Source organism: Ranitomeya imitator, chromosome 2 (genome assembly GCF_032444005.1).
Source record: "Ranitomeya imitator isolate aRanImi1 chromosome 2, aRanImi1.pri, whole genome shotgun sequence".
Classification (NCBI taxonomy): Eukaryota; Metazoa; Chordata; class Amphibia; order Anura; family Dendrobatidae; genus Ranitomeya; species Ranitomeya imitator.
In genome coordinates, this window is record NC_091283.1 from 229,878,699 (window position 1) to 229,950,787 (window position 72,089).

At 45.5% G+C, this 72,089-nt stretch overlaps 1 protein-coding gene across 2 annotated transcripts; it reads right to left on the minus strand.

Moving 5' to 3' along the window:
- Positions 1 to 5,605: 5,605 nt before the first annotated feature.
- On the minus strand, positions 5,606 to 55,261 carry LOC138662766 (death domain-containing protein CRADD-like). Of its 2 annotated transcripts, none has more exons than XM_069748678.1 (2): positions 55,156 to 55,261; positions 5,606 to 9,037 (listed from the first exon to the last, which is right to left on the minus strand). In XM_069748678.1, the coding sequence occupies exons 1-2, from the start codon at positions 55,259 to 55,261 to the stop codon at positions 8,424 to 8,426; spliced, it is 720 nt and encodes a 239-aa protein (XP_069604779.1). In that variant the 3' UTR covers positions 5,606 to 8,423. The 2 variants fall into 2 exon arrangements, with proteins under 2 accessions (XP_069604779.1, XP_069604780.1); XM_069748679.1 differs by lacking the exon at positions 55,156 to 55,261 and adding an exon at positions 9,644 to 11,539.
- Positions 55,262 to 72,089: the final 16,828 nt, after the last annotated feature.

The following is a 72,089-nucleotide window of genomic DNA, read 5'->3' on the forward strand; positions in this document are numbered from 1 at the left end:
GTCTTCTATGGAGAATATGCTAGAAAAGCTACTGTCCGGTGTGAGGGAAGGTGAGTGTGAAGATCTCTGATGACAGTCTGCTCCATTACAGCCATGTCAGATGTTGTGTTGTCTGGCTCATACATAGACAGAGCCTGTAAATGGTGGGTTGTGTTATCTTCTCCACTGATTGATGACGCTGATTACTGAGGTCAATGACCAACATTTTGCATTTCACGCGTTTTTGTTTTCAACACTTGGATGAAATTGCTGTAATGTACAGTTGAAAAAAGTGTAAAATAAAGTCTTTAATGAAAAGGAAAAATGTGCACCATTTCCACTGATAAATGATTTAATCCAGAGAAAAGAACCCGAGGGAAGACGTGATGTGCATATGTCCTCACGTGTCGGAGGTTCAGGGGCCTTTTGTTTACTGCATTTATTACCTGTGATCATTGTGAAGAAACCAGATTTTATCTTAACTTCCCAGACTACCATGTTTTTGCAAACCAAAAAGAACTGACTTTTTATCTGTATATTGGCTTGTGGATTTAACTGTTTATGTCTGGGTCAAGACAGACAGACTTGCAAACTGATATACTATTTAACATACTGTGTAAGTCTGTAATAGTGACTTGTACAAAGTGTGTGTTTAGCTTTGTTTATTGATGTGTTCTGATATGCTAATAGTGCATTATATTCTGGAACCAGCTTGTTGACTTCGAAAGCAGAGAGGGAAAGACTGTGCAAATAGATTGACTGGTCAAGTAGTGCGAATTGATCTCATCACCATTGTTTACCTTGACTTGATGTTGGACTGAAGGACACTGGGTAAATCTAAAAATAGCTTACAGGCCTCAGGGAAAAAAGAGACTTCTTTTCTTCTGGTTAAAAACGCTCTTCAGGATCTCAGCTGAGGGTACCTCAGACCCGGCTGAAAGAACACAGGACTGCTCCCGGATATCTCTCTACACTTGTCGTTGCCTCCTCTCTGCGTGAATACCACAGATGGAGTAGCGACCCTGGGAGCTCTGACGTAACATCTGCCATTATGCTGGCAAGTCAGCGGAAGGGTGAGGCCCTGTAATGTGCACCATCTTGGGGTAATTGTTGAGATTGTTCTGTTTGCTATTGTGTGTTGTGGTTCAATAAAGTATTGCCACACTGTTTCACCTTAACCCAGTGTTGTCTGTGTAGTGTATTGCCCACCGGGAGATAGAACGGGCATTCAATGGTATGAGCCCTGGTCCATGCAGTCTTGCTAAAGACAGCCAGGCCAGCGGACGAGAGCACCCATTGACCCCAGTTTCTTTGGTTTTAAGTATGTTTTAACTTATTGTTAATAAAATGTTGCCTTTTTATAAACAGCATTGTGGTGTGCATTCATTACAGTGGTATTGAAACGTCAATACTAGACACGGTGCTACACTACCCACCGGTTGCCGGTAAGTTGCAAATTATTAATTTGTCCAACTATGTCCTGTTGGAGTGTGAGGTTTCAGTGCTGGAAAGGGGTCTTTCATTTTGCCCAACCAGTGGCTTGGATAAATTCACTTTTAGCAAAGATGTCTACCTCTTTTGCAGACAACTCACCTTTAAAGTACTTTTTCATCGCCCTTCAGCCATGGATGACCTTTCTTCGTTTGACAGACAAATATTGAGAGATCTATTGGAGTTACTGGAGGAAGGTGAGGAATGCCAGTCCAGATGAAAATATACTGGGCAGCTACCATCTCAGGCCACCCCCTCGTTCACACTATGTCCAGCAGTACAATGTTTTTTTGATGCAGTTTGCATAGAGGTACATCAATTGAAATTGGACCCCACTAGGGGCAGGAATATCAGCAGAGAGGAGCAATCTAGAATAGCAAGGCTTGGTTCGAACAGGGACTTTGTTATTTGCGAGGCGGACAAGGGGGGTAACTTGGTCATTTGGCCGGTTGACCTCTATGTCCAGGAAGCCATGCGTCAACTACGTAATACAGATTGCTATCAAACTCTCCCTTCTGACCCCACAGGTGTGTTTCAGGTGAAGTTAAATCGGCTGTTGGATACCGCATATCTGCACAACATGATCAACAAACGTGAGATAATTTCTGACAAACCTCCACCCTAGGACCCCGACCTTTTACATGCTCCCTAAGGTCCATAAGTAGTTACAGGTTCCTCCAGGTAGGCCTATCGTGTCGGGGTTAGGGGGACTACATGAGCGACCTTGTATATACATTTTCTTCTTCAGCCTCTTGCCCTTACTCTGAAGTCGTATGTGAGGGACTCAATGTTTCTCATCTCACAGCTGCAGGATCTGGAGGTTCCCCCTAACACTTGGCTTGTTACCCTTGGTGTAGAGTCGCTTTACATGTGTATAAGCCATGAACTGGATATACAAGCTGTGTCGTACTTTTTGGACATGAATACATCGGGGGATAGAGGACACGACTCGTTTTTATTGGATCTCCTATTGTTCATTCTGGATAAGAACTTCATTTTTGATTGTGTCTTCTACAGGAAAGTGAGGGGTACAGCAATGGAGGCTCACTGTGCCCCGGCGTATGCTAACCTCTTTTTGGGGTGGTGGGAGACTAGCAGGGTGTACTGTCTAGAGGGATATTCCAAACATATTATCAAATGGCTACGGTACATTGATGATGTTTTATTTCTCTGGACAGGCACCCTGGAGGAGTGTCAGGAATTTGTCAGTATACTGAATGATAACCCCTGGAATATCCCGATTGATATCACAATACTCACAAGTGGATATTGAATTCCTGGACTTAAAACTTAATGTGTGGGATACAAGAATTATGACTACTCTGTACCGGAAACCGACGGCTACGAATAGTCTCCTGCATTTCACAAGCTTCCACCCCCAACATTTAAAGAGAGGGATCCCGAAACGTCAATTCTACAGGGTGGAGAGGAACTGCAGTCGACAAGAGGATTCTGTGGAACAGTCCCGTGAACTAACTACACGCTTCCGTGAACGAGGATACCCACATAAGGTAATCTCACGAGCCTTCATTGCGGCGAGGGACAGCAACAGGGTGGGCCTTTTGCAACCCCGGGCTAAGACACTTGAGAAACCACTTGGAATAGTCACGGCCTATAACAACCAGTGGAATGATGTAAGGAACATTTTGTCCAAGTATTGGGGCATTCTGCGCAGTGAGTCTAGACTCCACTCCCATATCGCTACTCAACCGAGTTTGATAGCTAGGAGGGCCAGAAATCTGAGGGATTGTCTAAGCCATAGTCATTTTCAGCGACCGACTAGAAGACTTAATAGGGGGGTCAGACTCACTGGTCCTGGGGAGTGCCAAGGTATCATGGTTTAATTAATTATATTATAGCAAAGTTGTCTTTATAGGTACAGAGGTATCAGTCACATTCTATATTGTGTTCATGAGTCCTGTGCGGGTTACAGCCTTATTAGGGGCTTTTTGTATAGGGCATGTTTATGCTTTTTAAATGTGAGTGTTTTGTTACTTATATGTCTTTCCAAATAAAGCTGTGTTTATATTAGAGCCATATCCTTGTGTGTGGTGATCCTCATTTATAAGACCTAGTCTGTTCTTCCTTCTTTGTTCATTACAGTGGTACTTTTTCCTGGAAGGTTCACCACACGTCTATGAGGAGACGCTGCAGAGTGTCTGCCTGTTCCCCTCAGCACAAATTCATTTTTGCGCTTTTTAATCCCTTTTTGATGTTTGTTAATGTAGATCTGAATGACCACATTCACATTACCATATGATGTGCTGAAAAACAGAAACAAATCCACATGGGGTTAAATGATGAAAAACCCTCAGTTCCTCCATTTTGGGGGGTGTTTTTATGACATTCACTGAGCGGTAAGGATGACCTGAAGAGTATTGCCATGATTGTTCTGACCGGGATGATTTTCTATAAGGTTTTTCTCCATAACAGCCTGATTTCAGCCAGGGATATTAATCTCTAAAACATTCTGGCATTTCAGAACCAGGGACCGGAATAGTCTGGCACTCCCCCGGCCCGCTCTTCCCTCCCAGCACCACTCTCGGTGTTTGACAGATCTCTCCTCTTGTTCACGTGAGGATAGCCGCAGCATTTGTGAGAATCCTATACCTGGCTGTAACCTGATTCACGCTGCCCGTGGTTTGGGCAAAACACCTCACTAATTCTCATTAAATACATAAAATAAGAATGAATGGAAATTAGCTATCATATGACCCAGAGAATCAGGATGCCAGGCTGTTATCACCATTGTTATGAACAGGTAATTCAGAACCACAATGGACCTTGAAGTTCAGAGCACACAAGGTGACCTGACATTTACCAAAAACATAGGACAAGCTCTGAGACGTGGAAACTCTGCTGACCGCAATCCCTAATCCTAACAAACCACACTAGAGGTAGCCGTGGATTGCGCCTAACGCTCCCTATGCAACTCGGCACAGCCTGAGAAACTAACTAGCCCTGAAGATAGAAAAAACAAGCCTACCTTGCCTCAGAGAAATTCCCCAAAGGAAAAGGCAGCGCCCCACATATAATGACTGTGAGTAAAGATGAAATACAAACACAGAGATGAAATAGATTTAGCAAAGTGAGGCCCGACTTACTGAATAGACCGAGGATAGGAAAGATAGCTTTGCGGTCAACACAAAAACCTACAAACAACCACGCAGAGGGGCAAAAAGACCCTCCGCACCGACTAACGGTACGGAGGTGCTCCCTCTGCGTCTCAGAGCTTCCAGCAAGCAAGAAGAAAACAATATAGCAAGCTGGACAGAAAATATAGCAAACAAAAAATAACACAAGCAGAACTTAGCTTATGCAGGATAGAGAGGCCACAGGAACGATCCAGGAGGAAGCAAGACCAATACTAGAACATTGACTGGAGGCCAGGATCAAAGCACCAGGTGGAGTTAAATAGAGCAGCACCTAACGACTTAACCTCATCACCTGAGGAAGGAAACTCAGAAGCCGCAGTACCACTCTCATCCACCAAAGGAAGCTCATAGACAGAACCAGCCGCAGTACCACTCACGACCACAGGAGGGAGCTTGCCCACAGAATTCACAACACACCATACAAAGAATGCCATAAATACCCCAAAACAATGGTGAATTTGTGCTTCTTCTTTCACCATTTCATTCCACCTGGAATTTTTTTTAACATTGATTGAATGACATTATTCAAGACAGAACGTGTCCTGCACAAAAGGACTCAATGAAAGGACCAAAATGAAAAATTGTCCTGCCCGTAAGGGATTTAAAGCTCCAATTGACCAGATATTAGAGGCTTCAGGATCGCAGTATGGAATACATGTGAGGATCTGCAAAGAAGCCCAGCGTGTGGCAAAGGAGTACAGAGATGGTGGCAAAGAGGGTCTTCAGATGGCTCCAACTGCCATGCTAATCCGCACCCTGTCAGTGTGATGGGACCCAGACAGGGCACAAGAGCTTGTTAAGAACATTTAGAAGTGGCTTCCAGAGAATGACTGTGGCACCTCAGTGGTTAAACAGCAGTGATCTGAGCCAACTCTGGTCGCTGCCGTTAGTGGCAGATGCCGGGTGTATAGCAACATGGTTCTAGTAAAGGTTAATATAGGGAAAACAGCCATTACAACTTAAGAGAAAAAGCCCAGAGATCAGTGATTCTTAGATCTATATTACAGTCTCTTAAAGAGTAGCCACGCCTGTGAAAAGTATTTTACATTCATTGCACTAATAAGTACAAGCAGATCAGTAAGGTCCGGGTCCTGAGACCATCACTAATTGCTTCAACCTCACTTCCGCAATAGGTGCACAACCCAAGGGCTCCTGGCTGCGCATGCGCCTGGCCGAGCGTGCCCCTGGCCGAGAGCTCTCCGGGATGAGCGTGCCCCTGGTTGATCGTGCCCCTGGCTGAGCGTGCTCCTGGCCATGTGTGCTCCTAGCTATGCGTATCCATGGCTGAGTATGCTCCTGGCTAAGAATGCCCCTGGCTGCGCATGCTACTGACTAAGCCTTCTCCTAGCTGCACGTGCCCCTGGTTGAGCATGCCCCTGGCTGAGCCTGCTCCTAGTTGCAGGTGCCCCTGGCTGAGCCTGCTCCTAGCTGCATGTGTGCCTGGCTGAGCATGTCCCTGGCTATATATGCTCCTAGCTGCATGTGCCCCTGACTGAGCCTGCTCCTGGCGGCATATGCACCTGGCTGAGCATGTCGCTGGCTGAGAATGTCCCTGGCTGTATATGCTCCTAGCTGCAGGTGCCCCTGGCTGAGTGTGCTCCTGGCTGAGCCTGCTCCTAGCTGCAGGTGCCCCTGGCTGAGCCTGCTCCTACCTGCAGGTGTCCCTGGCTGAGCATGTCCCTGGCAGAAAATGTCCCTGGCTGTATATGCTCCTAGCTGCACGTGCCCCTGGCTGAGCCTGCTCCTAGCTGCATGTGCGCCTGGCTGAGCATGTCCCTGGCTGAGAATGTCCCTGGCTGTATATGCTCCTAGCTGCAGGTGCCCCTGGCTGAGCCTGCTCCTAGCTGCAGGTGCCCCTGGCTGAGCCTGCTCCTAGCTGCAGGTGCCCCTGGCTGAGCTTGCTCCTGGCTGTATATGCTCCTAGCTGCGCGTGCCCATGGCTGACGGTGCTCCTAGCTGCACTTGCCACTAGCTGAGTGTGCCCCTGACTGATCCTGCTCCTAGCAGCAGGTGCCCCTGGCTGAGCTTGCTCCTGGCTGTATATGCTACAAGCTGCATGTGCCCCTGACTGAGCTTACTCCTAGCTGCAGGTGCCCCTGGTTGCGCGTGCGCCTAGCTGCACGTGCACCTGGCTGCGCATGCCCCTGGCTGAGCCTGCTCCTAGCTGCGCGTGCCCCTGGCTGTACATGCCCTTGGCTGAGCATGCTCCTAGCTGCACGTGCCACTAGCTGCGCGTGCCCCTGGCTGTGCGTGCCCTTTGCTGAGCCTGCTCCTAGCTGCACGTGCATCTCGCTGCGCATGCCCCTGGCTGAGCCTGCTCCTAGCTGCAAGTGCACCTGGCTGAGCATGTCCCTGGCTGAGCTTGCTCCTTCCTGAGCCTGCTCCTAGCTGCATGTGCCCCTGACTGAGCCGGCTCCTGGCTGCGCATGCTCTTAGCTGCACGTGCCCTTGGCTGAGTGTGCTCCTGGCTGATCCTGCTCCTAGCTGTATGTGCCACTAGCTGCGCAAGCCTCTGGCTGTGCGTGCCCTTGGCTGAGCATGCTCCTAGCTGCATGTGCCCCTGGCTGAGTCTGCTCCTAGTGGAACGTGCCACTAGCTGCGCGTGCCCTTGGCTGAACATGCTCCTAGCTGCACGTGCCCCTGGTTGAGCTTGCTCCTGGCTGTATATGCTCCTAGCTGCATGTGCCACTGACTGTGCGTGGTCCTAGCTGCGCGTGCCCCTGGATGAGCCTGCTCCTTGCTGCATGTGCTACTAGCAGCGCGTGCCCTTGGCTGAGCATGCTCCTAGCTGCACGTGCCCCTGGCTGATCCTGCTCCTAGCTGCACATGCCCCTGGCCGATCCTGCTCCTAGCTGCACAAGCCCCTGGCTGATCCTGCTGCTAGCTGCAGGTGCCCCTGGCTGAGCCTGCGCCTAGCTGCAGGTACCCCTGGTTGAGCGTGCTCCTAGCTGCACATGCCCCTGTCTGAGCGTGCCACTGGTTGCGCGTGTTCCTGGTTGAGTGGGGTATGTGTTCCATAGGAAGCACAGGCTCTGTAGCATGTTTTCTGCTCACTCCGTACTCTGAGTTGGGTGTGCTCCTGTGTTCTGACCTGTCCACTATCAGGGGAGACAGAGCAATCGGTAGGGTATGAGGAGCAGGACCAACACCAATCTGCCTTTAAATAATAGAGCAATCAAATATGAAAAAAATATTTCAAAGGTTTAGTTAACTCTTTACAACTTTTCAGGCAAAAATGTCGGATCCCTGTAGATCTTAGGCTACTTTCACACATCAGGTTTTCAGTGTCAGGCTAAATCCAGCTAATTTTCAAAAAACCGGAGCAGGCGAATGTTGCCGCCTGATCAGGTTTTTTTTCCCATAGACTTTTATTAGTGCCGGATTGAACCGGATGACATTGCGTTTCGTCCCGTTTTCCCAGGATCCGGCAAATCTGCCGCTTCCGGTTTCTTGAAAAAACATCCATAGCAACGTTTTTTGTCTCCGGCAAAAAAGCCTGAAGTGCCGGATTCGGCGCTTCTGGCTGTTTGCTAGAATGGAAGCCTATGGCAGCCGGAAGGTGCCAGATCCGGAAACAGGCGGATCCGGCGGCCTGATCCGGTTTTTTAAACTGAGCATGCTCCACATTTTTTTATCCAATAATCTAGATAGGCTAGCCGGATCCGTAAAAAAAACGGATCTGTCGCATCAGTTTTTCAGAATCTGCGCCGGATCCAGTTTTTCCAAAATTCGCCGGATTTAGCCTGACACTGAAAACCTGATGTGTGAAAGTAGCCTTAGATTGATCTGCCCGAATCCTCAGGATAATTTCAGTATGGTATTCAGTGCTGAAGGATGGACGTCTGCGGCCTGTAAAGCTTCCCACAGACCCTGCATGGTCGCTTTCCGGCCACTTTGCTGCTTCCATTTGATTAAGGCTTCCATTGCTTGTGAGTGCACACAGTAAGGATGCTGTGCTTTACATTTGTAGAGGTCCACATGATCCAGTCCTAGATAGCCAAGTACTTGTTCCCATTTGGCACCCAAATGATCTGCCAAAATGCTGAGCTGTTTATCGCTGGGGCAGATGTCTTTGATGTTATGAGGCAGATCGGATGTTTTACCTACCAAACTTTCTTTGCATATTTCCTCTAATTTATTATGGATCCATGGAAATTCAGATAAAGATGCCAAAAAAACATCAAATGCCTTAGGCCCTCGGGTAGGAAGAACATCCAGCAGCTTCATGGCCCGTCTCTGACTAGTGGCCTGCGAGGTAATCTCCTCAAGCTGCTCACTTGTGATGACACCTTCCTGGAACAAATACTGAGGCACCAGTCCCTCAGCTAGTCCTTGCGAGCAGAGGTCCAGCCGCATCCTCCGAAGAACGTTCCGATGTGTAGGATCCATCCTGTAGTACAGGTCCTGTAGGACTACAAGCAGAACTGTCATTACTCACGCATGCTCAGTATGAGGGGGTCGTATGTTCACACAAACACATTATTTGTCTGTGTGGAGAACAGACAGTACATGGCCCTAACCTCAGCCATTATATCAGTGCACATGGGCAATCTTCTCACACCGACCTACGCTCCAAGAGAAAACCCAGCATGCGCTAATCCGATTTATGGACCAGCTTCAGGTAATGGCAGACAGAGGCATAGTCACAGGCTGTGTGAACATGGCCTTACTGGAATACATCCGATGTGTCTACACACCACTGATAGCTCCCAACGCCACAACCACAAGTAAAATACACCGGAAGCTACACGAACCATAATCAGTCAAGAACTTCTGCCAAACCAAGAATGACAGATAACAGCGCCTATGCTACAGCTCCCCCCCCCCACACACACACACAATAACTAGGGGTCTCCTGAGCCTCCCATACATAGGAACACTCGACCCAGTGCTCCCTTCTCTATGATCAAGCCACGGCCACACTCCCAAACACGTGATACCGTTCTTTCTATAATTGCCCCCATCGCGCATGCTCAGCTCCTGAACCAGCCTCACACGGCGGTGGTATTAACACTTACCTCTAACATCAGCAACTGGAGCTCACTTGCCCAGTATTGGAGTAGGGCAATTCCCAAGGCTTTCTTCCTTCAAGCCCAGCGCTGCACTGATAATATAGATTTTGCATTATCACTTACTGAGGTTACAACTGAAGCAGGACTTTTTGTAACATAACAGTCATGGGACTGTCAGGAATACGATATATTTGATTGTCTATAATCACACACACTGAGCTCTGTTACATCCATTGAAGCTGAGCACAGACATGCTGCGGGAGTTCTGACCCCCCTTCCTCCCTGCTGACAATACAACTGTAACATGAAACTCCAGTGTGGGACTCTGTCCACCCTCCCTCTCAAATGCAGGAGTGTGCAGAAAAAAGTCCTTTGTCTGAAACCATGTGCTCTTTTGTTCATGTACAAACCTAATAGTAAGGCATAACTTGACCCCAATTAGTGATAGAGATCTGAAAGTTATATTTTGGTAGGTGCATCGGCCAGGCCATCACCCAGTGCTTTTTCCAATTTCCTGTACCCTTGGTATCCGAGAAACGAATTACTGCTTACTCGCGGTGCATAGCCAGGTCATGTTTGGTCTTAATAGAGTGCTAGTCGCAAAACAAGGTCAATGGTAATTCTGTCATCGCTAAACGAGGTTGCATCCTGGAGCTACGGTGGATATGAATATTCCATAACTCTGAGTCCGTCTGAGAAAGTAGGAGTGCATTCTATAGCTTCACCGACTCAGTGATGTCACGACCAAGGGGTATAAGACCGTGAGAGCTCATTTTTCACTAGCTAGGAAGCTAGCTGGGAGATGCTCTGTAATGCATCTTGATGTATCTCCCCTCCCCGGCACCACATGTTCTGCTATGTGTTAAAACTGTTTTTTCAACTTTAATCCCTTTTTATTTGTAATTGTTTGTACATACGATACTTGTCTTCTTTTATAATATCCTTTTACTCTTTTGTAAACACTGCCTACCTTTTTGGAGTAAAATATATAAACTTACAAGCTTTGTTTCTCCTTGCTCTATAACGTATTGTCACATCCTCTGAAGTGAATTACGCTACTAATTGGGGTTGGCTCCTAACCCGTTATTAATTATGAAATCGGAGCTGGTGGCAGCTGATTTGTCCTGCGCGTTTGGGAAACCTGGAAGCGACAGACAGCGTTGATAATTATTGTTCCCGCCTGAGTGGGAGTAGTTATATCGCCCTCTGCAGCGTGCCCAATAGCCAGTACATAGCAGGCAGCCTTTCTGGTGACTAATTACCCTAGGTGCAGTACCCCAACTGACCTGAGGGTAAGGAGGGGCCAGAGAGCTGCAAGTTCCAAACCGGAACTGGGATATAGATAAATCCCCTTCAGAAGGAACCTGGGGTAACCAAACAACCCCGGTTCGTGACAAATTGGTGTGAGTGGTGGGGATGATAAAGGTATCTTCCACGTGATTCGTGACAGGGACCATGATGTCACAAAAAGTAATTTACCCTGCTGGAACCTAGTGGAGCTAAAGAGGGGGAGACAGGCTCCAAAGTCCTCTGTAATGTGTGTGTGTGTGTGTACATGCTGTGTATCTGCTGTATGTATACATGTGTGTACTTGCTGTGTATATACTTGTAGGTGCTGTATGTATATACATGTATGTGCTGTGTGTATACTTGTGTGTATGTGCTTTATGTATATAATTGTGTGTATGTGCTGTGTATATACATGTGTGTATGTGCTGAGTATATACTTGTGGCATGTGCTGTGCATATACTTGTGTGCATGTGCTGTGCATATACTTGTGTGCATGTGCTGTGCATATACTTGTGTGCATGTTGTTATGAATAGGTGGCCTTGGAGCAGCATGAAAACCTTCACTGGAGTAGGTGGTAACTATACTGACCGCAAACCCTGATCTTATCACCGCAACTAGAAGTAGCCGTGGGGTGTGCCTAACAAAACCTAGACACCTCGACACAGCTGGAGGACTAAATACCTCTAAAGATGGAAATAGGAAAACTATCTTGCCTCAGAGTAGACCCCCAAAGGATAGGCAGCCCCCCACAAATAATGAATGTGAGTAGGAGAGGAAAAGACACACGCAGGCAGAAAACAGGTTTAGCAAAGGAGGCCACTTCTAGCTAAATAGAAAAGGACAGGACAGGATACTAAGCGGTCAGCATAAAAAATACTACAAAAAAATCCACAGCAGAAAATACAAAACTCCACCACCTAACTAAAGATGTGGAGAGTATATCTGCAACTCCAGAGAATCCAACCAGACTGAGAAAAACAACAGACACAGTCAAAGCTGGACAAATAGAAACAAAAGATCAGCACTGAAAATAAGCACACAGCATGTGTGCTCCAGAAAAAGAAACAAACACTTATCTTTGCTGAATTGGCAGCTAAGCAGGAGAGGCCAGGCAGAGATCCAACACTTCCAAAGAAACATTGACTACTGGCATGGACTAATGAGTCCTGCAAAGCTAAATAGCCCAGTCAGAATTGCAATTAGCAGATACACCTGTCCAAGACTGCAGCCCAGGGACAACTGCATTACCATCTACAACCACCGGAGGGAGCCCAAAAGCAGAATTCACAACTGCATGTGCTGTGCATGTGATGTGTACGTACATGTGTGTATGTGATATGTATATACATGTGTGAGTATGTGCTGTGTATATACATGTGTGAGTATGTGCTGTGTATATACAGTGGGGCAAAAAAGTATTTAGTCAGTCAGCAATAGTGCAAGTTCCACCACTTAAAAAGATGAGAGGCGTCTGTAATTTACATCATAGGTAGACCTCAACTATGTGAGACAAACTGAGAAAACAAAATCCAGAAAATCACATTGTCTGTTTTTTTAACATTTTATTTGCATATTATGGTGGAAAATAAGTATTTGGTCAGAAACAAACAATCAAGATTTCAGGCTATCACAGACCTGTAACTTCTTCTTTAAGAGTCTCCTCTTTCCTCCACTCATTACCTGTAGTAATGGCACCTGTTTAAACTTGTTATCAGTATAAAAAGACACCTGTGCACACCCTCAAACAGTCTGACTCCAAACTCCACTATGGTGAAGACCAAAGAGCTGTCAAAGGACACCAGAAACAAAATTGTAGCCCTGCACCAGGCTGGGAAGACTGAATCTGCAATAGCCAACCAGCTTGGAGTGAAAAAATCAACAGTGGGAGCAATAATTAGAAAATGGAAGACATACAAGACCACTGATAATCTCCCTCGATCTGGGGCTCCACGCAAAATCCCACCCCGTGGGGTCAGAATGATCACAAGAACGGTGAGCAAAAATCCCAGAACCACGCGGGGGGACCTAGTGAATGAACTGCAGAGAGCTGGGACCAATATAACAAGGCCTACCATAAGTAACACACTACGCCACCATGGACTCAGATCCTGCAGTGCCAGACGTGTCCCACTGCTTAAGCCAGTACATGTCTGGGCCCGTCTGAAGTTTGCTAGAGAGCATTTGTATGATCCAGAGGAGTTTTGGGAGAATGTCCTATGGTCTGATGAAACCAAACTGGAACTGTTTGGTAGAAACACAACTTGTCATGTTTGGAGGAAAAAGAATACTGAGTTGCATCCATCAAACACCATACCTACTGTAAAGCACGGTGGTGGAAACATCATGCTTTGGGGCTGTTTCTCTGCAAAGGGGCCAGGACGACTGATCCGGGTACATGAAAGAATGAATGGGGCCATGTATCGTGAGATTTTGAGTGCAAACCTCCTTCCATCAGCAAGGGCATTGAAGATGAAACGTGGCTGGGTCTTTCAACATGACAATGATTCAAAGCACACCGCCAGGGCAACGAAGGAGTGGCTTCGTAAGAAGCATTTCAAGGTCCTGGAGTGGCCTAGCCAGTCTCCAGATCTCAACCCTATAGAAAACCTTTGGAGGGAGTTGAAAGTCCGTGTTGCCAAGCCAAAAGCCAAAAACATCACTGCTCTAGAGGAGATCTGCATGGAGGAATGGGCCAACATACCAACAACAGTGTGCGGCAACCTTGTGAAGACTTACAGAAAACGTTTGACCTCTGTCATTGCCAACAAAGGATATATTACAAAGTATTGAGATGAAATTTTGTTTCTGACCAAATACTTATTTTCCACCATAATATGCAAATAAAATGTTAAAAAAACAGACAATGTGATTTTCTGGATTTTTTTTTCTCAGTTTGTCTACCATAGTTGAGGTCTACCTATGATGTAAATTACAGACGCCTCTCATCTTTTTAAGTGGTGGAACTTGCACTATTGCTGACTGACTAAATACTTTTTTGCCCCACTGTACATGTGTGAGTATGTGCTGTGTATATACGTGTGAGTGTCTGTGCTGTGTATATACATGTGTGTGCGTTTATGTGCTGTGTATATACATGTGTACGTTTATGTGCTGTGTATAATACATGTGTGTGTGTGAGTGTATGTGCTGTGTATATAAAGTACAGACCAAAAGTGTGGACACACCCCATTTAAAGATTTTTCTGTATTTTCATGACTATGAAAATTGTAAATTCACACTGAAGGCATCAAAACTATGAATTAACACATGTGGAATTATATACTTCACAAAAAGTGTGAAACAACTGAAATTATGATTTATATTCTAGGTTCTTCAAAGTAGCCACCTTTTGCTTTGATGACTGCTTTGCACACTCTTGGCATTCTCTTGATGAGCTTCAAGAGGTAGTCACCGGAAATGGTCTTCCAACAATCTTGAAGGAGTTCCCAGAGATGCTTGGCACTTGTTGGCCCTTTTGCCTTCACTCTGTGGTCCAGCTCACCCCAAACCATCTCGTTTCGGTTCAGGTCTGGTGACTGTGGAGGCCAGGTCATCTGGCGTAGCACCCCATCATTCTCCTTCTTGGTCAAATAGCCCTTACACAGCCTGGAGGTGTGTTTGGGGTCATTATCCTGTTGAAAAATAAATGATGGTCCAACAAAACGCAAACCGGATGGAATAGAATGACGCTGCAAGATGCTGTGGTAGCCATGCTGGTTCAGTATGCCTTCAATTTTGAATAAATCCCCAACAGTGTCACCAGCAAAGCATCCCCACACCATAACACCTCCTCCTCCATGCTTCACGGTGGGAACCAGGCATGTAGAGTCAACCCGTTCACCTTTTCTCCGTCGCACAAAGACACGGCAGTTGCAACCAAAGATCTCAAATTTGGACTCATCAGACCAAAGCACAGATTTCCACTGGTCTAATGTCCATTCCTTGTGTTATTTAGCCTAAACAAGTCTCTTCTACTTGTTGCCTGTCCTTAGCAGTGGTTTCCTAGCAGCTATTTTACCATGAAGGCCTGCTGCACAAAGTCTCCTCTTAACAGTTGTTGTAGAGATGTGTCTGCTGCTAGAAATCTGTGTGGCATTGCCCTGGTCTCTAATCTGAGCTGCTGTTAACCTGCGATTTCTGAGGCTGGTGACTCGGATAAACTTATCCTCAGAAGCAGAGGTGACTCTTGGTCTTCCTTTCCTGGGGCGGTCCTCATGTGAGCCAGTTTCTTTGTAGCGCTTGATGGTTTTTGAAACTGCACTTGGGGACACTTTCAAAGTTTTCACAATTTTTCGGACTGACTGACCTTCATTTCTTAAAGTAATGATGGCCACTCGTTTTTCTTTACTTAGCTGCTTTTTTCTTGCAATAGTACAAATTCTAAGTCTATTCAGTAGGACTAGAAGCTGTGTATTCACCAGACTTCTGCTCAACACAACTGATGGTCCCAACCCCATTTATAAAGCAAAAAATCCCACTTATTAAACCTGACAGGGCACACCTGTGAAGTGAAAACCATTCCCGGTGACTACCTCTTGAAGCTCATCAAGAGAATGCCAAGAGTGTGCAAAGCAGTCATCAAAGCAAAAGGTGGCTACTTTGAAGAACCTAGAATATAAGACATATTTTCAGTTGTTTCACACTGTTTTGTTAAGTATATAATTCCACATGTGTTAATTCATAGTTTTGATGCCTTCAGTGTGAATTTACAATTTTCATACTCATGAAAATACAGAAAAATCTTTAACCCCTTTACCCCCAAGGGTGGTTTGCACGTTAATGACCGGGCCAATTTTTGCAATTCTGACCACTGTCCCTTTATGAGGTTATAACTCTGGAACGCTTCAACGGATCCCAGTGATTCTGACACTGCTTTCTCGTGACATATTGTACTTCATGACAATGGTAAAATTTCTTTGATATTACCTGCGTTTATTTGTGAAAAAAATGGAAATATGGCGAAAATTTTGAAAATTTCGCAATTTTCCAACTTTGAATTTTTATGCAATTAAATCACAGAGATATGTCACACAAAATACTTAATAAGTAACATTTCCCACATGTCTACTTTACATCAGCACAATTTTGGAACCAAAATTTTTTTTTGTTAGGGAGTTATAAGGGTTAAAAGTTGACCAGCAATTTCTCATTTCTACAACACCATTTTATTTTAGGGACATCTCATTTGAAGTCATTTTGAGGGGTCTATATGATAGAAAATACCCAAGTGTGACACCATTCTAAAAACTACACCCCTCAAGGTGCTCAAAACCATATTCAAGAAGTTTATTAACCCTTCTGGTGCTTCACAGGAATTTTTTGAATGTTTAAATAAAAATGAACATTTAACTTTTTTTCACAAAAAATTTAATTCAGCTCCAATTTGTTTAATTTTACCAAGGGTAACAGGAGAAAATAGACCCCAAACATTGTTGTACAATTTGTCCTGAGCACGACAATACCCCACATGTGGGGGTAAACCACTGTTTGGGCGCATGGCAGAGCTCGGAAGGGAAGGAGCGCCGTTTGACTTTTCAATGCAAAATTGACAGGAATTGAGATGGGACACCATGTTGCGTTTGGAGAGCCCCTGATGTGCCTAAACATTGAAACCCCCCAAAAGTGACACCATTTTGGAAAGTAGACCCCTTAAGGAACTTATCTAGATGTGTGGTGAGCATTTTGACCCACCAAGTGCTTCACAGAAGTTCATAATGTAGAACCGTAAAAATAAAAAATCATATTTTTTCACAAAAATTAACTTTCCGCCCCCAATTTTTTATTTTCCCAAGGGTAAGAGAAGAAATTGGACCCCAAAAGTTGTTGTACAATTTGTCCTGAGTACGCTGATACCCCATATGTGGGGGTAAACCACTGTTTGGGCGGATGGGAGAGCTCGGAAGGGAAGGAGCGCCGTTTGACTTTTCAATGCAAAATTGACAGGAATTGAGATGGGACGCCATGTTGCGTTTGGAGAGCCACTGATGTGCCTAAACATTGAAACCCCCCACAAGTGACACCATTTTGGAAAGTAGACCCCCTAAGGAACTTATCTAGATGTGTGGTGAGGACTTTGACCCACCAAGTGCTTCACAGACGTTTATAATGCAGAGCCGTAAAAATAAAACAAAAAAATTTTCCCACAAAAATTATTTTTCAGCCCCCAGTTTTGTATTTTCCCAAGGGTAACAGGAGAAATTGGACCCCAAAAGTTGTTGTCCTATTTGTCCTGAGTACGCTGATACCCCATATGTTGGGGTAAACCCCTGTTTGGGCACACAGGAGAGCTCGGAAGGGAAGGAGCACTGTTTTACTTTTTCAACGCAGAATTGGCTGGAATTGAGATCGGACGCCATGTCGCGTTTGGAGAGCCCCTGATGTGCCTAAACAGTGGCAACCCCCCAATTATAACTGAAACCCTAATCCAAACACACCCCTAACCCTAATCCCAACAGTAACCCTAACCACACCTCTAACCCTGACACACACCTAACCCTAATCCCAACAGTAACCCTAACCACACCTCTAACCCTGACACACACCTAACCCTAATCCCAACCCTATTCCCAACTGTAAATGTAATCTAAACCCTAACCGTAACTTTAGCCCCAACCCTAACTGTAGCCATAACCCTAGCCCCAACCCTAACTTTAGCCCCAACCCAAACTGTAGCCCTAACCCTAGCCCTAACCATAGCCCTAACCCTAACTTTAGCCCCAACCCTAACTGTAGCCTTAACCCTAGCCCTAACCATAGCCCTAACCCTAGCCCTAACCCTAGCCCTAACCCTAGCCCAAACCCTAACCCTAGCCCTAACCCTAATGGAAAAATGGAAATAAATACATTTTTTTAACTTTTCCCTAACTAAGGGGGTGATGAAGGGGGGTTTGATTTACTTTTATAGCGGGTTTTTTAGCGGATTTTTATGATTGGCAGCCGTCACACACTGAAAGACGCTTTTTATTGCAAAAAATATTTTTTGCGTTACCACATTTTGAGAGCTATAATTTTTCCATATTTTGGTTCACAGAGTCATGTGAGGTCTTGTTTTTTGCGGGACGAGTTGACGTTTTTATTGGTAACGTTTTCGGGCACGTTACATTTTTTGATCGCTTTTTATTCCGATTTTTGCGAGGCAGAATGACCAAAAACCAGCTATTCATGAATTTCTTTTGGGGGAGGCGTTTATACCGTTCCGCGTTTGGTAAAATTGATAAAGCAGTTTTATTCTTCGGGTCAGTACGATTACAGCGACACCTCATTTATATCATTTTTTTATGTTTTGGCGCTTTTATACGATAAAAACTATTTTATAGAAAAAATTATTATTTTTGCATCGCTTTATTCTCAGGACTATAACTTTTTTATTTTTTTGCTGATGATGCTGTATGGCGGCTCGTTTTTTGCGGGATAAGATGACGTTTTCAGCGGTACCATGGTTATTTATATCTGTCTTTTTGATCGCGTGTTATTCCACTTTTTGTTCGGCGGTATGATAATAAAGCGTTGTTTTTTGCCTCGGTTTTTTTTTTCCCTTACGGTGTTTACTGAAGGGGTTAACTAGTGGGCCAGTTTTATAGGTCGGGTCGTTACGGACGCGGCGATACTAAATATATGTACTTTTATTGTTTGTTTTTTTTATTTAGATAAAGAAATGTATTTAGGGGAATAATATTTTTTTTTTTTTCATTATTTAGGAATATTTTTTTTTATTTTTTTTTTACACATTTTGAAATTTTTTTTTTTACTTTTTTTACATTGTCCCAGGGGGGGGGACATCACAGATCAGTGATCTGACAGTGTGCACAGCACTCTGTCAGATCACTGATCTGACATGCAGCGCTGCAGCCTTCACAGTGCCTGCTCTGAGCAAGATCTGTGAAGCCACCTCCCTCCCTGCAGGACCCGGATCCGCGGCCATCTTGGATCCGGGGCTGGAGGAAGCAGGGAGGGAGGTGAGACCCTCGGAGCAACGCGATCACATCGCGTTGCTGCGGGGGGCTCAGGGAAGCCCGCAGGGAGCCCCTTCCCTGCGGGAAGCTTCCCTATACCGCCGGCACATCGCGATCATCTTTGATCGCGGTGTGCCAGGGGTTAATGTGCCGGGGGCGGTCCGTGACCGCTCCTGGCACATAGTGCCGGATGTCAGCTGCGATAAACAGCTGACACCCGGACGCGATCGGCGGCGCTCCCCCCGTGAGCGCCGCCGATCGCGCTGGACGTACTATCCCGTCCGTGGTCATGGGGGCCCACCCCACCTCGACGGGATAGTACGTTCCATGTCAGAAAGGGGTTAAATGAGAAGGTGTGTTCAAACTTTTGGTCTGTACTGTATATACTATATACAGGGGAGATGACACACAGCTATATACTATATACAGGAGAGATGACACAGGTATATACTATATACAGGAGAGATGACACACAGGTATATACTATATACAGGAGGAGATGACATACAGGTATATACTATATACAGGAGGAGATGACACAGGTATATACTATATACAGGAGTGATGACACACACATATATACTATATACAGGGGAGATGACACACGTATATACTATATACAGGAGATGACATACAGGTATATACTATATACAGGAGAGATGACAGGTATATACTATATACAGGGGAGATGACACACAGGTATATACTATATGCAGAGATGACACACATATATACTATATACAGGGCAGATGACATACAGGTATATACTAAATACAGGAGAGATGACAGATATATACTATATACAGGGGAGATGACACAGGTATATACTATATACAGGGGAGAGGATACAGCTATATACTATATACAGGAGGAGATGACACACAGGTATATACTATATACAGGAGATGACATACAGGTATATACTATATACAGGAGAGATGACAGGTATATACTATATACAGGGGAGATGACACAGGTATATACTATATACATGGGAGATGACACACAGGTATATACTATATGCAGAGATGACACACATATATACTATATACAGGGCAGATGACATACAGGTATATACTAAATACAGGGGAGATGACAGATATATACTATATACAGGGGAGATGACACAGGTATATACTATATACAGGGGAGAGGATACAGCTATATACTATATACAGGAGGAGATGACACACAGGTATATACTATATACAGGAGAGATGACACACAGGTATATACTATATACAGGAGGAGATGACACACAGGTATATACTATATACAGGAGAGATGACACAGGTATATACTATATACAGGAGGAGATGACATACAGATATATACTATAAGCAGGGGAGATGACATACAGGTACATACTATATACAGGAGATGACACAGGTGTATATATATATATACAGGGGAGATGACACAGGTATATACTATATACAGGAGAGATGACACACAGGTATATACTATATACAGGGGAGATGACACAGGTATATACTATATACAGGAGAGATGACACACAGGTATCTACTATATAATTGTCTAAGGGTCACTTCCGTCTTTCTGTCCTTCTGTATTTCTGTCTGTCACAGATATTCATTGGTCGCAGCCTCTGTCTGTCATGGAATCCTAGTCGCTGATTTCTCGACAGCTGCCTGTCATGGCTGCCGCGACCAATCAGCGACGGCCACAGTATGATTAGTCCCTCCCTACTCCCCTGCAGTCAGTACCCGGCGCCCGCTCCATACTCCCCGCAGTCACCGCTCACACAGGGTTAATGCCAGCGGTAATGGACTGCGTTATGCCGCGGGTAACTCACTCCATTACCGCTACTATTAACCCTGTGTGTCCCCAACTATTTACTGCAGCGCCAATAGTAAAAGGATCTAATGTTAAAAATAATAAAAAATCTGCCTTTCCCGCTCCTCGCGACGCTCCGGTAACCGCTCCATGCAAGCGGCAGGTTGCGGTGGCAAGAATAGTATGCGACAAGGACCTGCCATGACGTCTCGGTCATGTGACCGCGAACTCATTATAGGTCCTGCGCGCCTGCGTGAGAAGGACCTGCCATGACGTCACGGTCATGTTACCGCGACGTCATAACGGGTCCTGCGCTACCAATCCTGGGACCGGAAGCTGCCGAGTGCACCGCACACAGGCGACATGACTACAAGGGCTCCCTCGGAAGGTAAGTATATGTTTATTTTTTATTTTTTAACCTGTGTCATATGTGGCTGGGCAATATACTACATGGCTCTGTGCTGTTTACTACGTCACTGGGCAATATACTACGTGGCTGGGCAATATACTACGCCACTATGCAATATACTACGTGACTGGGCAATATACTACGTGACTGGGCAATATACTACGTGGCTGGGCAATATACTATGTTACTGCGCAATATACTATGTGGCTGGGCAATATACTACGTGCCTGGGCAATATACTGCGTGCCTGGGCAATATACTACGTGCCTGGGAAATATACTACGTGCCTGGGAAATATACTACCTGTCTGGGCAATATACTACGTGTCTGGGCAAAATACTACGTAACTGGGCAAAATACTACGTAACTGGGCAATATACTACGTGGCTGGGCAATATACTACGTCACTGGGCAATATACTATGTGGCTAGGCAATATACTACGTAACTGGGCAATATACTACGTGGCTGGGCAATATACTATGTCACTGCACAATATACTACGTGGATGGGCAATATACTACGTGACTGGGCAATATACTACTTGCCTGGGCAATATACTACGTGCCTGGGCAATATACTACATGGTTGGGCAATATACTATGTGGGCTGTGCAATATACTACGTGGACATGCATATTCTAGAATACCCGATGCGTTAGAATCGGGCCACCATCTTGTATACTATATACAGGAGGAGATGACACACAGGTATATACTATATACAGGAGGAGATGACACAGGTATATACTATATACAGGGGAGAGGACACACAGGTATATACTATATACAGGAGGAGATGACACACAGGTATATACTATATACAGGAGGAGATGACACACAGGTATATACTATATACAGGAGGAGATGACACACAGGTATAATAATAATAATAATCTTTATTTATATAGTGCCAACATATTCCGCAGCGCTTTACAGTTTCAAACACAACAGTCATAGGTAACAATGTTAACAATACAGTAATAAAGCAAAATAAGACAAAATAAGACGACCCTGCTCGTGAGAGCTTACAATCTACAATGAGGTGGGGAGATACAAAGCACAGGTGTGTATTTACAATGATGTATTTACAATGATGGTCCAGCCATCTTCAGGGGGCAGGGGATAGATGGAGATACTGAATGGGCTACACACACACAAACATAAAATGAGTTTGATTAGGGAACGTGATAGGCCGCTCTGAACAAATGAGTTTTGAGCGAGCGCCTAAAACTATGCAAGTTGTGGATGGTCCTAATATCTTGGGGTAGAGCATTCCAGAGGATTGGCGCAGCACGGAAGAAGTCTTGGAGTCGGGAGTGGGAGGTACGGATTAGTGCAGATGTTAGTGGAAAGTCGTTTGCAGAGCGCAGTGGTCGGCTAGGCCGATACACAGAAATGAGGGAGGAGATGTAAGGGGGTGCCACACTGTGGAGAGCTTTGTGAGTGAGAACAAGTACTTTGAATTGTATCCTGTAATGAATGGGCAGCCAGTGTAACGACTGGCGAAGAGCGGACACGTCCGAGTAACGATTAGCCAGATGGACAACCCTGGCTGCCGCATTAAGGATATACTATATACAGGGGAGATGACACACAGGTATATACTATATACAGGGGAGATGACACACATATATATATACTATATACAGGAGAGATGACACACAGGTATTTACTATATACAAGAGGAGATGACACAGGTATATACTATATACAGGAGGAGATGACACACACATATATACTATATACAGGGGAGATGACAAACAGGTATATACTATATACAGGAGGAGATGACATACAGGTAAATACTATATACAGGGGAGATGACACACGTATATACTATACACAGGAGGAGATGACACACGTATATACTATATACAGGAGGAGATGACACACAGGTATCTATATATATAATTGCCTAAGGGTTTTTCCGTCTGTCTGTCTGTCCTGGAAATCCCACGTCTCTGATTGGTCGAGGCCGCCAGGCCTCGACCAATCAGCGACCGTCACAGTATCGACGTAGAAATCCCGCGTCTCTGATTGGTCGAGGCTTGGCGGCCTCGACCAATCAGCGATGGGCACAGGGACGATGATGTCATAAAGGACGTAGACATCCCGCGTCTCTGATTGGTCGAGGCTTGGCGGCCTCGACCAATCAGCAACGGGCACAGCGACGATGATGTCATAATGGTTGCCATGGCGACGATGATGTCATAAAGGTTGCCTCGACCAATCAGCGACGGGCACAGTCTGCCGCGAATTCTGGAATCATCATTGTCCATATACTACGGGGACATGCATATTCTAGAATACCCGATGCGTTAGAATCGGGCCACAATCTAGTATACTATATACAGGGGATATGAAACACATATATACTATATACAGGGAGGATGACACACAGGTATATACTATATACAGGAGGAGATGACAGGTATATACTATATACAGGAGGAGATGACACACACATATACAATATACAGGGGAGATGACACACAGGTATATACTATATACAGGAGGAGATGACACTGGTATATACTATATACAGTGGAGAGGACATACAGGTACATACTATATACAGGGGAGATGACAGGTATTCACTATATACAGGGGAGATGACACACAGATATACAGTGGGGCAAAAAAGTATTTAGTCAGTCAGCAATAGTGCAAGTTCCACCACTTAAAAAGATGAGAGGCGTCTGTAATTTACATCATAGGTAGACCTCAACTATGGGAGACAAACTGAGAAAAAAAAATCCAGAAAATCACATTGTCTGTTTTTTTAACATTTTATTTGCATATTATGGTGGAAAATAAGTATTTGGTCAGAAACAAAATTTCATCTCAATACTTTGTAATATATCCTTTGTTGGCAATGACAGAGGTCAAACGTTTTCTGTAAGTCTTCACAAGGTTGCCACACACTGTTGTTGGTATGTTGGCCCATTCCTCCATGCAGATCTCCTCTAGAGCAGTGATGTTTTTGGCTTTTCGCTTGGCAACACGGACTTTCAACTCCCTCTAAAGGTTTTCTATAGGGTTGAGATCTGGAGACTGGCTAGGCCACTCCAGGACCTTGAAATGCTTCTTGCGAAGCCACTCCTTTGTTGCCCTGGCGGTTTGCTTTGGATCATTGTCATGTTGAAAGACCCAGCCAGGTTTCATCTTCAATGCCCTTGCTGATAGAAGGAGGTTTGCACTCAAAATCTCACGATACATGGCCCCATTCATTCTTTCATGTACCCTGATAAGTCGTCCTAGCCCCTTTGCAGAGAAACAGCCCCAAAGCATGATGTTTCCACCACCATGCTTTACAGTAGGTATGGTGTTTGATGGATGCAACTCAGTATTCTTTTTCCTCCAAACACGACAAGTTGTGTTTCTACCAAACAGTTCCAGTTTGGTTTCATCAGACCATAGGACATTCTCGCAAAACTCCTCTGGATCATCCAAATGCTCTCTAGCAAACTTCAGATGGGCCCGGACATGTACTGGCTTAAGCAGTGGGACACGTCTGGCACTGCAGGATCTGAGTCCATGGTGGCGTAGTGTGTTACTTATGGTAGGCCTTGTTACATTGGTCCCAGCTCTCTGCAGTTCATTCACTAGGTCCCCCCGCGTGGTTCTGGGATTTTTGCTCACCGTTCTTGTGATCATTCTGACCCCACGGGGTGGGATTTTGCGTGGAGCCCCAGATCGAGGGAGATTATCAGTGGTCTTGTATGTCTTCCATTTTCTAATTATTGCTCCCACTGTTGATTTCTTCACTCCAAGCTGGTTGGCTATTGCAGATTCAGTCTTCCCAGCCTGGTGCAGGGCTACAATTTTGTTTCTGGTGTCCTTTGACAGCTCTTTGGTCTTCACCATAGTGGAGTTTGGAGTCAGACTGTTTGAGGGTGTGCACAGGTGTCTTTTTATACTGATAACAAGTTTAAACAGGTGCCATTACTACAGGTAATGAGTGGAGGAAAGAGGAGACTCTTAAAGAAGAAGTTACAGGTCTGTGAGAGCCAGAAATCTTGATTGTTTGTTTCTGACCAAATACTTATTTTCCACCATAATATGCAAAACAAATGATAAAAAAAACAGACAATGTGATTTTCTGGATTTTTTTTTCTCAGTTTGTCTCCCATAGTTGAGGTCTACCTATGATGTAAATTACAGACGCCTCTCATCTTTTTAAGTGGTGGAACTTGCACTATTGCTGACTGACTAAATACTTTTTTGCCCCACTGTATACTATATACAGGAGCAGATGACACACAGGTATATACTATATACAGGAGGAGATGACATACAGGTACATACTATATACAGGAGGTGATGACAAACAGGTATCTACTATATAATTGTCTATGGGTCACTTCCGTCTGTCCTTCTGTCTGTCTGTCATGTTTATTCATTCGCTGATTGGTCTCGCCAGCTGCCTGTCATGGCTGCTGCGACCAATCAGTGACGGGCACAGTACGGAAGAAAATGTCCGCTCCTTACTCCCCGCAGTCAGTGCCTGTCGCCCGCATACTCCCCTCCGATCACCGCTAACACATGGTTAATGCTGGCGGTAACGGACTGCGTTATGCCGCAGGTAACGCACTTTGCTACCGCCGCTATTAACCCCGTGTGTCCCCAACTTTTTACTATTGACACTGCCTATGCGGCATCAATAGTGAAAAATGTAATGTTAAAAATAATAATAAAAAAAACCTGCTACCTCCGTAGTCGCTCACGCCGGCCGCCATCTTCCGTTGCAGGTTCCGGTGGGAAAGATGGTATGGGAGAAGGACCTGCCATGACGTCACGGTCATGTGACCGCGACGTCATGACAGGCCCTGCGTGCCTGCGCAAGAAGGACCTGCCATGACGTCACGGTCATGTGACCGCGACGTCATCACAGGCCCTGCGCTAGAAAGACCTGCCATGACGTCACGGTCATGTGACCGCGACGTCATCACAGGTCATGCGCTCATACCAACCCTGGGACCGGAAGCTGCCGTGGACTACAAGGGGCCCTCAGAAAGGTGAGTATGTTTATTTAAACTGTGACAAACCTGGCTGGGCAATATACTACGTAGCTGGGCAATATACTACGTGACTTGCCAATATACTACGTGGCTCTGTGCTGTATACTACTTCGCTGTGCAATATACTATGTGGCTCTGTGTTGTATACTACATCACTGGGCAATATACTACGTGACTGGCCAATATACTACATGGCTCTGTGCTGTATACTACGTTGCTGTGCAATATACTACGTCACTCGGCAATATACTACGTGGCTGCACAATATACTACGTCACTAGGCAATATACTACATAACTGGGCAATATACTACGTCACTGGGCAATATACTACGTGGTTGGGCAATATACTACGTGGCTGGGCAATATACTACGTGACTGGGCAATATACTACGTGACTGGGCAATATACTACGTGACTGGGCAATATACTACGTGGCTGGGCAATATACTACGTGTTTGGGCAATATACTATGTGGCTGGGCAATATACTACGTGGCTGGGCAATATACTACGTGGCTGGGCAATATAGAGAAAAACCCCCCCACAAAATTGAGCTTAAATTGAGTTGGTACACATGCAGAGGTTAAACGCATGTTCACATTGGCCACAAAACATTGAAACATACAAGAGAAAAAAGTAAACGAAAACGCTAATGTAACTAAGTAAAAAAGCAAAAGTGCATTTAAATAACACAGTGTTAATTTTGCTTTTTTACTTAGTTACATTAGGGTTTTCGTTTACTTTTTTCTCTTGTAGGTTTCAATGTTTTGTGGCCAATGTGAACATGCGTTTAACCTCTGCATGTGTACCAACTCGATTTAAGCTCAATTTTGTGTTTTTTTTCTCTGTATTGTTGCATTCTGTGCAAGCCGGTGTGTGGCCTCCCTGTTTCTGAGCTAGAGACTATATAAGGCTTCCCCAGTCTAGTGTTTCACTGGTTGGACCCAGTCCTTTTTGTCTGCCCTTATTCACACTGAGGTCAACATTGACCCAATGAAAGGTTTTAATATTAGACATTGTAGGATTGTCCCGATCAGAGTTACCGTGACGAGGTGGGATGGCTTTTGTGCTATTTTTTGATCAAAAAACAGTATTGCTGAAAACTCTTATTTAAATGGACTTTTGGTTTTTTACTTAGTTACATTAGGGTTTTCGTTTACTTTATTCTCTTGTAGGTTTCAGTGGTTTGGCAATATACTACGTGGCTGGGCAATATACTACGTGGCTGGGCAATATACTACATCACTGGGCAATATACTACGTGGCTGGGCAATATACTACGTGGCTGGGCAATATACTACGTCATTGGGCAATATACTACGTGACTGGGCAATATACTACTTGACTGGGCAATATACTACGTGGCTGGGCAATATACTACGTGGCTGGGCAATATACTACGTGGCTGGGCAATATACTACGTGGCTGGGCAATATACTACGTGGGCTGGGCAATATACTACATGGGCTGGGCAATATACTACGTGGGCTGGGCAATATACTACGTGGGCTGGGCAATATACTACATCACTGGGCAATATACTACGTGGCTGGGCAATATACTACGTGGCTGGGCAATATACTACGTGACTGGGCAATATACTACGTGGCTGGGCAATATACTACGTCATTGGGCAATATACTACGTGGCTGGGCAATATAGTACGTGACTGGGCAATATACTACGTGACTGGGCAATATACTACGTGGGCTGGGCAATATACTACGTGGCTGGGCAATATACTACGTCACTGGGCAATATACTACGTGGCTGGGCAATATACTACGTGGTTGGGAAATATAATACGTGGCTGGGCAATATACTACGTGGCTGGGCAATATACTACGTGGCTGGGCAATATACTACGTGGCTAGGCAATATCCTACGTGGGCTGTGCAATATACTACGTGGCTGGGCAATATACTACGTGGCTGTGCAATATACTACGTGGACATGCATATTCTAGAATACCCGATGCGTTAGAATCGGGCCACCATCTAGTATACTATATACAGGAGGAGATGACACACGTATATACTATATAAAGTCATGGCCAAAAGTATTGACACCCCTCCAATTCTGTCAGATAATACTCAGTTTCTTCATGAAAATGATTGCAATCACAAATTATTTGGTATTATTATCTTCATTTAATTTGTCTTAAATGAAAAAACACAAAAGAGAATGAAGCAAAAAGCAAAACATTGATCATTTCACACAAAACGTCAAAAATGGGCCAGACAAAATTACTGGCACCCTCAGCCTAATACTTGGTTGCACAACCTTTAGCCAAAATAACTGCAACCAACCGCTTCCGGTAACCATCAATGAGTTTCTTACAATGCTCTGCTGGAATTTTAGACCATTCTTCTTTGGTAAACTGCTCCAGGTCCCTGATATTTGAAGGATGCCTTCTCCAAACTGCCATTTTTAGATCTCTCCACAGGTGTTCTATGGGATTCAGGTCTGGACTCATTGCTGGCAACCTTAGAAGTCTCCAGTGCTTTCTCTCAAACCATTTTCTAGTGCTTTTTGAAGTGTGTTTTGGGTCATTGTCCTGCTGGAAGACCCATGACCTCTGAGGGAGACCCAGCTTTCTCACACTGGGCCCTACATTATGCTGCAAAATTTGTTGGTAGTCTTCAGACTTCATAAAGCCATGCACACGGTCAAGCAGTCCAGTGCCAGAGGCAGCAAAGCAACCCCAAAACATCAGGGAACCTCCGCCATGTTTGACTGTAGGGACCGTGTTCTTTTCTTTGAATGCCTCTTTTTTCTCCTGTAAACTCTATGTTGATGCCTTTGCCCAAAAAGCTCTACTTTTGTCTTATCTGACCAGAGAACATTCTTCCAAAACGTTTTAGGCTTTTTCAGGTAAGTTTTGGCAAACTCCAGCCTGGCTTTTTTATGTCTCGGGGTAAGAAGTGGGGTCTTCCTGGGTCTCCTACCATACAGTCCCTTTTTATTCAGACGCCGACGGATAGTACGGGTTGACACTGTTGTACCCTCGGACTGCAGGGCAGCTTGGACGTGTTTGGATGTTAGTTGAGGTTCTTTATCCAGCATCCGCACAATCTTGCGTTGAAATCTCGTAAATTTTTCTTTTCCGTCCACATCTAGGGAGGTTAGCCACAGTGCCATGGGCTTTAAACTTCTTGATGACACTGCACACGGAATACACAGGAACATTCAGGTCTTTGGAGATGGACTTGTAGCCTTGAGATTGCTCATGCTTCCTCACAATTTGGTTTCTCAAGTCCTCAGACAGTTCTTTGGTCTTCTTTCTTTTCTACATGCTCAATGTAGTACACACAAGGACACAGGACAGCGGTTGAATCAGCTTTAATCCATGTCAACTGGCTGCAAGTGTGATTTAGTTATTGCCAACACCTGTTACGTGCCACAGGTAAGTTACAGGTGCTGTTAATTACACAAATTAGAGAAGCATCACATGACTTTTCGAACAGTGTTAATACTTTTGTCCACCCCTTTTTATGTTTGGTGTGGAATTATATCCAATTTGGCTTTAGGACATTTCTTTTTGTGTTTTTTCATTTAAGACAAATTAAATGAAGATAATAACAAATAATTTGTGTTTGCAATCATTTTCAGGAAGAAACAGAGTATTATCTGACAGAATTGCAGGGGTGTCAATACTTTTGGCCATGACTGTACAGGAGGAGATGACATACAGGTATATACTATATAAAAGAGGAGATGACACATAGGTATATAGAGATGACATACAGCAGGTATATACTATACAGGAGATGACATACAGGTATATACTATATATAGGAGATGACATACAGGTATATAGTATATACACAAGAGATGACATACAGGTATATACTATATACAGGAGGAGATGACATATAGGTATATACAATATACAGGAGGAGATGACATACAGCAGGTATATACTATTTACAGGGGAGATGACATACAGGTATATACTATATACAGGAGATGACATACAGGTGTATACTATATATAAGGGAGATGACAAACATGTATATACTGAGGGGAAAATGAGGGGTGTGAGGTGAAAATGAAAAGGTGTGAGTGCAAAATGAGAGGAGTGAGGGAAAATAGTGGAGTGATCGGAAAATGACAGATGTGAGGTCGAAATGACAAGTGTTAGGGGGGAATGAGAGGAGTGAGGGGGAAAATAAGAGGAGTGAGGGGGAAAATGAGAGGTGTAAGGGAGAAAATGAGAGATGTGAGGGGGAAAATGAGAGGCGTGATGGGAAAATAAGAGAAGTGAGGTGCTATAACTAACCACAGATATTTACTATGCCCAGGCAACGCCGGGCTCTTCAGCTAGTAACTAATAAATTTCGTTCAACTTCACAATTGTTTTCCACTTGTTTATGGGTTGAACTAGATGGACTCAAAGTCTTCCTTCAACTTTAATAACTATGTTACTATGTTGATTCTTCACCAAAAATTTACATTTGGTATCTTTATGTTTGAAGCATGATATGTGGGAAAAGGTTGAAAAGTTCCAGGGGGCCGAATACTTTCGCAAGTTAGTGTAACAATTTTTTTCTATTAAATCACTAAACATGTCATTTATGAAATGTTTAAGAAGAATAGTATAGTAGTTAAATCCTAGTTCTATAAAATATGAACTGATCAAACCATTAATAGTAGGTTTTTAAACTGGCCTTTTATCATCAACTAGATGGTAGCCAGATTCTAACGCATCGGGTATTCTAGAATATGTATGTAGTTTATTTATGAAGATTTTGGAATAATACATTGAATACACAGGATTCGGCCAGCCGCGAGCAATTAGCGAAGCGTGGTTCAAATCCCGCGCCAATTCGCGGCCGGACTGCGCCTGTCGCTGATTGTTCGTAGCTGGCCACGTAGTATATAGCACAGCCACGTAGTATATAACAGCCCATGTAGTAAATAGCACAACCACGTAGTATATTGCACAGCCACGTAGTATATAGCAGAGCCACGTAGTATATAGCACAGCCACGTAGTATATAGCACAGCCCACGGAGTATATAGCACAGCCACGTAGTATATAACAGCCCACGCAGCATATAACATGGCTCGCATATATAACAGCCCATGCACGCAGTATATAACACAGCCTATGTAGTGTATAGCACAGCCACGTAGTATATTGCACAGCCACATAGTACATTGCACAGCCCACGTAGTACACTGCACAGCACACATAGTACATTGCACAGCCCACGTAGTACATTGCACAGCTCACGTAGTACATTGCACAGCCCACGTAGTACATTGCACAGCCCACGTAGTATATTGCACAGCCCACGTAGTATATTGCACAGCAAACGCAGTATATTGCACAGCCCACGCAGTATATTGCATAGCCCACGCAGTATATTGCACAGCCCACATAGTATATTGCACAGCTCACGCAGTATATAGCACAGTCCACAGTATATTGCCCAGCCCATGCAGTATATTGCCCAGCCCACGCAGTATATTGCACAGCCCATGTAGTATATTGCACAGCCCACGTAGTATATTGCACAGCCCACGTAGTATATTGCACAGCCCACGTAGTATATTGCAATGTGGGCATCATATCCCTGTTAAAAAAAGAATTAAAATAAAAATAGTTACCTTATATACTAGAGTATAAGCCGACCCCCCTAATTTTGCCACAAAAAACTGGGAAAACTTATTGATTCGAGTATAAGCCTAGGGTAGGAAATGCAGCAGCTACCGGTGAATTTCAAAAATAAAAATAGATGCTCCATACCGTTCATTATTGCCCCATAAGATGCTCCATATAAAGCTGTGCCACATATAATTCTCCATATCGTTCATTGTTGCCCCATAGATGCTCCATAGAAAGCTGTGCCATATAGAATGCTCTGCACCGTTCATTATTGCTCCATAGATGCTCCATAGAAAGCTGTACCCCATATATAATGCTCTGCACTGTTCATTATGGCCCCATAGATGCTCCATATAAAGCTGTGCCATATAGAATGTTCTGCACCGCTGATTATGGCCCCATAGATGCTCCGTATAAAGCTGTGCCATATATAATGTTCTGCACCGTTCATTATGGCCCCATGGATGCTCCTTATAATGCTGTGCCATATAGAATGCTCTGCACCGTTCATTATGGCCCCATGGATGCTCCTTATAATGCTGTGCCATATAGAATGCTCTGCACCGTTCATTATGGCCCCATAGATGCTCCTTATAAAGCTGTGCCATATATAATGTTCTGTACCGTTCATTACTGCCCCATGGATGCTCCTTATAAAGCTGTGCCATATAGAAAGCTGCTGCTGCTGCAGTAAAACAAAAAATCACCTCTTTTCGCTCAGGACGCTGGCGCTTTCAATATTTACCTGCTCCTCGTGCTGCTCCATCTCCAGCACTGACGCTCAGCAGAGGGCGGGCACTGACTGTCACCGCGCCCTCTGAACTGAGCGTCACTGCCAGAGGACGCTGCAGACGGAGCCACTCCGGAGCAAGGAGCAGGTAAGTATCGTGCAGCGCTTGCGCTCCCTGTATACTTACCTGCTCCCGGCGCAGTCCCTGGCTTCCCCGACGCTGCATCTTCTTCCTGTATTGAGCGGTCAGTTACCGCTCATTTACAGCAATGAATATGCGGCTCCACCCCTATGGGAGGTGGAGCCACATATTCATTTCTGTAATGAGCGGTGCCATGTGACCACTCAGTACAGGAAGAATCTGCAGCGCCGGGGAAGCCAGGGACTGCAGGGACCCCGCCGGGAGCAGGTAAGTATAATTACACCCCCCCCGCTCCCCCTCCCCTGCTGACCTCCCGATATATGACTCGAGTATAAGCCGAGAGGGGGTCTTTCAGCCCAAAAAAATGGGCTGAAAATCTCGGCTTATACTCGAGTATATACTCACCTTCCATTGGCCCCCGGATCCAGGCAAAGCAGTTCCTGATGCTCCTCGCGTGCTCTGGTCTCAAGAGTGCATTGCGGTCTCGTGAGATGATGACTTAGTGGTCTCGCGAGACTGCTACGTCATCATCTCGCGAGATCGCAATGCATGGAGCAGTCACCGGAGCGCCGCAAGAAGCGGGAAAGGCCTGTTCTGGATCCGAGGGGCCGACTGACAGTGAGTATATAACTATTTTTTATTTTGTTATTTTTAACATTAGATCTTTTTACTATTGATGCTGCATAGGCAGTATCAATAGTAAAAAGTTGGTCACACAGGGTTAGTAGCAGCGTTAATGGACTGCGTTACACAGCGGCCCATTTAATGCTGCCATTAACCCTGTGTGAGCACTGAATGGAGGGGAGTATGGAGCGGGCACTGACTGCGGGGAGTAAGGAGCGGCCATTTTGCTGCCGGACTGTGCCCGTTGCTGATTGGTCGCGGCTGTTTTGCCGCGACCAATCAGCGACTTGGGATTTCCGTACAGACAGACAGACAGACAGAAAGACGGAAGTGACCTTTAGACAATTATATAGTAGACTAGACTGTGGCCCGATTCTAACGCATCGGGTATTCTAGAATATGCATGTCCCCGTAGTATATGGACAATGATGATTCCAGAATTCGCGGCAGACTGTGTCCGTCGCTGATTGATCGAGGCAACCATTATGACATATTCGTCGCCATGACAACCATTATGACATGTACGTCGATACTGTGCCCGTCGCTGAATCAGAAACACGGGATTTCTACGTCCTTTATGACATCATCGTCGCTGTGCCCATTGCTGAGACGCGGGATTTCTACGTCGATGCTGTGCCCGTCGCTGATTGGTCGAGGCCTGGCGGCCTCGACCAATCAGAGAGGCGGGATTTCCAGGACAGACAGAAAGACAGACAGACAGAAAAACCCTTAGGCAATTATATATATAGATTTGTCCCTTCTAGTAGGTGAAATGTATTCTTGTCCATAAGCGCTTACTAGCAATGGACGGCCTGTCATGGTGTTTGGCTCCACCCGAGTTAATATCTAATTTTTGTTAACCTTTAAAATGTCTGGTTTTCTTGGATACACAAAGGATTGAGCTGGACCAGAAGGTGCAGAAAAGTCAATTCTACTTCTTCATTTTCACAATCTTTGGAGACTCCAGTAGCCGCCACCAGCACCGAACATATTCACAGGTCACATAACCAGTTAGGCCATCCATTGCCGATCTTGTGCTGCCTTCTACCACTTCATGGACTAAAATGTCTTTGCTTAATGAAAAACTTTTTATTTTTAGTTTTGTTTCACTACATGGGATGACAGTCCGGTATTGCGGAGTCCCTGTGATGGGTTCTGCTTCCTGTAACCAATGTTTTCACAAACTCTCCTCCTCTTTGTAGTCCTGGTTTGTACAATACATGAACTGGATGTTAAGAATATTTTTCTCACTCCATTGGAAAAGTTGCATGGGTGTTAAGATTTGGTCTGAACACGACCTCTGGAGGCTAGCCCGGGCTGAAAGGCGTTTTATGGTGCCTCCTAACCATCACATACACCTTTGCCATGAGCAGTGGCAAAAAAGTGCCATTCAGCTTCCATTCCAAAGTCTTTCTTGTGATGGCATACATTTATAAAGTTTTTCCAGTTTTTATACTGTGCAGAAGAGCCATCCAATGAGTAGTAGACCTTGCTCAAACTTGGTAGGTTGTCTGTTTTTATCACGGAAATCAATTTTTTGGGGAACAAATGAACAGCTATTGAATCATGACGTAAGCACGCAGATATCATAACTACACTTTTGTACTTTATTTCTCCATTCTCATTGTAATAGATCGCAAAAGGGTGCACAGTCGCTTGTTCATTGTTCCAGTGAAATGACTGTGCTTCATCCTGAACAACAAAGGAACAGTTCTCTGAAAAGTCTAAAGGTACCTTCACACTGATCAACTTTCCAACGATCACGACTAGCGATACGACCTGGCCGTGATCGTTTGAAAGTCCTTGTGCGGTCGCTGGAGAGCTGTCACACAGACAGCTCTCCAGCGACGCCGAAGTCCCCAGGTAACCAGGGTAAACATCGGGTTACTAAGCGCAGGGCCACGCCGATCCAGCGATGTCAGCGGGTGATCCAGCGACGAAATAAAAGTCACAGAAATCCAACATATTGTTTTTTTCTTTTGGGTTTACTGACGAAATAAAAGTGCTGGCCTTCTAGCTCCGACCAACGATGTCACAGCAGGATCCAGATCGCTGCTGCGTCAAACACAATGAGATCGCTAGCCAGGACGCTGCAACGTCACGGATCGCTATCGTTATCGTTCAAAAGTTGCTGAGTGTGACGGTACCTTTAGCTTATTACTGTCTCATTGTGTTTGATGCTTTCTTTGAGGTGATTGTAGTAGTCAGACTGTTGGCGAGCTATAAATGAATGTTTCTGAAGGACTATCAGCTGTTCACAAAAACATTCTATAAAATGTTCTACACTAAACAGTGTCAAAAGAACATCTGTCAACAGATAGCCACTGTTTATAAGTTTTATTTTCTACAATAGCCTCTTCAAAATCATTTACCGTATTTTTCGGACTATAAGACGCACCGGACCACAAGACGCACCCCAAATTTGGGATGAAAATTGCAGAAAAAAAGATTTTTTATAAGATAGGGGTCCGTCTTATTGCCCGAATTTAAGGTATCTTACCTGAAGGCTGGCAGTGGCAGAGCAGGGTCACAGAAGGCATGTGTCGGCAGAGGTGCGGTGAAGCTGAGGCGCGGTTGGCGGTACGGCAAACACCTGAGCAGGATCCCTTCCTGCTTAGATGGGTGACACCGAGGCCTGGTGTCCATGGGGGGGGGGGGGGGTTGCGGCAGTGCTGTGGTGGCGGCAGAGGTGTGGTGAAGCTGAGGCGCGGTGGGCGGTATGGCGAGCACCTGAGCCGGGTCCCTTCCTGCTTAGATGGGTGACACCGAGGTCTGGTGTGCATGGGGGAGGTTGCGGCAGTGCTGTGGCGGCAGAGGTGCGGTCACCTCCTCAGGTAAGGTGACGCCGCGGCCCGGTATCCAAGGCGAGCAGCAGAGCCAGGTTAATCACCGGCTCCTCAGTGGCGGTCATCTTCCTGAGGCCACGCATGTGCAGATTGAGTGCTTTGCTTCCCGGGGATTCAGGAAAATGGCCGCGGCGATCTCAATCTGCGCACGCACGGCCTCCTGTGGCCATTTTCCTGAAGCAGAGAACTCAATCTGTGCACGCGCTGCCTCAGGAAGATAGCCACCGAGAAAGCCGTGATTCACCTGGCTCTGCCGTTTGCCTTGGATACCGGGCTGCGGCGTCACCTCACCTGTGGAAGGGACCCTGCTCACGCCATACCGCTCCTCACGCCTCATCATCCCGGCACCTATGCCGGTAAGCCTGCATTCGAACTATAAGGCGCACCCCTATTTTACTCACAATTTTTTGGGGAAAAAAAGTGCGTTTTATAGTCCAAAAAATAGGATAATATATTTTTTGAGAGCCAATGCTATACTGAGGGACATTTTTTTGCAAATCTTGAGATAACTCCAACTCTTTTCTGGACACAATATTTGAGACAGACATACTTTGTGATCACCAATCTGAATATCTTTCAGCGTACCCCCTCAATCATGAGCTTAGTTATCTGGTGTTGTACATACGCACACTGAGTGTGTACCACTACCCCCAGCCAGGACAGTTCTTCGGTCGCAGTTCAGCAAATGTTGAAAATCCTATTTTGGCAGAAGTGGAATTTTTTTTCTTTAAAACTTTCATAGGTTCCTTTCAGATTGGTAAGAAGCAGCCTCTTCTGGACACAAGTTTCTTAGCGGTCACTTTCATAGACACACAATCTTTTATGCCGGCATAATTTGGCTCACTTCATCAATATTGTAAAAATATTTCACTTTACCCAGTATGGCGTCAGCGAATGTTTTGCCTGGTTTAGGATCAGGACAAGACATGAAACCCTTTGGTTCGACTGGAGATTTGGCTTTTGTACCCATTCTATTGCTAACGGTAAATTCATTTTCTATTCTTTTGCATGTCCAACTCTTCGGTAGTATAGTCAGTATCATGAACTGTTCACTTCTGCTGGGGGTGGATTTGCATTTATCTTTAACCCTTTTCTGACCTCGGACGGGATAGTACGTCCGAGGTCAGAAGCCCCGCTTTGATTTCGGGCTCCGGCGGTGAGCCCGCATCAAAGCCGGGACATGTCAGCTGTTTTGAACAGCTGACATATGCCCGTAATAATGCCTATTAACTAGTTAAATGCCGCTGTCACACGCAGACAGCGGCATTTAACTACCGCTTCCGGCCGGAAATGATCGCATCGCCGACCCCCGTCACATGATCGGAGGTCGGCGATGCTTGTACATTCCTTGAGACCTCTATGGTTACTGATCGCCGGTAGCTGTGAGCGCCACCCTATGGTCGGCGCTCACAGCACACCTGATTTTCTGCTACATAGCAGCGAACATAAGATCGCTGCTATATAGCAGAGGCGATCGCGTTATGCCTACTTCTAGCCTCCCATGGAGGCTATTGAAGCATTGCAAAAGTAAAAAAATGTGAAAAAAAATAAAAAAATATATAAAAGTTTAAATCACCCCCCTTTCGCCCCATTCAAAATAAATAAATAAATAAAAAAAAATCGAACCTACACATATTTGGTATCGCCGAGTTCAGAATCGCCTGATCTATCAATAAAAAAAAGCATTAACCTGATCGCTAATCGGCGTAGCGAGAAAAAAATTAAAAACGCCAGAATTACGTTTTTTTTGGTCGCCGCGACATTGAATTAAAATGCAATAACGGGCGATCAAAAGAACGTATCTGCACCAAGATGCTATAATTAAAAACGCCATCTCGGCACGCAAAAAATAAGCCCTCACTCGACCCCAGAAAAATGGAGACGCTACGAGTATCGGAAAATGGCACAAATTTTTTTTTTTTTTAGCCAAGTTTGGAATTTTTTTCACCACTTAGATAAAATATAACCTAGTCATGTTAGGTGTCTATGGACTCGCAATGACCTGGAGAATCATAATGGCAGGTCAGTTTTAGCATTTAGTGAACCTAGCAAAAAAGCCAAGCAAAAAAACAAGTGTGGGATTGCACTTTTTTTGCAATTTCACCACACTTTGAATTATTTTCCCGTTTTCTAGTACACAACATAGTAAAACCAATTATGTAGTTCAAAAGTACAACTTGTCCTGCAAAAAATAAGCCTTCACATAGCCAAATTGACGGAAAAATTAAAAAGTTATGGCTCTGGGAAGGAGGGGAGCGAAAAACGAACACAGAAAAACGGAAAATCCCAAGGTCATGAAGGGGTTAAGCTGCAGAATGATCTCTGAATCAGTGTCATTTTTTCCTTCACCTTCTACTGTTTCACCTACCAGGGTCCATTTCTTTTTTTTTTTTTACTTTTTCTACTTTTTTTGGCTATAACCTGGATAATGGATTCTTTTTTTTTGCAGTGGGCAATTCTTCGATGCTAGAAAGTGATTTATTCAGATATTCTACTGTTAGATCAGGATTTATAAAATCCTCTGTGCTGGAAGTTGCAGGTTCTTCACAATTTTCTGCCTGCAGAGTATTTTTCTCTTTTGCAAGTTGCTTTCTACAACTGTCACAAACTTTCATGCCTGCATTGATTGATGGATTTATATGAAACATCCAATCTTGTACCGGCCTAAAGGTACCTTCACACTGAACAACATTACAACGATATCGCTAGCAATCCATGACGTTGCAGCGTCCTGGATAGCGATATCGTTGTGTTTGAGACGCAGCAGCGATCTGGATCCTGCTGTGACATCGTTGGTCGGAGCAGAAAGGCCAGAACTTTATTTCGTCGCTGATCACCAGCTGTCATCGCTGGATCGGCGTGTGTGACGCCGATTCAGCGATGTCTTCACTGGTAACCAGGGTAAACATCGAGTTACTAAGCGCAGGGCCACGCTTACTAACCCGATACTTACCCTGGTTACCAGCGTAAACGTAAAAAAAACAAACACTACATACTTACATTCCGGTGTCTGTCCCCCGGCGTTCTGCTTCCCTGCACTGTCAGCGCCGGCTGGCCGTAAAGCAGAGCACAGCGGTGACGTCACCGCTCTGCTCTATGGCCCGCGCTTATACAGTGCAGAGAAGCAGAGCGCCGGGGGACAGACACCGGAATGTAAGTATGTAGTGTTTGCTTTTTTTACGTTTACGCTGGTAACCAGGGTAAACATCGGGTTACTAAGCGCGGCCCTGCGCTTAGTAACCCGATGTTTACCCTGGTTACCAGGGGACTTCGGCATCGTTGGTCGCTGGAGAGCTGTCTGTGTGACAGCTCTCCAGTGACCACACAGCGACGCTGCAGCGATCGGCATCGTTGTCTAGATCGCTGCAGCGTCGCTAAATGTGACGGTACCTTAAGATTTTTCCTTATTGTGTGTCCAGTTTTTTCTAAAGGATTGCAACAGCATCTATATATAGTCCACGTAAAAAAGAAGAAAACGAGGGCACTCACCAGTCTTCTTATTGTGCAAAGATCACTTTATTAGTCCAACATCTAAAAAGTCCAAGGTCGGGCAACGGCGGAGCCGAAGCTCAGGTGAGCAGGGGGGAGCGGAGACGACGGCCGTTTCGCGCTGTGCTTGCGCTTCTACGGGTCAGTGCATGTGAGAGCAAGACAGCGGAAATATAGTACCGGCCATGGTACCACCCCCCACCGCTACCTCCCTCCCACAAACATAAAAAAACACTCAATAAAAAGCACAACTTTAAAACAATGTGGCATATCTAGTGCATCTCACATTCAAATATATACAGAATGTACAGAATGACAAAACATGAGTTTAGTGCGCAAGAATAGACATTACTCAATATCTCCATTTTCATATTCATCACATTTCAAATGTGATCGCTCAAAGATCCTACTGAAACTAATCCCGTGGTTTCCCTATTTCAAAGAAAATTAGACAAATCCACCCTATCGTTAAAACCCAAGGGCCCCATCGCTTCACAGCGCATGATCCACCTAGCTTCGACTCTAAGAAGCAAATTATCTAAATCACCCCCTCCAGCTGGCAAAGACACCTTCTCAAGCCCTGCAAAGGTGAGACAATCTGCTTTACCCCCGTGTTTATCTCTTACATGAGAGATCAGACGCGGCACTCCTTTACCTGTAGCAATCGATCTGCAATGTTCCCGGAACCGCATGAACAGTGGTCGTATAGTTTTCCCAATGTAGTAATATTTACAAGGGCACAAAATCACGTATACTACGTGATCCGTCCTGCACGTGATAAAATCTTCTACTACATGCGTAATGCCCCCCATTCTAATGACCCGGTCTACTAATCGTTGGTTGCAGAATGAGCAATGACCGCACTTGTAATTGCCGTGCGGTATGGTTTTGGTTAGCCAATTCTGATTGGGTTTAGTCAGGCGGTTTCTCACCAATTTGTCCCTCAACCTTACACTTCTCTTATTTGCTATAAGGGGACCTCTGACTGCTACAGCTGCCAACTCTTTATCTTGACCCAAAATGTGCCAATTTCTTTTTATTGCTAACCTGATCTGGTGGTCCATATTGCTATATGTAAAACAAAAAGTAAACCTCTTTTCTTTCCCAAATGCTCGTACCGGCGAAATAACCTTGTTCTCCATATTTCTTTCCCTCATTACCTTCTCCTGCGCTGACAGTAACAAGTTTTCCGGGTATCCCCTCTCTCTGAATCTTTGTGTCATTTCCTCTGATTGTCGTGTAAACCTTCTATCTGTGTTGTTAACTCGACTTACTCGTAAAAACTGGCTACGCGGTAATGCCAACTTAGTGTGCATTGGGTGGAAACTGTCAAACCGCATCATGGTGTTTCCTGCCACTGGTTTACGGTATAAAGATGTGCAGATTTTTCCCTCCTCAATCTCTACTAATACATCTAGGAATTCCAACCGATTTCCTCCAAAACTTGATGTGAAAACCATATTCATATTATTACTTTCATTCAGATAAGAAACGAAATTCCTAAACAAATCTTCTGTGCCATCCCAGATCAATATCACATCGTCGATATATCTCTGATAAAACTTGATGTATTGCAAAAAATTGTTGTTACTGCCGTATACGTATTTTTCCTCGAAAAGCCCTAAAAACAAATTAGCAAACGTACAAGCTACCGGAGTCCCCATCGCAGTCCCCACTTCTTGTACATACCACTCATCTAGAAACATGAACGCATTGTGGGTCAAGATAAAATCTAACGACTCACAAATAAAATTGACAAAATTCCGACTTCTATCCGAGGTGCACAAAATCTGCTCGATGGCCTCAACTCCAGCTTTTTGTGGGATGCGCGTATATAAGCTTTCCACATCTATGGAAGCTAAAGCATACCCATCATGCCACTCAAAATTTTGTAAGCTGGAGAGAAAAGAATTGGTATCTTTTAAATATGCTGGAATGTCCTTCAGCATCGGACGTAAAAGCCAATCTATATACTGGGATAGGGGCTCAGTGAGTGACCCTATCCCAGATACGATCGGCCGACCTGGAGGGCACTGAACAGACTTGTGCACCTTCGGAATATGGTACCAGTGGGGTCTGGTTGGGAACTCCGGCAGCAATTTTTCCGCTTTTCTCTGAGTAATTACACCCAGTTCTACATGCCTTCTTAGCAAAGACCTGAGATAAAGTTGTGCTTTTTATTGAGTGTTTTTTTATGTTTGTGGGAGGGAGGTAGCGGTGGGGGGTGGTACCATGGCCGGTACTATATTTCCGCTGTCTTGCTCTCACATGCACTGACCCGTAGAAGCGCAAGCACAGCGCGAAACGGCCGTCGTCTCCGCTCCCCCCTGCTCACCTGAGCTTCGGCTCCGCCGTTGCCCGACCTTGGACTTTTTAGATGTTGGACTAATAAAGTGATCTTTGCACAATAAGAAGACTGGTGAGTGCCCTCGTTTTCTTCTTTTTTACGTGGACTATGCAGTTGGATCTGTTTTCCTCGAGGAGCACCCGAAGTGTGTGATGTGGCAGCGTTGGTTAACCCATGAAGCACTGAAGTGTTAATACATCACTTGGCTTTGTGTCCTTGTTTTGAAGGCTGTGCCGCCCCATTTACTTTTTTATCTATAGGCATCTATATATAATTGTCTAAGGGTTTAATTGTCTGTCTGTCCTGGAAATCCCGCGTCGCTGATTGGTCGAGGCCGCCAGGCCTCGACCAATCAGCGACGGGCACAGTCTGCCGCAAATTCTGTTATCATCTTTGTCTTCCACCAGCCGGCCTCGACCAATCAGCGACGGGCACAGTCTGCCGCAAATTCTGTTATCATCATTGTCCTCCACCAGCCGGCCTCGACCAATCAGCGACGGGCACAGTCTGCCGCAAATTCTGGAATCATCATTGTCCTCCACTGCTGTCAAGTGCCGCCATTGTGTTGTCTAAGGGTCTAATTGTCTGTCTTTCTCGGATATCAGCCAATCAGCGATATTAGTGCAGGATTTAAACACCACTGACAGCGCAACATACATACATACATACATATTCTAGAATACCCGATGCGTTTGAATCGGGCCAACATCTAGTCTACTATATAATTGTCTAAGGGTCACTTCAGTCTTTCTGTCTGTCTTTCTGTCTGTCACGGATATTCATTGGTAGCGGCCTCTGTTTGTCATGGAATCCAAGTCGGTGATTGGTCTCGCCAGCTGCCTGTCATGGCTGCCGCGACCAATCAGCGACAGCCACAGTCCGATTAGTCCCTCCCTACTCCCCTGCAGTCAGCGCCCGGCGCTCGCTCCATACTCCCCACAGTCACCGCTCACAGGGTTAATGCCAGCGGTAACGGACCGCGTTATGCCGCGGGTAACGCACTCCGTGTGACCAAGTTTTTACTATTGATGCTGCCTATGCAGCGTCAATAGTAAAAACATCTAATGTTAAAAATAATTTAAAAAAAATAAAAAATCATTTTATACTCACCGTCCGCCGCCTTTCCTGCTCCCCGCTCCTCGCGACGCTCCGGTGACCGCTCCATGCAAGCGGCAGGTTCCGATGCTGTGTATGGGAGAAGGACCTGCCATGACGTCACGGTCATGTGACCGAACTACAAGGGGCCCTCGGAAGGTGAGTATATGTTTATTTTTTTTATTTTTTAACCTGTGACATACTTGGCTGGGCAATACACTACGTGACTGGCCAATATACTACGTGGCTGGGCAATTATACACACAAAAATAATCCAGCATTTCATATTCATCAGGGCCAAAGGTACACTATCGTCAAGACCTTTCCCATATATTAAATTGGCATACCGCCAGGTGACATACTCCAAGCAACAATTTTAACACAAGAAAAACAGAGTATATACAGTGGGGCAAAAAAGTATTTAGTCAGTCAGCAATAGTGCAAGTTCCACCACTTAAAAAGATGAGAGGCGTCTGTAATTTACATCATAGGTAGACCTCAACTATGGGAGACAAACTGAGAAAAAAAAAATCCAGAAACTCATATTGTCTGTTTTTTTTACATTTTATTTGCATATTATGGTGGAAAATAAGTATTTGGTCAGAAACAAAATTTCATCTCAATACTTTGTAATATATCCTTTGTTGGCAATGACAGAGGTCAAACGTTTTCTGTAAGTCTTCACAAGGTTGCTACACACTGTTGTTGGTATGTTGGCCCATTCCTCCATGCAGATCTCCTCTAGAGCAGTGATGTTTTTGGCTTTTCGCTTGGCAACACGGACTTTCAACTTCCTCCAAAGGTTTTCTATAGGGTTGAGATCTGGAGACTGGCTAGGCCACTCCAGGACCTTGAAATGCTTCTTACGAAGCCACTCCTTCGTTGCCCTGGCGGTGTGCTTTGGATCATTGTCATGTTGAAAGACCCAGCCACGTTTCATCTTCAATGCCCTTGCTGATGGAAGGAGGTTTGCACTCAAAATCTCACGATACATGGCCCCATTCATTCTTTCATGTACCCGGATCAGTCGTCCTGGCCCCTTTGCAGAGAAACAGCCCCAAAGCATGATGTTTCCACCACCATGCTTTACAGTAGGTATGGTGTTTGATGGATGCAACTCAGTATTCTTTTTCCTCCAAACACGACAAGTTGTGTTTCTACCAAACAGTTCCAGTTTGGTTTCATCAGACCATAGGACATTCTCCCAAAACTCCTCTGGATCATCCAAATGCTCTCTAGCAAACTTCAGACGGGCCCGGACATGTACTGGCTTAAGCAGTGGGACACGTCTGGCACTGCAGGATCTGAGTCCATGGTGGCGTAGTGTGTTACTTATGGTAGGCCTTGTTACATTGGTCCCAGCTCTCTGCAGTTCATTCACTAGGTCCCCCCGCGTGGTTCTGGGATTTTTGCTCACCGTTCTTGTGATCATTCTGACCCCACGGGGTGGGATTTTGCGTGGAGCCCCAGATCGAGGGAGATTATCAGTGGTCTTGTATGTCTTCCATTTTCTAATTATTGCTCGCACTGTTGATTTCTTCACTCCAAGCTGGTTGGCTATTGCAGATTCAGTCTTCCCAGCCTGGTGCAGGGCTACAATTTTGTTTCTGGTGTCCTTTGACAGCTCTTTGGTCTTCACCATAGTGGAGTTTGGAGTCAGACTGTTTGAGGGTGTGCACAGGTGTCTTTTTATACTGATAACAAGTTTAAACAGGTGCCATTACTACAGGTAATGAGTGGAGGAAAGAGGAGACTCCTAAAGAAGAAGTTACAGGTCTGTGAGAGCAAGAAATCTTGATTGTTTGTTTCTGACCAAATACTTATTTTCCACCATAATATGCAAATAAAATGTTAAAAAAACAATGTGATTTTCTGGATTTTTTTTCTCAGTTTGTCTCCCATAGTTGAGGTCTACCTATGATGTAAGTTACAGACGCCTCTCATCTTTTTAAGTGGTGGAACTTGCACTATTGCTGACTGACTAAATACTTTTTTGCCCCACTGTATATCACCACCACATACCACATCAATTTAATAAAAATAATTTTTATTAAACATATTGAAATGACATAAAACATAAAACTACCAGAAGGAACAATAACTGAGCACTCAAAGGGGGGAACACTGCTCCATTAGTAAGGCCTGGTATAGCATATATTTATACACAGAACACAGCTCCATTGCTGCGGGTGCTTACACATACATATAAGAGAAATCAAGCTTGTATCAGAAAGTGCACATGTGTTAGAAGCACCACCCAGTTCCAAGAAACATATATATCATTAGCCTCAATGCTTACCCACTATAAGTCCAAAAGGTGCAGTGGTCCGCCCTATGACCCCTGAAGCGCGTTTCGCGTTTGATGGCTTTCTCAAAGGGGAGGTAAACTACTCCTGCAACTACCCATCTTTTTAAAGCCATGTAACCCACTGATTGGGAGGTGGCGCATGCGCCTGCATCCCCCACACACACAGAAAGCCGCCTCCCATCGGCGTCATTGCACAGTGTGCATGCGGGTGAAAGTACATGGCTGGGCAATATATTACGTGGCTCTGTGCTGTATACTACGTGACTGGGCAATATACTACGTGACTGGGCAATATACTACGTCACTGGGCAATATACTACGTGGCTGGGCAATATGCCACGTGGGCTGTGCAATATACTACGTAGCTGGGCAATATACTACGTGGCTGGGCAATATACTACGTGGCTGGGCAATATGCCACGTGGGCTGTGCAATATACTACGTAGCTGGGCAATATACTACGTGGCTGGGCAATATACTATGTGACTGGGCAATATACTACGTGGCTGGGCAATATACTACGTCGCTGGGCAATATACTACGTGGCTGGGCAATATACTACGTGGCTGGGCAACATACTACGTGGCTGGGCAATATACTACGTGGCTGGGCAATATACTACGTGGCTGGGCAATATACTACGTGGATGGGCAATATACTACGTGGATGGGCAATATACTAATACTACGTGGCTGGGCAATATACTACGTGGCTGGGCAATATACTACGTGACTGGGCAATATACTACGTGACTGGGCAATATACTACGCGGATGGGCAATATACTATGTGGCTGGGCAATATACTACGTGGCTGGGCAATATACTAATACTACGTGGCTGGGCAATATACTACGTGGGCTGTGCAATATACTACGTGGACATGCATGTTCTAGAATACCCGATGCGTTAGAATCGGGCCACCATCTAGTATATTATAAAATGCTGTTCCTTGAGAAGTAGCAGCCATTGCTGTGTGAGAAAAATACAGTTAATATTAAGGAAGATGGGTAATAGAAATACAGATTTACAGTACACTTGAGACATAACTGTTACTATAAGGTGAGTATTCGGGCTAGCGCACATAGCTTTTTCTGTCTGCGGAGAAACGCTGCGGTGTTGGCAGTATTTTTCTACCGAGTTTTCACTATATCTGCATTCGTTTTTGTTTAATCACTAGTGAAAACGATGGCAGCTTTTTTATATAAATAGTGATAAATGCTGCGTTTATTGCAGCGATCGAAAAGTAGTGCAAACAGTGATTTACTCACTCAGAGGGTTTCAAAAACACCTCATGTGTTTAACCCCAATGAAATCAATGGGGGTGTTTTTCTGAATGATGATCACTCAGAATAGCGCTGTGTGTGTATAAGCCCTTAATAAGGAAAGCATTAAACTTTTAACATAAATGTACTCAAACTTTAAACAACCTCACCAATACTGTAGCACACCGACTCCTTGATGCCTGTGTAGAGACTATTGTTTGTTCAAGAGTGACCATGTCCAGGCATGTATATTCTTTTATATTTAAACCTATGGAGCCTGCTTTGGCTCTAAGAGTTCATAAGGTAATGTGCATAGGGCGGAAATTTGCGCTGAGTGTGCGCCAGTGGTGTGCCTTTAATGGAGTCCTCAGGTTGCATTATGGTGAGAATCATATAAGATATCGTTGGTCCCTTGACATAGCTGTGAATACCTCCCGGCGAATGGGATGCCCTTATACTAGGGTTGTTTCTAAATGATGGATTTTAATTTAGCCAAGGGACTTGTGAAGTCCCATTGGCTGACTATATATGTACGGCCGACTTCTCTGAGACCTGGGGGAGCGGTGGTGGTGCGCCTGCGTGAGTGAGCTCCTCACAGCGGTGCACCGTCCGGGCATCTGTCCTGGTCTCGGGCTGCTTGCCGCTTACTTAGATGGCGCCTGCGCAATAGGGATGGCGTCGGAGACTCACTAGGTAACCATTCTTAGCACACCGCGGCGTACCCGGAGACTTCCGGACATGCGCAGGGGTGCTCTATGGCCAGATATGGAGCGACGATATCCCGGGGGCCGGTTAGGAAATGATGGTGAGATACGGTGCCGATTATCCCTTGGAGGTGTCAGGTGGGCTGACCATTTGTGCACACTATTTGGGACACATATGCCCTTTGACATCTCTGTATGCTGATGCGCTTAGTAACCCGATGTTTAACCTGGTTACCCGGGGACTTCGGCATCGTTGGTCGCTGGAGAGCTGTCTGTGTGACAGCTCTCCAGTGACCACACAACGACTTACCAACGATCACGGCCAGGTCGTATCGCTGGTCGTGATCATTGGTAAATCGTTAAGTGTAACGGTACCTTTACTCCCGACTCTGCGGTGGGCAGATACTTAACATGATTGACAGAGCTGCCGGCCTGTCATCTGCTCTGCATTCACTGTCTACCCCTGTTCACTCTCAGGTTGAGCCCTAAGGGTATGTGCACACGTTGCAGATTTCCTGCAGATCTGCAGCATTTTTTCCACGCAGAAACGCTGCAGATCTGCAAGTGAATAACCCCTTTCTGACATCAGACATACTATCCCGTCGAGGTAACCTGGGCCCGTATGGCCACCGACGGGATAGTATGTCATATGCGATCAGCCGCGCACATGGGTGGAGCGCGGCCAAGTGTCAGCTAACTATTACAGCACTACCGCTCCCGGCACATTAACCCCCGGAACACTGCGATCAAACATTATCACAGTGTTCTGGAGGCATAGGGAAGCATCGCGCAGGGAGGGGGCTCCCTGCGTGCTTCCCTGAGACCCTCAGAACAGCGCAATGTGATTGCGTTGTTCAGAGGGTCTCCTACGTCCTCCTCCCTGCAGGCCCCGGATCCAAGATGTCCACGGGTTCCTTCTGGGTCCGGCAGGGAGGTAGCTTGACGGGGCCTGCTGAGAGCAGGGGCCAGCAAGCCTCTTGCACTGCCTGTCAGATCACCGATCTGACAGAGTGCATTACAAAGTGTCATATCAGCGAGCTGACAATATATACACTGCATGCAGAATTATTAGGCAAGTTGTATTTTGATCACATGATACTTTTTATACACGTTGTCCTTCTCCAAGCTGTTCAGGCTTGAGAGCCAACTACCAATTAAGTAAATCAGGTGATGTGCATCTCTGTAATGAGGAGGGGTGTTGTCTAATGACAGCAGAATCCTATATAAGGTGTGCTTAATTATTAGGCAACTCCCTTTCCCTTGGCAAAATGGGTCAGAAAAGAGATTGGACGGGCTCTGAAAAGTCCAAAATCGTGAGATGTCTTGCAGGAGGGATGCAGCAGTCTTGAAATTGTCAAATTTTTTGAAGCTTGATCACCGAACAATCAAGCGTTTCATGGCAAATAGCCAACAGGGTCGCAAGAAGCGTGCTGGACAAAAAAAGGCGCAAAATAACTTCCCATGAATTGAGGAAAATCAAGCGTGAAGCTGCCAAGATGCGATTTGCCACCAGTTTTGCCATATTTCAAAGCTGCAACGTTACTGGAGTAACAAAAAGCACAAGGTGTGCGATACTCAGGGACATGGCCAAGGTAAGGAAGGCTGAAAAACGACCACCTTTGTACAAGAAACATAAGATAAAACCTCAAGACTGGGCCAAGAAATATCTTAAGACTGACTTTTCAAAGGTTTTATGGACTGATGAAATGAGAGTGACTCTTGATGGGCCAGAGGCTGGATCAGTAAAGGGCAGAGAGCTCCACTCCAACTCAGACGCCAGCAAGGTGGAGGTGGGGTACTGGCATGGGCTGGTATCATCAAAGATGAACTTGTGGGACCTTTTTGGGTTGAGGATGGAGTGAAGCTCAACTCCCAGACCTACTGCCAGTTTCTGGAAGACAACTTCTTCAAGCAGTGGTCCAGGAAGAAGTCGGAATCGTTCAAGAAAAACATGATTTTCATGCAGGACAATGCTCCATCACATGTCTCCAACTACTCCACAGCGTGGCTGGCCAGTAAAGGTCTCAAAGAAGAAAAAATAATGACATGGCCCCCTTGTTCAACTGATCTGAACCCCATAGAGAACCTGTGGTCCCTCATAAAATGTTAGATCTACAGGGAGGGAAAACAGTCCACCTCTCGGAACAGTGTCTGGAGGCTGTGGTGGCTGCTGCACGCAATGTTGATCATAAACAGATCAAGCAACTGACAGAATCTATGGATGGAGGCTGCTGGGTGTCATCATAAAGAAAGGCACTCATTTTTGGCGGATTTTGTTTTTGCATGTCAGAAATGTTTATTTCTATATTTTGTGCAGTTATATTGGTTTACCTGGTGAAAATAAACAAGTGAGATGGGAATATTTTTGGTTTTTATTAAGTTGCCTAATAATTCTGCACAGTAATAGTTACCTGCACAAACAGATATCCTCCTAAGATAGCCAAATCTAAAAAAACCCACTCCAACTTCTAAAACTATTAAGCTTTGATAGTTATGAGTCTTTTGGGTTGATTGAGAACATAGTTGTTGATCAATAATAAAAATAATCCTCGAAAATACAACTTGCCTAATAATTCTGCACGCAGTGTGGACAATGTAAAAAAGTAAATAAAATAAAAAAAATCACTCTGTAAAAATATATTTTTTTAAAATTCCTAAATAAAGAAAAAATAATATATTGTTCCAATACATTTCATGTAAATCAAGAAACAATAAAAGTACACATATTTAGTATCGCCACGTCCGTAACGACCCGACCTATAAAACTGTCCCACTAGTTAACCCCTTCAGTGAAGACCGTAAAAAAATAAATACAAAATGAGGTAAAAAATAATGCTTTATCATACCGCCCAACAAAAAGTGGAATAACACGCAATCAAAAAGACTGATATAAATAACCATGGTACCGCTGAAAACGTCATCTTGTCCCGCAAAAAAACGAGCTGCCATACAGCATCATCAGCAAAACAATAAAAAAGTTATAGTCCTCATAATAAAGAGATGCAAAAATAATTATTTTTTATATAAAATAGTCTTTATTGTCTAAAAGCGCCAAAACATAAAAAAATTACATAAATGAAGTATCGCTGTAATCGTACTGACCTGAAGAATAAAACTGCTTGATCAATTTTACCAAACGCGGAACGGTGTAAATGCCCCCCTTCCCCCCCCCCCCCCAAAAAAAAAAAAAAAATTAATGAATTGTTGTTATTTGTTCATTTTGTTCAACAAAAATCGGAATAAAAAGAGAGAAAAAAGTTATGTGCCCGAAAATTGTAAAAATAAAAATGTCAACTCGTCCCGCAAAAAATAAGACCTCACATGAATCTGTAGACCAAAATATAGAAAAATTATAGCTCTCAAAATGTGGTGACGCAAAAACTATTTTTTTGCAATAAAAAGCGTCTTTTAGTGTGTGACGGCTGCCAATCAAAAACCCGCTATAAAAGTAAATCAAACCCCCCTTCATTACCCCCTTAGTTGGGGAAAAATAATAAAATAATAAAAGGATTTATTTCCATTTTCCCATTAGGGTTAGGGTTGGGGTTTGGATTAAGTTTACGGGTGGGTTAAGGGTGTGTCAGGGTTAGGGGTGCGGTTAGGGTTATGATTAGGGTTAGGGGTATGTTGGGATTATGGGTGTGTTTGGGTTAGCGGTGTTTTTAGGGTTGGGATTAGGGTTAGGGGTGTGTTGGGGTTAGCGTTGGAGTTAGAATTGGGGGGTTTCCACTATTTCGGCACATCAGGGGCTCTGCAAATGCAAAGTGACACCCACAGACTATTCCATCAAAGTCTGCATTACAAAACGCCACGTCTTCCCTTCCGAGCCCTCCCATGCGCCCACACAGTATTTTACCCCCACATACAGGGTATCAGTGTACTCAGAACAAATTGGACAACAACTTTTGTGGTCCAATTTCTCCTGTTACCCTTGGGAAAATAAACATTTGGGGGTAAAAAATCATTTTTGTGGGGAAAAAAAAGATTTTTTTTTTTCACAGCTCTGCGTTATAAACTTTAGTCAAACACATGGGGGTTCAAAGTTCTCACAACACATCTAGATAAGATCCTTTGGGGGTCTAGTTTCCAATATGGGGTCACTTGAAGGGGGGTTTCTACTGTTTAGGTACATCAGGGGCTCTGCAAACTAAATTTGATGCCTGCAGACCAATCCACCTAAGTCTGCATTTTTTGTGAAAAAAATGATTTTTTATTTTTACGGCTCTACATTATAAACTTCTGTGAAACACTTGAAGGCTCATCACACATCTAAATAAGTTCCTTAGGGGGTCTACTTTCCAAAATGGTGTCGAATGTGGGGAGTTTCCACTGTTTAGGCACATCAGGGGCTCTGCAAATGCGACTTTTGCACTGAAAAGTCATATGGCGCGCCTTACCTTCCGAGCTCTGCCATGCGCCTAAACAGTGGTTTACCCCCACATATCGGGTATCGTTGTACTCAGGAGAAATTGTACAACAATTTTGGGAGATTTGGGGTACAATTTCTCCAGCTACCCTTGGGGGTGTAATTATACTTACCTGCTCCTGGCGCGGTCCCTGCAGTCCCTGGCTTCCGCGGCGCTGCATATACTCACTGTCAGTCGGCCCCTCGGATCCAGAACAGGCCTTTCCCGCTCCTTGAGGCGCTCCGGTGACTGCTCCATGCATTGCGATCTCGCGAGATGATGACGTAGCGGTCTCGCGAGACCGCTACGTCATCATCTCACGAGACCGCAATGCACTCTTGAGACCGGAGCACGCGAGGAGCATCAGGAACCGCTTCGCCTGGATCCGGGGGCCAATGGAAGGTGAGTATATACCGTATATACTCGAGTATAAGCCGAGATTTTCAGCACATTTTTTTGGGCTGAAAGTCCCCCTCTCGGCTTATACTCTGGTCATATATTGGGAGTTCAGCAGGGTAGGGGGAGCGGGGGGGGGGGGGGGATGTGGGGGGTGGTGATGTAATTATACTTACCTGCTCCCGACGCGGTCCCTGCAGTCCCTGGCGCTGCAGATTCTTCCTGTACTGAGTGGTCACATGGCACTGCTCATTACAGAAATGAATATGCGGCTCCACCTGCCATAGGGGTGGAGCCGCATATTCATTGCTGTAAATGAGCGGTAACTGTGACCGCTCAATACAGGAAGAAGATGCAGCGCCGGGGAAGCCAGAGACTGCAGGGACCGCGCCGGGATCAGGTAAGTATACAGGGAGCGCAGCGCTGCACGATATTTACCTGCTCCTCGCTCCGATGCGACTCCGTCTGCAGCGTCTTCTGGCAGTGACGCTAAGTTCAGAGGGCGTGGTGACGTAGTCAGTGCGTGCCCTCTGCTGAGCGTCAGTGCTGGAGATGGAGCCGCACGAGGAGCAGGTAAATATTGAAAGCGCCGGCGTCCTGAGCGAAGAGAGGGGAGTATGTGATTTTTTTTTTTTATTGCAGCAGCAGCATTCTATATGGCACAGCTTTATGGGGCCATAATGAACAGTGCAGAACATTATATATAGCACAGCTTTCTATGGAGCATCTATGGGGCCATAATGAACGGTGCAGAACATTATATGTGGCACAGCTTTATAAGGAGCATCTATGGGGCCATAATGAACGGTATGGAGCATTATATATGGGGCACAGCTTTATAAGGAGCATCCATGGAGCCATAATGAACGGTGCAGAGCATTCTATATGGCACAGCTTTATAAGGAGCATCTATGGGGCCATAATGAACGGTATGGAGCATTATATATGGCACAGCTTTATAAGGAGCATCCATGGAGCCATAATGAACGGTGCAGAGCATTCTATATGGCACAGCTTTATATGGAGCATCTATGGGGCCATAATGAACGGTATGGAGCATTATATATGGCACAGCTTTATAAGGAGCATCCATGGAGCCATAATGAACGGTGCAGAGCATTCTATATGGCACAGCTTTATAAGGAGCATCTATGGGGCCATAATGAACGGTGCAGAGCATTCTATATGGCACAGCTTTATAAGGAGCATCCATGGGGCCATAATGAACGGTGCAGAGCATTATATGGGGCACAGCTTTATAAGGAGCATCCATGGGGCAATAATGAACGGTGCAGAGCATTCTATATAGCACAGCTTTCTATGGAACCTCCTTTGAGGCAATAATGAACGGTATGGAGCATCTATTTTTATTTTTGAAATTCACCGGTAGCTGCTGCATTTCCTACCCTAGGCTTATACTCGAGTCAATAAGTTTTCCCAGTTTTTTGTGGCAAAATTAGGGGGGTCGGCTTATACTCGAGTATATAAGGTAATTGGATCTGAATTAATTTTTTTGTGAAAAAAAGTTAAATGTTCATTTTTTTTTTTTAAACATTTGAAAAATTCCTGTGAAGCACCTGAAGGGTTAATAAACGTCTTAAATGTGATTTTGAGCACCTTGAGGGGTGCAGTTTTTAGAATGGTGTCACTTTTTGGTATTTTCTATCATGTAGACCCCTCAAACTGACAAATGTGATGTGGTTCCTAAAAAAATGGTGTTGTAAGAATGAGACAATGGTTAATTTTTAACCCTTATAACTGTGCACGGAAATAACGGTGTGGATCCGTGGGAAATCGGCAACGTGTGCACATAGCCTAACAAAGCGTCCTCCTCTGTCCTCTCCTGCTCCTAAGCTGTAACATAATAAAATAATACAGTAATATCTAAAAATCATGGCTTACTTGGTAAATATGGACCCCGCACTGTTAGACCACAGGCTGAACAGATCTGAATACAAGATTTTCAAACTGACACTGTAATAGTTTTATTTTTTAAATGATTCCATCGTGGTCCCAACTTGAGTTTTGGTACAGATGTGGCTCGGAGCATAGCAGGCACATGTGCAGTTTTTGAAATGTTTAAACTTTTTCGGAAATGCGGTTTAAAATTTTGCATTGGCTTGGGTAAAATATGTGACATATCTGGTGAAAGCCTGTACAGTTCTGAGTAGAATGGGGTTCATTTGGTTTCTCTACCTTTTTTCTAGCCTGAGTTATGAGGAGAAATGTAAAAGCAGGCAACACCGAAACTTGCACTTTTTCCAAACTTTGAAAATCAATTTAAAAAAAAAAAATCTAGAATTTTGTTTCTTCACATTTTGCATTCCCTGACACACTATTACCAAATAACAAAATCTCATAAGAGTTCTAAACAGAGGTAAACATCATTGGTTCACCGGGCATGGAAAAGGGAGGGGGCGTCCCGCGCGGGGCGGAGGGGGCGTCCCGCGCGGGGCGGAGGGGGCGTCCCGCGCGGGGCGGAGGGGGCGTCCCGCGCGGGGCGGAGGGGGCGTCCCGCGCGGGGCGGAGGGGGCGTCCCGCGCGGGGCGGAGGGGGCGTCCCGCGCGGGGCGGAGGGGGCGTCCCGCGCGGGGCGGAGGGGGCGTCCCGCGCGGGGCGGAGGGGGCGTCCCGCGCGGGGCGGAGGGGGCGTCCCGCGCGGGGCGGAGGGGGCGTCCCGCGCGGGGCGGAGGGGGCGTCCCGCGCGGGGCGGAGGGGGCGTCCCGCGCGGGGCGGAGGGGGCGTCCCGCGCGGGGCGGAGGGGGCGTCCCGCGCGGGGCGGAGGGGGCGTCCCGCGCGGGGCGGAGGGGGCGTCCCGCGCGGGGCGGAGGGGGCGTCCCGCGCGGGGCGGAGGGGGCGGCACTACGAACTATGCCCAGAACTGACAGTCCAGCTATTAGTCACGAGGGGGCGCCAGTGGACGCACGTATAGGATTATTGGGAGAGGGCCGGGTGCAGGTCACCGAGCAGGGAGACGACGTGAGGGCAGCGGCTCCAGCTGTGCGACCCTCCCAGGCATCAGACCTGTCCCCACACCACCACACCGGAGCGCAGCGCTGCCGCCTCTCATCCCCGGCACTGACCTTCTCGGTTTCCTTTCTGCTCAGCTGCGCAGGTCACGTGATGTGCAGCGGTGAGAGGCAGTACAGGAAGTGTACCGGTGCTCCCCAGAGCGCAGTGCGCCGTCATCAACACTGCGGCTGCGCACCACCCTCTGCTGCCGGAGTCCCACGCCGCGCGCTCCCCCCCCTGGGATCTCGTCTCTGATGGGGAGCGCGCTGGGGTCTCGCCTCTGGTGGGGAGTGCGCTGGAGTCACGCCTTTGGTGGGTAGCATGGCGGGGTGCGTGCTAGGGTCACGCCTCTGGTGGGGAGTGCGCTGGGGTCTCGCCTCTGGTGTGGAGTGCGCTGGGGTCTCGCCTCTGGTGGGTAGTATGCTGCTGGCATGCCACTGGTGGGGTGCGTGCTGAGGTCACGCTGCCCGTGGGGCGCACACCTCCCCCAGAATCTCACCTGAGCACCTCCTCGAGATGCTGCAGCTGTTCCTCCCAGGAGGAACTGAAGATGGCAATGTCATCCAAGTACGCCACTGTGTACGTCTCCAGTCCCTGAAGCAGGAGGTTGACCATCCGTTGGAAAGTGGCAGGGGCATTCTTCATGCCGAAGGGCATGACCGTGGACTCGTACAGTCCAAAGGGTGTGATAAAGGCGGACTTCTCCTGTGCCTCGGGGCTCAGGGGAATCTGCCAGTATCCTCGACTCAGATCTATTATTGTCAGGTATTTGGCGCAAGCTAATATCTCAAGCAGCTCCTCGATGCGCGGCATTGTGTGTGCGTTAGAGGCTGTGATGGCGTTGAGCCCCCTGTAGTCCACGCAAAACCGGGTTGTCCGGTCCTTCTTTGGCACGAGAACTACAGGTGAGGCCCACGCGCTTTTTGACCGTCGAATCAACCCCAGCTGTAACATCTCATTGATCTCCTGGCGCATAACCTGCTGCACCTGGTCGGAGATTTGATAGGGTGTTCGCCTTAGTGGGGCGTGATTCCCGGTGTCCACCTCGTGGACTGCTAACTCAGTCCTCCCAGGTCAGTTGGAGAACACGACCCGGAAGGGTTCCAGTGTGGTTTGCAACTGCAACCGCAGGGGTTCAGTTAACGAGGCGCTTACCTACCCGTCCTCGATAGACCCACCGGCCTTGGCTTGGGCCAGCATGTCCAGGAGGGTGTCTTCCTCCCCGTCTTCGGGTAAGCTGCAGACCGGTAGGACGAAAGGTTCACGTTCGTGATCAGCCTTCATCATGTTGACGTGAAAGGCCTTTCGCCTACCCCGTGCGTGGTCATGCGTGACCACATTGGTGACCGGGTTGAGCTGTTGGTGGACGACGTACGGGCCCTCCCAGGCTTCCTGAAGCTTATCTGTTGGCACGGGGACCAGCACCCACACGGTTTGACCCATGTGGTAGGTCTGCTCCCGGGCGTTCTGGTCGTACCAGTGCTTCTGATCAGCCTGAGCCTGCGTCATGTTGTCATGCACCAACTGCGTCAAGGTCTGCATCTTGTCACGGAAGTGCATGACATACTCCACTATGGACACTTCAGAAGGGTTCGGCGCTCCTTCTCAGGATTCCCTTACCAACCCAAGGGGTCCCCGGACTCGCCTGCCATACAGGAGCTCAAAGGGGGAGAACCCCGTCGAGGCCTGCAGAACCTCTCGGTAAGCGAATAGCAGGGGTAGGAGGTACCGCTCCCAGTCGTGCCCTTGGGTCTCAACCAGCATGCGTAGCATCTGTTTGAGGGTACCATTGAAGCGTTCACACAAGCCTTTGGTCTGTGGGTGATATGCACTCGATACCAGGTGCTTCACCTACATTCTCTTACAGAGAGCCTCCATTAGGTGAGACATGAATTGGGTCCCTTGATCGGTAAGCATCTCCCTGGGAAATTTTACATGTGAAAAGATAGTCAACAGGGCATCCCCCACCTTATTTGCCCTAGTTGACGACAGAGCTACTGCCTCTGGGTACCGGGTAGCGTAGTCTACCACAGTAAGGATGTATTGCTTTCCAGAGCTGCTGGGGACGGCCAGCGGGCCCACAATGTCCACCGCAAACCTCTGGAAAGGCTTCTCTATCACTGGCAAAGGGATCAGGGGAGCCCTAAGAGCAGGCCCCGCCTTCCCCACTCTTTGACATGTGATACAGGAGCTGCAGTAGTTTGACACATCTGTCCCATCTTAGGCCAATAGAAGTGTTGAGACAGCCGGGCCTTAGTTTTGCTGATCCCCCAAGTGTCCAGCTAGCGGGATCTCATGGGCAATCCGTAACAACTCATCCCGGAATTGCTGCGGGACGACCAGCTGTCTTTCCCTCAACCACTCCTTTTGCGATTCTCAGGGTACTGTCTCCCGGTACAACCTTCCTCGTTCCCAGAATACACTCTCCTTATCAGTCACGGAGGTGGGCATCTCGGCGAGTTGTCTCAAACTCTCTAGGCTCGCATCTGCACGCAGAGCGCCCTGAAACTCTTGGCTAGGGGAAGCCAGAAGCGACGTCAGGGTCCCTCCCCCCCGGGAACCCTCTTGGACCTGCTCTGGGTCCACCTCTGGTTCAGTGACAATGATGACTGAGGAGGGTCCGGAAGGCAGACAGTTATCTGCGTTCTGGGCACTTTGACTGCGCGTGACAGCAGCTACGTAGGCTGTCTCCCCAGGGATTTCTACAGACCCATCAGCCGACGCTGCTATGGGTACTACTTCCCCCATCCACCACCAACACTCCAGGGGCAGTGCTACTTATGGGCCAGTTACCTTCCTCGGTGGCACTGGTCAATTTCATGGCATCACCTTTCCCACGGTTCCCATGCATCTCACCATTTCCTGTAGCACCGACACTTGCCCCCTCTAGGGGTTCCTCAGCCGTCTCACTCCGCAGAGTGACGTGGCGGAGCACTCCTGTACCTATGGACACATCAACCTTCACAGAAAAATCATTATCAGGTTCAGTTGGCACAGTTACAACATTTTCACTATCAATCCTAGGGAAAAAATGGTTATCAGATGCATCACTACAAGCTAAAGCATGGTCAGGTAACACATGCGATTTCCCATCATCATTATCATCATCCTCAGGGTTAACGTTACCCTTATTAGCAGATTGGGGAGGGGTGTCAGGAATGTAGTATGCAACCATCCTCCCAAAATCAGTCCCCAACAAAACATCAGTGGGCAAATTATCAGACAGCCCCACTTCCCTCACCCCTCTCCCGGCACCCCAATCAATATAAACCCGGGCCATTGGTAAGGGACAGCTGATGCCCCCAATCCCAGTGGCAGTTAGGGTTTTCCCCAGAATGATTTCTTCAGGGGCCGCCAGTTCGGGTCAGATGAGGGTTCGTTCAGCCCCGGTGTCCTTGAGGCCTGTAGCAACATGGCCTCCCACAGTGATGTGCTGTTCGTTGTCACACACCCAACCACACCACCCAGCAAAAGAACTGCTGCATTAGGCGCTGGGGCCTTGGCTGGGGGGTTCTTTGGCTTGTCTGGACAGTGGGGACTGATATGACCAGTCCGCTTGCAGAAGAAACACAGGCGAGGTTCGGTGATAGGTCTGGTGCTGTTGGCCACAGGGACAGGACCTCTGGTGTGTTGGCTGGCAGGGGTACTGGTGTTGGTTGCAAGCTTACCCCCTCTCCAGCTGGTGGTGACTGGCTTCCGCACTTCCGATCTACGGTTGGCCTCATAGGCATCGGCAATCTGTGCTACTTTCGTCACGTCTTTGGGTTCTCTGTCCATCACGAACTGTCGCACCTCAGCTGGGCAAAGATGTAAGAACTGGTCTTTGATCATCAGGTCTCCCAGCTGCTCAAAGGTGGTCACTGACAGTCCTTGGATCCACTGGTTAAAGTGGTTCCTGAGTCCATGCACCACATCGCCGTAGCTGTCATGTGGGCCACGTTGGAGGTTCCGGAACTTTCTACGGTAAACCTCAGGTGTAAGCTGGTACTTGGCTATGAGGGCCTATTTGATTGCCTCATAGTCACCATCTTGTTCTTGAGGGAGGGCAGCAAACGCCTCCAGAGCTTTGCCTCTCAGCCCAGGGGTCAGGTATCGTGCCCATTCTTGAGTAGGCAGCTGGTACTGCCTGCAGGCTTTCTCAAAGGCCCGCAGAAAAGTGTCCAAGTCTCCGTCCTTTTCCATAACAGGAAAGTAATCGGCCCGGGGCTTTGGTATCTGATCGCTGCTGGACTCACGGCTCTGGGCGGTGGAGGGCATCACCCCCTGCCGGAGCATCTCCCGTTCATGTTCTCGCTGGGCTTGGCGCTCAGCTCGCTGGGCCTGGGGCTCTCGCTCGGCTCTCTCAGCCTCCCACTCGGCTCTCTCAGCCTCTTCCTCGGCTCTCTCAGCCTCTTCGAATTGCAGGACCAGCTGCAGGCGGAGGTCTGCGCTCCCCTGGTTGCAAGTAGGGCCGGCATTCAGTGGTTGAACCTCTGCTGCAGCACCACCTCTGCTCGTGCTGGCTTCTGCAGCCACTGGGTTCTGAGAGTGGTCTAGAGCGGCTTCCCATTGCACCAGATCTGCGACCGGTTGGGCTTTGTTTTTGCCTGCAAAGTCAATGTGCTGTGACTTGCATAAGGCAATAAGGGTGTCTCTGGTCTGCTGCTCATAAAAGGTTTCTCCCAGCACAACCATTGTTGCCAAATGAAAGATAATAATAAACACTGAGTTCGTTCTCCAAACTTAGTTGCGTAGAGTCCTCGCAAGAACTTTGCAAGTTTTTAGTGGGAGGAATGATTGCTCAAACCAAATCACTAATGCTCTAAGATCCCACCGCCTTGCCACCAATTTGTCACGATTCACACCGTGACCGTCACCCCTACGTCACGGATCGGGGTGACTTTAGGCCAACAGACAGCTATCACATGTGCAGGGGGGCTTATCTTAGTTATCCCTTCACTGCTACATTGTGATGGAAAAAAAAAACACAAGGCTTTTGACACAGCAGGGGCTTATTTTAGGTATCCCACTGCTCTTAAATATACCACGAACTGCAGGGATTTATGTATATCCCGCTTACAGTTCCACTTGAAACTTGCAGCTCTCTGGCGCCCCCCTTACTCTCAGGTCAGATTAGGTACTGCACCTAGGGGAATTAGTCGCCAGAAAGGCTGCCTGCTATCTACTGGCTATTGGGCACGCTGCAGCCAGGCGATTTAACTTTCAACGAAGCAGAAGAAGAAAAGTATATGCGGCACTCACCCTTTTTGTAGCTGCGTAATCGTGCTCTTTATTGGACAAAATATGTTAATACATCCGTTAGGACATCAGGTCTACAAGAGGTGAACAGTTGAACAAAGTGTATAGACCTAATCACCCCCTGACGAAGGATTAGCGTCTGAAACGCGCGTCGGGGTGCTCTGTTTCTTGGAGGGACGGACTCCTGTAGGTAACATTATTATTTTATTTTCTCCATTTTGCCACCTACGTATCTGTCTATTTATTATTACTTTTTTTTTGTGATACACTGGCTTAACCCCTTTACCCCCAAGGGTGGTTTGCACGTTAATGACCGGGCCAATTTTTACAATTCTGACCACTGTCCCTTTATGAGGTTATAACTCTGGAACGCTTCAATGGATCCTGGTGATTCTGACATTGTTTTCTCGTGACATATTGTACTTCATGACAATGGTAAAAATTATTTGATATAACCTGCGTTTATTTGTGAAAAAAACGGAAATTTGGCGAAAATTATGAAAATTTCGCAATTTTCCAACTTTGAATTTTTATGCAATTAAATCACAGAGATATGTCACACAAAATACTTAATAAGTAACATTTCCCACATGTCTACTTTACATCAGCACAATTTTGGAACCAAAATTTTTTTTTGTTAGGGAGTTATAAGGGTTAAAAGTTGACCAGCAATTTCTCATTTCTACAACACCATTTTATTTTAGGGACCACATCTCATTTGAAGTCATTTTGAGGGGTCTATATGATAGAAAATACCCAAGTGTGACACCATTCTAAAAACTACACCCCTCAAGGTGCTCAAAACCATATTCAAGAAGTTTATTAACCCTTCTGGTGCTTCACAGGAATTTTTTGAATGTTTAAATAAAAATGAACATTTAACTTTTTTTCACAAAAAATGTAATTCAGCTCCAATTTGTTTTATTTTACCAAGGGTAACAGGAGAAAATGGACCCCAAACATTGTTGTACAATTTGTCCTGAGTATGCCAATACCCCACATGTGGGGGTAAACCACTGTTTGGGCGCATGGCAGAGCTCAGAAGCGAAGGAGTGCCATTTGACTTTTCAATGCAAAATTGACTGGAATTGAGATGGGACGCCATGTTTCGTTTGGAGAGCCCCTGATGTGGCTAAACATTGAAACCCCCCACAAGTGACACCATTTTGGAAAGTAGACCCCCTAAGGAACTTATCTAGAGGTGTGGTGAGCACTTTGACCCAACAAGTGCTTCACAGAAGTTTATAATGTAGAACCGTAAAAATAAAAAATCATATTTTTTCACAAAAATTATCTTTTTGCCCCCAATTTTTTATTTTCCCAAGGGTAAGAGAAGAAATTGGACCCCAAAAGTTGTTGTACAATTTGTCCTGAGTACGCTGATAGCCCATATGTGGGGGTAAACCACTGTTTGGGCGGATGGGAGAGCTCGGAAGGGAAGGAGCGCCGTTTGACTTTTCAATGCAAAATTGACAGGAATTGAGATGGGACGTCATGTTGCGTTTGAAGAACCACTGATGTGCCTAAACATTGAAACCCCCCACAAGTGACACCATTTTGGAAAGTAGACCCCCTAAGGAACTTATCTAGAGGTGTGGTGAGCACTTTGACCCACCAAGTGCTTCACAGAAGTTTATAATGTAGAACCGTAAAAATAAAAAATCATATTTTTTCACAAAAATTATCTTTTTGCCCCCAATTTTTTATTTTCCCAAGGGTAAGAGAAGAAATTGGACCCCAAAAGTTGTTGTACAATTTGTCCTGAGTACGCGGATACCCCATATGTGGGGGTAAACCACTGTTTGGGTGGATGGGAGAGCTCGGAAGGGAAGGAGCGCCGTTTGACTTTTCAAAGCAAAATTGACAGGAATTGAGATGGGACGCCATGTTGCGTTTGAAGAGCCACTGATGTGCCTAAACATTGAAACCCCCCACAAATGACACCATTTTGGAAAGTAGACCCCCTAAGGAACTTATCTAGAGGTGTGGTGAGCACTTTGACCCACCAAGTGCTTCACAGAAGTTTATAATGCAGAGCCGTAAAAATAAAACAAAATTTTTTTCCCACAAAAATTATTTTTTTAGCCCCCAGTTTTGTATTTTCCTGAGGGTAACAGGAGAAATTGGACCCCAAAATTTGTTGCCCAATTTGTCCTGAGTGCGATGATACACCATATGTGGGGGGAACCACTGTTTGGGCACATGGGAGGGCTCAGAAGGGAAGGAGTGCCATTTGAATGCAGACTTAGATGGAATGGTCTGCAGGTGTCACATTGCGTTTGCAGAGCCCCTAATGTACCTAAACAGTAGAAACCCCCCACAAGTGACACCATTTTGGAAAGTAGACCCCCTTAGGAACTTACCTAGATGTGTGCTGAGCGCTTTGACCCACCAAGGGCTTCACAGAAGTTTATAATGGAGAGCCGTAAAAATAAAACAAAAATTTTTTCCCACAAAAATTATTTTTTAGCCCCCAGTTTTGTATTTTCCCGAGGGTAAAAGGAGAAATTCGACCCCACAATTTGTTGTCCAATTTGTCCTGAGTGCGCTGATACCCCATATGTGGGGGGGAACCACTGTTTGGGCGCATGGGAGGGCTCGGAAGGGAAGGAGCTCCATTTGGAATGAGGACTTAGATGGAATGGTCTGCAGGTGTCACATTGCATTTGCAGAGCCCCTAATGTACCTAAACAGTAGAAACCTCCCACAAGTGACACCATTTTGGAAACTAGACCCCCTAAGGAACTCATCTAGATGTGTTGTGATAGCTTTGAACCCCCAAGTGTTTCACTACAGTTTGTAACGCAGAGCCGTGAAAATTAAAAAAAAAAATCTTTCCCCCCAAAATTATTTTTTAGCCCCCAGTTTTGTATTTTCCCGAGGGTAAGAGGAGAAATTCGACCCCAAAAGTTGTTGTCCAATTTGTCCTGAGTGCGCTGATACCCCATATGTGGGGGGGAACCACTGTTTGGGCGCATGGGAGGGCTCGGAAGGGAAGGAGCTCCATTTGGAATGAGGACTTAGATGGAATGGTCTGCAGGTGTCACATTGCATTTGCAGAGCCCCTAATGTACCTAAACAGTAGAAACCTCCCACAAGTGACACCATTTTGGAAACTAGACCCCCTAAGGAACTCATCTAGATGTGTTGTGATAGCTTTGAACCCCCAAGTGTTTCACTACAGTTTGTAACGCAGAGCCGTGAAAATTAAAAAAAAAAATCTTTCCCCCCAAAATTATTTTTTAGCCCCCAGTTTTGTATTTTCCCGAGGGTAAGAGGAGAAATTCGACCCCAAAAGTTGTTGTCCAATTTGTCCTGAGTACGCTGATACCCCGTATGTTGGGGGAAACCAACGTTTGAGCGCATGGCAGAGCTCGGAAGGGAAGGAGCGCCATTTGGAATGCAGACTTAGATGGAATGGTCTGCAGACGTCACATTGCGTTTGCAGAACCCCTAATGTACCTAAACAGTAGAAACCCCCCACAAGTGACCCCATATTGGAAACTAGACCCCCCAGGGAACTAATCTAGATGTGTTGTGAGAACTTTGAACCCCCAAGTGTTTCACTACAGTTTATAACGCAGAGCCGTGAAAATAAAAAATCTTTTTTTTTCCCACAAAAAATATGTTTTAGCCCCGAGTTTTGTATTTTCCCAAGGGTAGCAGGAGAAATTGGACCCCAAAAGTTGTTGTCCTATTTGTCCTGAGTACGCTGATACCCCATATGTTGGGGTAAACCCCTGTTTGGGCACACGGGAGAGCTCGGAAGGGAAGAAGCACTGTTTTACTTTTTCAACGCAGAATTGGCTGGAATTGAGATCGGACGCCATGTCGCGTTTGGAGAGCCCCTGATGTGCCTAAACAGTGGAAACCCCCCAATTATAACTGAAACCCTAATCCAAACACATCCCTAACCCTAATCCCAACAGTAACCCTAACCACACCTCTAACCCTGACACACCCCTAACCCTAATCCCAACCCTATTCCCAACCGTAAATGTAATCTAAACCCTAACTGTAACTTTAGCCCCAACCCAAACTGTAGCCCTAGCCCTAACCCTAACCCTAGCCCTAACCCTAGCCCTAACCCTAGCCCTAGCCCTAGCCCTAACCCTAGCCCTAACCCTAGCCCTAACCCTAGCCCTAACTCTAACCCTAGCCCTAATGGGAAAATGGAAATAAATACATTTTTTTAATTTTTCCCTAACTAAGGGGGTGATGAAGGGGGGTTTGATTTACTTTTATAGCGGGTTTTTTAGCGGATTTTTATGATTGGCAGCCGTCACACACTGAAAGACGCTTTTTATTGCAAAAAATATTTTTTGCGTTACCACATTTTGAGAGCTATAATTTTTCTATATTCTGGTCCACAGAGTCATGTGAGGTCTTGGTTTTTGCGGGACGAGTTGATGTTTTTATTGGTAACATTTTCGGGCACGTGACATTTTTTGATCGCTTTTTATTCCGATTTTTGTGAGGCAGAATGACCAAAAACCAGCTATTCATGAATTTCTTTTGGGGGAGGCGTTTATACCGTTCCGCGTTTGGTAAAATTGATGAAGCAGTTTTATTCTTCGGGTCAGTACGATTACAGCGACACCTCATTTATATCATTTTTTTATGTTTTGGCGCTTTTATACGATAAAAACTATTTTATAGAAAAAATAATTATTTTTGCATCGCTTTATTCTCAGGACTATAACTTTTTTATTTTTTTGCTGATGATGCTGTATGGCGGCTCGTTTTTTGCGGGACAAGATGACGTTTTCAGCGGTACCATGGTTAGTTATATCTGTCTTTTTGATCGCGTGTTATTCCACTTTTTGTTCGGCGGTATGATAATAAAGCGTTTTTTGCCTCGTTTTTTTTTTTTTTTTTCTTACGGTGTTTACTGAAGGGGTTAACTAGTGGGCCAGTTTTATAGGTCGGGCCGTTACGGACGCGGCGATACTAAATATGTGTACTTTTATTGTTTTTTTTTTTTTATTTAGATAAAGAAATGTATTTATGGGAATAATTTTTTTTTTTTTTTTTTCATTATTTTGGAATATTTTTTTTTATTTTTTTTTACACATTTGAAATTTTTTTTTTTTACTTTTTTACTTTGTCCCAGGGGGGGACATCACAGATCAGTGATCTGACAGTTTGCACAGCACTCTGTCAGATCACTGATCTGATAGGAGTGCAGGCTGCTTCACAGTGCCTGCTCTGAGCAGGCTCTGTGAAGCCACCTCCCTCCCTGCAGGACCCGGATCCGCGGCCATCTTGGATCCGGGGCTGGAGGGAGCAGGGAGGGAGGTGAGACCCTCGCAGCAACGCGATCACATCGCGTTGCTGCGGGGGGCTCAGGGAAGCCCGCAGGGAGCCCCCTCCCTGCGCGGTGCTTCCCTGTACCGCCGGCACATCGCGATCATCTTTGATCGCGGTGTGCCGGGGGTTAATGTGCCGGGGGTGGTCCGTGACCGCTCCTGGCACATAGTGCCGGATGTCAGCTGCGATAAACAGCTGACACCCGGCCGCGATCGGCGGCGCTCCCCCCGTGAGCGCTGCCGATCGCATATGACGTACTATTGCGTCCTTGGGAAGTAAAGCCCACCCCACATGGACGCAATAGTACGTCTAATGGCAGAAAGGGGTTAATACACTGTCCCTGTGATTCTCTTTTAACATATCTTGGCATAGCGTGTACTTTTGTGCATCTGGTTATATTTATATATACAGCGCATTTATATTGAGTTATATGCACCTAGGCACTATTGGCCATATTGTGCACATTTACATACTCAGCTATATTGTACAACCTGAGCTCATGTAGTTGTATCCAGGTATATTGTGCATTTTTTCCTGGGCATATCTGTACTGTGTGGCGCACCTATATCTAACATAGTTTTTTCTAGACCATTACATTTTTAACTATAGTTCTTTTATTATTATTTTCATCACCGCACATTAGGCTCAGTTACATATTTTCATTTTTTATACACTTATTTTTATACACTTATTCACCTCCCATTTTTTCTTATTTTTCTATACAGGTCCTTCTCAAAAAATTAGCATATAGTGTTAAATTTCATTATTTACCATAATGTAATGATTACAATTAAACTTTCATATATTATAGATTCATTATCCACCAACTGAAATTTGTCAGGTCTTTTATTGTTTTAATACTGATGATTTTGGCATACAACTCCTGATAACCCAAAAAACCTGTCTCAATAAATTAGCATATTTCACCCATCCAATCAAATAAAAGTGTTTTTTAATAACAAACAAAAAAACCATCAAATAATAATGTTCAGTTATGCACTCAATACTTGGTCGGGAATCCTTTGGCAGAAATGACTGCTTCAATGCGGCGTGGCATGGAGGCAATCAGCCTGTGACACTGCTGAGATGTTATGGAGGCCCAGGATGCTTCAATAGCGGCCTTAAGCTCATCCAGAGTGTTGGGTCTTGCGTCTCTCAACTTTCTCTTCACAATATCCCACAGATTCTCTATGGGGTTCAGGTCAGGAGAGTTGGCAGGCCAATTGAGCACAGTAATACCATGGTCAGTAAACCATTTACCAGTGGTTTTGGCACTGTGAGCAGGTGCCAGGTCGTGCTGAAAAATGAAATCTTCATCTCCATAAAGCATTTCAGCCGATGAAAGCATGAAGTGCTCCAAAATCTCCTGATAGCTAGCTGCATTGACCCTGCCCTTGATGAAACACAGTGGACCACACCAGCAGCTGACATGGCACCCCACACCATCACTGACTGTGGGTACTTGACACTGGACTTCAGGCATTTTGGCATTTCCTTCTCCCCAGTCTTCCTCCAGACTCTGGCACCTTGATTTCCGAATGACATGCAAAATTTGCTTTCATCAGAAAAAAGTACTTGGGACCACTTAGCAACAGTCCAGTGCTGCTTCTCTGTAGCCCAGGTCAGGCGCCTCTGCCGCTGTTTATGGTTCAAAAGTGGCTTTACCTGGGGAATGCGGCACCTGTAGCCCATTTCCTGCACACGCCTGTGCACGGTGGCTCTGGATGTTTCCACACCAGACTCAGTCCACTGCTTCCTCAGGTTCCCCAAGGTCTGGAATCGGTCCTTCTCCACAATCTTCCTCAGGGTCCGGTCTCCTCTTCTCGTTGTACAGCGTTTTCTGCCACATTGTTTCCTTCCAACAGACTTACCATTGAGGTGCCTTGATACAGCACTCTGGGAACAGCCTATTTGTTGAGAAATTTCTTTCTGGGTCTTACCCTCTTGCTTGAGGGTGTCAATGATGGCCTTCTTGACATCTGTCAGGTCGCTAGTCTTACCTATGATGGGGGTTTTGAGTAATGAACCAGGCAGGGAGTTTATAAAAGCCTCAGGTATCTTTTGCATGTGTTTAGAGTTAATTAGTTGATTCAGAAGATTAGGGTAATAGGTCGTTTAGAGAACCTTTTCTTGATATGCTAATTTATTGAGACAGGTTTTTTGGGTTATCAGGAGTTGTATGCCAAAATCATCAGTATTAAAACAATAAAAGACCTGACAAATTTCAGTTGGTGGATAATGAATCTATAATATATGAAAGTTTAATTGTAATCATTACATTATGGTAAATAATGAAATTTAACACTATATGCTAATTTTTTGAGAAGGACCTGTATATTGTAATACACTTGGTACTTCCTCACGTTTTTGGATACGTTGGCGCTACACTTGTATGAAGTGTTTATTATTATGGGGATGTGATTTTTATTATTTTTATATTTACTATTATTTTTATTAAAATATTTTTTTCTAAATTGTTTTGGTTTTATGCACTTTCATACGTGGTTGTACATACTCAAATATGAGTTCTGGTCTAGACTGGTGGATATTTGTATAGCCTTACTGTATAATGAGACAGTTTATGTCATATATTAATTGATCTGTTTTTACCGGTTGTAGTACGTCCATTATATATTTTTATTATTTTTTTCATATACTATTTCTCTCCAAGTACAGGCACATTGTTAGTGCCATTGCCATATATTTTAATAAAGGCATTTTTTATATATACTTATTTGTCATTATTATTTTTTCTATACTACAGTCTTTATTATTTTCAGGTTTCTTTTTCTTATGCTCTAACATAGGTCTACAAGAGGGTGCGAAAATGGAGTGTGGACGACGGCCGTCTCGCACAGTATGTGCGTCAACGGGTCCAGGTGACAGATTACCATACGTCATTTCCTTTTAAAGGATTTCTAACATGCATGCATAAAATTAAAAACGTGCATATTCACAGAGAAAAAGAATAAGTGAAAACATTAATAATTGTGCAATAGTAATAAGTAATCAATTTGCAGATTTATAACACTAAAAGCTATTACGAACTTGCTAATTTATAAATAGCATTATTTATTATATTATAACTAGTGTTGAGCATTCCGATACCGCAAGTATCGGGTATCGGCCGATATTTGCGGTATCGGAATTCCGATACCGAATTCCGATACTTCCCGCGTATCGGATACCGGAATCGGAAGTTCCCAGAATTCAAACTGAACCCAGCAGCCAATGAGGAATGATTGGAAGTGTGGGCACATCCTGTTTAGCATGGTGGGCATGTAAGTACTGGCAAGGCTGTGATTGGCTGCTGAAATGATGTCACTCTGCACTATAAAAAACGCTGCCGCCATTTTGCGCTCACTCTGCTGTGATTTCAGTTAGGGACAGGACGCTGTGTTCTAACTGAGGGCCAGTTGAGCTAGCTAATTGCTTTATTTTCCTTTCCAAAGGCTAATTTAGCAAAACGCTGTGTGTTCTTCACTGTTCACCTTGCTCTTGCCTTGCAGCGCTGTTTTAACAGCGTTCTGCAAGGTCTCTGTATGTGTGTGTGTGTGTGTGTGTGCAGCTCACTCTGTAGTCTGTGTGCAGCCATATACCCGGTTGTATTCAGCTCAGGGGGGGTTCACACTGCCTCACACAGTTGTCCTTTTTTGCTCATAGTGCAGCCTGCTGCACATTTTTTCTCAAATTTCCTATTAGTGTTTTTCCACCCGTCTCCAGCTAAATTGTGGAAAAACACTACATAGGATAACCTAGAGGGGGGTTTTTGGGCCTTGCAGCGCCGTTTACGGCTGTCTGCACGGTCTCCGTGTGAGCCCAGCTCGCCCTGTAGTCTGTGTGCAGCCATAGCCGGTTGGATTCAGCTCAGGGTTCGTTACTGCCTCATACCTTGAGAAAAATTTTCCTTTTTTTTCAAATAGTGCAGCCTGTTTAAAATTTAAAAAAAAAAATTCCTATTAGTGTTTTTCCACCCGTCTCCAGCTAAATTGTGGAAAAACACTACATAGGATAACCTAGAGGGTTTTTTTTGGGCCTTGCAGCGCCATTTACGGCTGTCTGCACGGTCTCTGTGTGAGCGCAGCTCGCCCTGTAGTCTGTGTGCAGCCATAGCCGGTTGGATTCAGCTCAGGGTGCGTTACTGCCTCATACCTTGAAAAAAAATTTCCTTTTTTTCAAATTGTGCAGCCTGTTTAAAATTAAAAAAAAAAATTCCCTATTAGTGTCTTTCCACCCGTCTCCAGCTAAATAGTGGAAAAACACTAAATAGGATAACCTAGAGGAGGTTTTTTGGGCCTTGCAGCGCCGTTTACGGCTGTCTGCACGGTCTCCGTGTGATTTAAACTAGCTCTGTAGCCCGATCTGCAAAAAAAAAAAAGTAAAGTTCACCAAACACAACTAAACACTTGTGTAGGCCACATACCCCTGATACCCCATATGTGGGGGGGAACCACTGTTTGGGCGCATGGGAGGGCTCGGAAGGGAAGGAGCTCCATTTGGAATGAGGACTTAGATGGAATGGTCTGCAGGTGTCACATTGCATTTGCAGAGCCCCTAATGTACCTAAACAGTAGAAACCTCCCACAAGTGACACCATTTTGGAAACTAGACCCCCTAAGGAACTCATCTAGATGTGTTGTGATAGCTTTGAACCCCCAAGTGTTTCACTACAGTTTGTAACGCAGAGCCGTGAAAATTAAAAAAAAAAATCTTTCCCCCCAAAATTATTTTTTAGCCCCCAGTTTTGTATTTTCCCGAGGGTAAGAGGAGAAATTCGACCCCAAAAGTTGTTGTCCAATTTGTCCTGAGTGCGCTGATACCCCATATGTGGGGGGGAACCACTGTTTGGGCGCATGGGAGGGCTCGGAAGGGAAGGAGCTCCATTTGGAATGAGGACTTAGATGGAATGGTCTGCAGGTGTCACATTGCATTTGCAGAGCCCCTAATGTACCTAAACAGTAGAAACCTCCCACAAGTGACACCATTTTGGAAACTAGACCCCCTAAGGAACTCATCTAGATGTGTTGTGATAGCTTTGAACCCCCAAGTGTTTCACTACAGTTTGTAACGCAGAGCCGTGAAAATTAAAAAAAAAAATCTTTCCCCCCAAAATTATTTTTTAGCCCCCAGTTTTGTATTTTCCCGAGGGTAAGAGGAGAAATTCGACCCCAAAAGTTGTTGTCCAATTTGTCCTGAGTACGCTGATACCCCGTATGTTGGGGGAAACCAACGTTTGAGCGCATGGCAGAGCTCGGAAGGGAAGGAGCGCCATTTGGAATGCAGACTTAGATGGAATGGTCTGCAGACGTCACATTGCGTTTGCAGAACCCCTAATGTACCTAAACAGTAGAAACCCCCCACAAGTGACCCCATATTGGAAACTAGACCCCCCAGGGAACTAATCTAGATGTGTTGTGAGAACTTTGAACCCCCAAGTGTTTCACTACAGTTTATAACGCAGAGCCGTGAAAATAAAAAATCTTTTTTTTTCCCACAAAAAATATGTTTTAGCCCCGAGTTTTGTATTTTCCCAAGGGTAGCAGGAGAAATTGGACCCCAAAAGTTGTTGTCCTATTTGTCCTGAGTACGCTGATACCCCATATGTTGGGGTAAACCCCTGTTTGGGCACACGGGAGAGCTCGGAAGGGAAGAAGCACTGTTTTACTTTTTCAACGCAGAATTGGCTGGAATTGAGATCGGACGCCATGTCGCGTTTGGAGAGCCCCTGATGTGCCTAAACAGTGGAAACCCCCCAATTATAACTGAAACCCTAATCCAAACACATCCCTAACCCTAATCCCAACAGTAACCCTAACCACACCTCTAACCCTGACACACCCCTAACCCTAATCCCAACCCTATTCCCAACCGTAAATGTAATCTAAACCCTAACTGTAACTTTAGCCCCAACCCAAACTGTAGCCCTAGCCCTAACCCTAACCCTAGCCCTAACCCTAGCCCTAACCCTAGCCCTAACCCTAGCCCTAGCCCTAACCCTAGCCCTAACCCTAGCCCTAACCCTAGCCCTAACTCTAACCCTAGCCCTAATGGGAAAATGGAAATAAATACATTTTTTTAATTTTTCCCTAACTAAGGGGGTGATGAAGGGGGGTTTGATTTACTTTTATAGCGGGTTTTTTAGCGGATTTTTATGATTGGCAGCCGTCACACACTGAAAGACGCTTTTTATTGCAAAAAATATTTTTTGCGTTACCACATTTTGAGAGCTATAATTTTTCTATATTCTGGTCCACAGAGTCATGTGAGGTCTTGGTTTTTGCGGGACGAGTTGATGTTTTTATTGGTAACATTTTCGGGCACGTGACATTTTTTGATCGCTTTTTATTCCGATTTTTGTGAGGCAGAATGACCAAAAACCAGCTATTCATGAATTTCTTTTGGGGGAGGCGTTTATACCGTTCCGCGTTTGGTAAAATTGATGAAGCAGTTTTATTCT

Excerpts from the sequence above, each read along its gene's own strand:
- LOC138662766 (XM_069748678.1), bottom strand. The coding sequence starts at position 55,261 with ATGACGGCGCACTGCGCTCTGGGGAGCACCGGTACACTTCCTGTACTG. Across the intron at positions 9,038-55,155 it reads GCAGAAAGGAAACCGAGAAG|TCCTACAGGACCTGTACTAC; the intron begins GTCAGTGCCGGG and ends TTCTGCTTGTAG.